The 53,971-nt window shown below is 46.7% G+C and overlaps 1 protein-coding gene across 1 annotated transcript; it reads right to left on the reverse strand.

Annotated features, from left to right (window-relative positions):
* Window positions 1–6,050: 6,050 nt before the first annotated feature.
* Window positions 6,051–24,418, reverse strand: LOC104471514 (procollagen galactosyltransferase 2). The gene is made up of 11 exons (XM_010086876.1): window positions 24,315–24,418; window positions 22,658–22,775; window positions 21,795–21,929; window positions 17,335–17,539; window positions 12,475–12,594; window positions 11,941–12,017; window positions 9,951–10,057; window positions 8,992–9,124; window positions 7,556–7,683; window positions 6,834–7,040; window positions 6,051–6,408 (listed from the first exon to the last, which is right to left on the reverse strand). Exons 1-11 carry the CDS (start codon window positions 24,326–24,328, stop codon window positions 6,132–6,134), a joined length of 1,521 nt encoding a protein of 506 aa, XP_010085178.1. The 5' UTR covers window positions 24,329–24,418; the 3' UTR covers window positions 6,051–6,131.
* Between the last annotated feature and the right edge of the window lie 29,553 nt (window positions 24,419–53,971).

Consider the following 53,971-nt stretch of genomic DNA (forward strand, 5'->3'; position numbering starts at 1 on the left):
GGGTTAACCTTGGCTGGATGTCAGGTTCCCACCAGGCCACTGTATCACTCCCTTCCTCAGCAGAACAAGGGATAGAAAATGAGATGAAAAACTTGTGGGTCAAGATAAAAGCAGTTTAATCAAAGCAAAAGCCAAGGCTGCATGTGGAAGCAAAGCAAAAACAAAGATCTTATTATCTACTTCCCATCAGCGAGCGATGTCTGGCCGTCCTGGGAAGTAGGGCTTCAATATGCATAGCTGTTGCTCCTGGAGACAGATGTCATAACAACGAATGCCCCCCTCCTCCTCCTCCTCCCTTCCCTTAGCTTTTATTGCTGAGCTGGTGTCATATGGTATGGAATATGCCTCTGGTCAGTTTGGGTCAGCTGTCCTGGCTCTGTCCCCTCCCACAATCCTGCCCACCCCTGGGGCCCTGAGCCTGGGGAGTGTTGGGAAGACAGCCTTGATGCTGTGTGAGCACTGCTCAGCAGTAGCCTAAACACTGGTGTTATCAACACCTTTCTAGCTACCAATGCAACACACAGCACTGTGAGGGCTGCTACAGAGAAACGAACTGCACCTCAGCCAGACCCAATGCAATCTCCACCCCTTATTCCATACCATTTGCATCATGCTCAGTCCCACATAATTTAATACACTTACAACGTAACTACATACTTAAACCATCTCTGTACCCAACATACAGATTTATACATTCTCATTCACTACTATCCCCTGTCTGTTAACAGATGGATCTTATTCTCTCATTTCATGGGCTTCTTGCACTCCTCCAGATGTTCGCAAACAGGCTATGGCTTGGTCCTGTCTGCCAGGACAGGTGTTCAGGACAGGAGAAGCAGCATGTTCGATTGCTGGGCACCAGCACCGGCTTGGCTGGGGTCATTGTTGCACTCTTCTGGTTCCTTGTGAAACTCGCTGAATGGTCGTTCCTGCCACATCACTTCATACAACATACTACTCACATCACAGATTATTTTTTCCCCAAGGTTAAATCTCCTTGAGTCACACACCAGGTGTCCCCATCCTTCTGCATTACCCACCAGGTACGCCCAGGTCTTTGGGCAAAGATAATCCCACAAATGGGTTTGCCTTTCCCCATGGGAGGAGCAACCCACACCCCCTTCCCCAGCCATTTCCCTGTGTGCACTACAGGGACCTTATCTCCTCCCACAGTATGCAAGGGTTTTGTTTGGGCAGGACCAGGACGGTTAGCAGACCCTCTGGTGTCAACCAGCCACATGGCTTCTGCTAAATTTGCATCCCAGTGCTTCCATGTCCCATTGCCCAACGCTCTCAGCACAGTTTTCAACAGTCCATTATATCCCTCAATCTTTCCAGAAGCTTGTGGGTAACAGGGGATGTGATACACCCACTCACTGCCATGTTTCTTCGCCCAGGAGTTTATAAGGTTATTTTGAAAATTAGTCCCACTGTCCCATTCAATTCTTTCTGGAGTACCATGTCACCACAAAATTTGCCTTTCAAGGCCTAAGATGGTGTTACGGGCAGTGTCACGGTTTACAGGGTATGTCTCTAGCCAAGCAGTAGTTGCTTCCATCACGGTGAGGATGTAGCACTTGCCCTGGCGTGTTCGTGGCAGTGGTCCAACACAGTCAATTGGCCAGGCCTCGCCATACTGGAAACCCAGCCACTGCCCTCTGTTCCAGGGAGATTTTACTCATGCGTCGCAATCAAGCGAGCCACACATTTCACATTCATGAGTGACCTGTGTGATGGCCTCCATGGTCAGGTCCACCCCTCGATCACGAGCCCATCTATATGCTGCATCTCTCCATAGATGTCCCGATGTTTCGTGGGCCCATTGAGCTACAAATAGCTCTCCTTTACACTCCCAGTCCAGGTCCACCAGAGCTACTTCAATTTTTGCCAGCCTCGTCCACCTGTTCCTTGTTTCAATGTTCCTCAGTGGCATGGCTTCTGGGTATGGGACCATCTGCATGCCATACCTTTAGAGCTATATTTTCTGTCTGGGCAGCGATGTCCTGCCACAATGCAGCAGCCCAGATGGGTTTGCCCCTGCACTGCCAATTGTTCTTCTTCCACTGCTGGGGCCACCCCTGTAGGGCATTAGCCACCATCCAGGAGTCAGTGTAGAGGTAGACTAGTGGCCACTTTTCTTGTTCAGCAATCTTTGGGGCTAGTTAGATGCCTTTCACTTCTGCAAACTGACTTGATTCACCTTCTCCCTCAGCGGCCTCAACAACTTGTGGTGTGGGACCCCACAACAACTTCTGCATGAAATCATTCTCTTCTGGCTCACTGAATGATTTCTGCAGCAAGTTAATATGAAACCAAATTGGTTTGAGTGTTTCCATCTTTTCCCTGTTGTCTCCATCATGGCATTTTTTCCTCCGGGCTTCACAACCTCTAAGAGCTTGATGGTTCCCTTTGTCACTAAAGGGCCTCAGGTCACATCAGCAAAGGCAAAAGAAAGGTTACCCTGAACTTAAGCTGCCTCCTGCCCTTTTTTTTTTTTCCTCCCACCTAGGGTGATAAAACACAAGAACCCAGCCTTACTCGGTTTCCTTGTTTCCTTCAGGATAAATACAATCTATTTGTGAAGTAGGAATTTCATATTGAGTACAACAGCACTTTTCTTTTTTTAAACAAGAGCAAAGACAGAGCTGTTAGGTTACAAGCAGTCTTATTGCAGAAAATAATTTTTAGGTCCTGTCATCATAGTGTTTCTTGTGAACAAGCTGCCTTTTCAGCTGGCTTCTGGCTTTGTAAAACCTGTTCCCAGCTTCCACTGCTCTGTCACCACACTCACTGGGGGAGGCACTGCTGGGGACACCCCTTCCGTGCCCAAGCCGCCCCATGCCCCAGGATGGCGCAGTCCCTGCCCCGCGCAGCAAACAGCCATCCCAGCCAGAGCCAGGGGCTGGTTCAAGCTGCTGCTCCTACTTGCGCTCAGTTTTGAAGCCCATTAGATAAGTAAAAAACAAAAAAGTACATGGAAATGGGAAAAAATATCAGAAAAACACAGAAGTGTTTCAACTGGCTCCTACTTTTCCAAAACACAGTTAATGGTAAGTTGGGCAAAGCCTGGGCAACACCTGCCAAGGAACTGAAAACACAGACAGGTAAAAGCAACACTTGTCACAGCAGGGAGAACCACTGGCCAGCCACCACCTCTGGCATGGGGAAATAAATAGAAAATTGCATGCACACGCACACACATACACAGAGGTAAAACAACAATCAGCTAGATTCAGTCTGCTCTGAAATGGACACATTCATTTAGTTACGTTTTTATGCTTAATTTGTTCCCCTCCTCCCCTGAAAACGCCAACAAACCCCTTGTACCACTTGCTTCCAGAGTCAACTAAAAGAAAAAAAAACCCAAAAAACTCCAGCCCTGTTGTCAAGCTGTTTTTAATAAACTGCTACTGCTCCGCTTAAGGGAATCAAAGTTAAACAAAGCTCAGCCTCCCTGAGCATCCAAACCAGCTCCACCAACAGCATCATTTCCCAGGAGCACCGTGTCAGCCAGCAGCTCTGTCCCACAGGAGGCGATGGCGCTGACCCATCCCTACAGCAGCATGACCCGTGGTCAGTGCTTGCCACACCCAGCCTCGTGCCCCTGTCCCCACTATGTCTGCAGGACATGCTGCAAGGCCGGGGCAGCCCAGCTGCCACCATGCGAAGTCTGTGCAGGAGATGCAGAGACCTTTTGTTCTTTCTAGCATTGAATGAGCTATATTAAGGTTAAAAAAGCCAGGGGCCTCAAATCCCATTAAAAAAAAAAATCCATTATATATTTACAGCATGGCCAATACGGCAATGCACCTCGCCTCCCTGGGGAGGAGACCCCTGGGGCAGCTGCGAGGCTGTGCCACAGACCGGGACTGGGATGACACAGTTGCCCCCAGGGTGTCATCCCTTCCCTCTCAAGCCCCCAGCACAAAGCGGGGAGTACTGTGAGGAGCACTGGGAGCGTTCTCAGCCAAGATGTCCAGGAGAAAGTGCTTCAATAGGATCATGAAAGGCCAGAAGAGGAACAGTGTGAAAAACTAGAGCTCTTGCTGACACAGGGAGATCATGCCCACGGTTGGGGGAAAGAGGCACCTCTGGGAGACACCGAGATGGGTCCTTCAAGGACAGGTGGAAGAGGTATGCGGTGGTGATGTGTATAAACACAGAACAACCACAACGAGCCTTTACATGGAGGCAGCCACAATATTAGATCAGAGGACTTATACCAGGCCAAAGGGACTCAGCCACCCAGCACTGGCTCATCCCTGCTGCTCTGCCAGGCTCCCACGCATGGCACCGTATCCCCAGTGACACCTGACAGTGTGCTGGACACTCACCAGTTCATGGATGTCCTGCTTCTAGAGGCCACACCAGGCTTCTTACTGACACCTCTGGGATCACCGTGCTCAACCATGCATCATAGAGGTCAGAGTGAGACCTGTGGAGGAAGGGAGAGGAGGTGTCAGAGGGGAACAACCCAGGTGGCGTGCGGTGGCCCGGGGCAGACCTGCTCTACGTACTCACCCTGTCGCATGGGCACCTGCTGCAGCCTGGACAGCAGAAGGAACACGGCTTCCAGGCGGTAGCTGCAGAACAGGCACATTGATATGGCCAGTGACTCCACAGCAGAGCGAGACAGCTGAAAAACTCTTGAGCTGCCCTTCCCTGGCCAGGACTGCTCCCACCCGATGAAGAATAGACACAGCTCCTCATCTTGCACCAGGTTCTATGTATTATCAGACCGGCTGACAGGTAATAACAAGTCTTCTTTAGCAGAAAGCACAACATTGATCAGTAATTATTAAAAACAAACAAAAAAATTTTAAAAACCCAACCAGCCACACACACACAACTGCGCGGATCTGCCAGCAGGTGAGTCTCTAGCCCCAAGGCCAGGAGGGAATCCTCCCGCTGCGGGCTGGGGTCTGTGCCAGCCAACCTACACAGTGTAGTCCGCAATCACCTGGCCTCTGAGAAACATTTAAAAATATACATATATATATAAACACACCATAGTCTGCTGACATGTTAGTCAACAGCAAGTACATCAGAACTCATCCAAAAAACAGACAAGTTTGCTCCGCACATGAAAATACATCCAGACAAGTTGCCTTTCCGTCCTGTAACACGCAATTCTATCAAGGCTGTCGAGAACAGTACAGTTGGTAACACTAAGATTTCTGTAGGTTGTCTTGTTTTTATAGGGATAGTGTCAAGCAGTTCATAACCAAACTTTTAAAATTTAAAGTTCCTGCAAGTCCTACACTTGGTTTTAAGGCCTAATTAAACAGACCTGCAAATAGGTTGCCAGGCTTTGCTTTCCTGAAGGAGTAAATTGAGGCAGGGGTGAAGCAGGACATGACATCGACCAACTCCACCTGTGTTCCCTTCAGGCAGTGCAGAGACAAATAAAACCAGCACCCTCTGCTTTCTCTACTAGTTTCCAAGAGTTTAAACATGTCCAGACATTGGTTCTGGACTGGGAGGCCAATTTAGATGAGATCTAGCAAGGTTTGAAATTTGGGAGGGGAAGCCAGCTAGTTTTCTGTAGCAGTGCAATGAAGGAGGTGACCCTACAGAGGAGCACTGCTCTAGTACACTGAGCATTTTTGGAAACCATCTTGATTCCCTTTGAAAATCAAACCCAAATAACCCAAATGCCTGTGGTTTCTCTCGGTGAACAGGGTTATAAAAGCCTACAAACCTACAGGGAGTAACAATTACACAGCAGCCCAGTTACAGCTATCCAGAAAGGTATTAACACTTGTACACCTCTATATATTAATCTTTATAAATATAGTATTCTACACAAGGAACTGTAGAAAGACGTCATTCAAGGTTGTTTGTTTTGTTTGGTTTGTTTTTTTTTTTTTTTTTTTTACAAAAGCTTGTGAGGGCTTTTGTTCAGATCTCTGCCTGTTTTCTGCCAGTCCGGAACACTTGTTCTTTTTCCTCCTTCATCTCCCCCCCCGTCCTAAGCGGCTTGGTTAGGTGTCAGGTCCAACCACTCCGCTTTGCCATTTGAAGCAGGAGAAAGGAGACCACATGAAGAGCTGCTCTACGACTTTCAGGGGTGAAAAGCTAAAGTGTGAGGCAGGTTCAGCTGTCAACAGAGTCCTGGGGGAAGCGGGCAGTCATAGTTCATCCCTGGAGGATGGCGCATTGAGAGACGACTGGGATGGCAGGGCATCCTTGTTCTGGGCGTCACTGTGGATCTTGCCCTGCTGCCGGGATTTCCAGGAGTGTGTTCTGTCCCAGTCCGTTGACACAGTCTCGTTGTCCCAGATGGTGGAGGTCTCTGTGTCGCTGAGGTAGCCTGGCTGCCCCGTGTAGTGGGTGGGGTAAACAAGCAGGGGTTCTGCTGAAAAGGCTTTCAAGTTTCTGGACTCATAGTACTCCATGTACTTTGCTCTAAAGAGGAGAGAAAAATCATCAGTAACAGAGTGAATGTTCATTGGTGCCGCTGCTTTTAACTGGGAGATGAATGCCAATGCAGGGAGCGAACAGGTTCCAGGGAGTGGGTGCAATCGCTGGGGTGGAGTCTGACTCTCTGCAGCCAGAACCACGGGCCTCACAGCCAAACACAGCCCACACAACCAAAGCCTCATGTCTCAGAACCTGCCCACCAGGTACAGATAATAACCCCTCCACAGGAGGTCTGTCACCTCCTTTGACCTGCGCCGAGAGCCCCGATGCAGACAACAAAAAACACGACGTGCAGCCCTGTCCCCCAGCAGCCAGGCTACAGAAGTGAGACACACCAACATGATCCGGCTTAAGTTCATCCAACAAGACCCAGCTCACGTCAACCCGAGCAACGAAGGTATCCTACTTACACTGGGTGTTTGTTGTACATGACTGGCAGAAATTCGTCTACAGGCAGCATCTTGCTGAATGGCTCAGCTCCGATGAGTTTCTGAGCCCCTTGGAAAGAGATTGCGTACCCCAGCGTCCAGTACGAGTAATCAGCTTCCACCAGGTTCATGACATTGGGAACTGCTTTCTCAGGCTCCTGCACCTGCATCCTTTTCCGGCCGATGTAGCTTAAAGGATGTAAAGACCATGAAAATTTGAACCAAGCCAATCTGCATCAGTTAGGACCACACAACTGTTCATGTCAACCAGGGAAGGGCAAAGGCTCAATCCAAGAAGTAATCCCTGACCAGGTTTACAGATTTCTATCCTGCACCACTCCCTGACATCCATGTCCTAACCTGGTGGGTAGTATAGCTGGGAAAGACTTCATACAGGAGCTAAGATGCCATGGTCCAAGCCTCAGGACGGAGCTGTGTCTGTTCCTCTATCAGAGCAGCATCTCCAGACACTATTGACATCAAAATTACTGCTCAGAAAGGGCACTAATGGTGCCCATCGGACATTCCAGCATCAGCCTGCCCCAGAAAGCACAGCTGTCCTGGTGGGAAGAGCCACCGAGAGGTCCCTGCCGCCTTCCCCTGCACTCCAGCATTAACCTGCACCTCTATCATGACCCAGCAGGTGCTGCTGACCTCCCCTGCATGCCCAGGAGCTCCCAGATGGCTGAGGGCCAGTCACTTACATCAGCTCCCAGTCCAGCTGGGCTTTTTCAATGTCGTCCATCAGCTTCATGAGCTTCCTTTTAAACTGGTGTTCAAAGCGCACATCATCCTCAATCACAAGTGTCTTCTCCAGTTCTCTGTTCACCACCTGAAACAAGAGGGTTCAGAAGAGATCAGTGGCACACACGGGCCACTCCCTGCACCCTGAAATTGCTGGGGTCATCCTGACCTGGCATTGCCTTCTAGACCACACAGTTAGGGAGGCTGGAGAACCGCTCCTGGATTCACAGCTCAGCTGGGAAAGGCTGCAAGAGCCAGTGAGAACAGTCCTAAAAATACCCTGTGGCTGAGCATCTGCAACCTAGGAAAACCTTCCATGTGATGCTGCACCATCTGGAACCCACGAGCTACCACGTAGCATGACCACACCAACCATCTTGCTCAGAAAAATCTCTTTGTTGCAAAAAAGTGCTTCTGGAGTCTGGGAAGGAGGACGATCCAGCGTAACAAAAGTCTGGCCCTGACAACTTAGGGAACACAAATGTAAAGGCATCCTGCATTTCAGTTCCACCTGACTGTTGGTGATTCAGAAGCCTTGAGCCCGAAAGCACAGCCTGACTTCCCACGACTGAAGTCACTGCTGGTGGCTCTGGGCTGGTTGGATCAATGCCCTGTCCTGCCGAGAGGCGCTGCAGCTGACACCCCTGAGGGCAGGGGGACCCTCCTTAGATGCCTGTACAGGACCCTGCACCAGGAGGTGCAACCCTCACCATGACATCTGGAAAACGGCTGCCATCACCCGGTCTTCTTTTAGCAGCAGGTCTTTCTCCTGCCTCCACCATGCCTTACTTGAAAAAACCCCTCATGTTGATGCTGGGCTGTGTAACTCCAGCGTCTCTGACCAGTGCAGCCCAGATCTCCTCAAGTGTTGCTCCCCAGGTGACCAGGGACAGCAGAAGCTGCAGCTTTTACCACCCAGACAAGATCGCTTATGTCAGGTAGCAGAGGACCCCAATGCTACGAATATTTATGATATGCCAACATAACAAAGCTGATCAGCAGAGTCACAGTTGCTTCAGCACAGATGCAGAGTCAAGCCAGGGGTAGGGGGTGGGAAAGGAGGTTTTTTAAAACATCATTTGTTCTTCAAAACCTTCCTGCCTTTCTCCTGAGCAAACCTGATCCAAGCAAGCAATTGGACGCTTTGCACCAACAGTCATGAACATATTCTGACTGAAATCCCTCAGAGCTGTTAGCAAATGGAAAACAGAGATGAGAAAGCTGAACAGTGCATTTAGGGAAAACCTGGAGCATGATCCCCTACAAACAGAGGAAAATGGTTCCATCCTGCACTTTCAGAAACCGGCATTTGGATTTGATGTTCTGCCCTGAGACGGGCTGTGCGCCTGCCCACCACACCTTCCTGCAGCACCCCGGGCACCCACAGACTCCTCACCTCCTTCCAGATGTAATAGTGACTCAGGAAGCAGCCGATCTCTCCCCTGGTTAGTGGCCTGGAGGAGTACGGGTCCCGGTAACCTGGGAGCATATCGATGCTGAGGGCTTTGAGCTGACTTGTGTTCAGTGCTCTGAGAAAGAGACAACATATATAATTATTTAAAAAAAAAAAAAAAGTAAATCCAAGTCAGACACAGACCCGACATGGGAGATGCTGCTGACATTCAGAGAAAAGCCATCTCTCAAGAAACTCCTGCACTTGTTTCACTCCAAAACCTGGAGAAAAATTAACCTCTTGATTTACATTTCTAAATCAAGCTGACAAATCATATCCTTAACTCTGCCAACGACTTCTTGTGGGACCATCAACTTGTCAGGTGCTTGGCTTTGTATTTTTCTAAGAGGTCTTGATGGGTACTCAAGTCTCAAAGACCACGACCTGGCATGTGGGTTCCTATCTCCCTGAGGCCTTTTTGCAGTCCCCAGACCTAAAACTTCTCCCTTGATTTCTCATTATAAAAATATCGGAACACACCTCAGAGTAAGCCTGGAAAGGACTGTGCAGGGTTAACACTGCAGCACAAGAGCTTTGCAGCAGGAGGATGGAGGATCTTCCCAGGAGATAACTCTCTCTAAGCTTTCACTGCTGACTCTGACTCCTTTTAACTGCGTACAAACATTACAGCTCCCAGAAATCAGGACGATTTTAACCCAACTTTCACCTTAGTCTGAACGACACTGCCCTGCTTGTCTCACAGAGACTTGACTAATTGCAATAGAAGAAACAAATAGAGCAAAACTGTCCCAGACAGACTGCCAGGTAAATAAAAGGGATGCTTCTCCCCTCAGCCCCGCCTTCCCCACCAGAAGGGAGGTCTGGGCATCCAAGGAGATAGTGCTGAGCAGTTATGCACAACCCACTCTTTGCAAACACCAGCAGCCCCGGCCAAAACTCACTTTCCATCCACAGCCTCCACTATTTTGACTGCAATCTCCTGCTCATAGAGAGTCCTCAGCATCCGATCCCGCCTGTCCTTCCGACGCTTCAGATTGATCATGAAAATCTGAGTAGGAAAGAAACACATCAGTTCCCCAGCTTGGGAGTGAGGAATTAAAGGGAGTCCTGACCCGCCCTCATCCAGCAGCCCCATTGGAAAAGCAGGTCTTATGAAAATCCCCGCTGTGTTTTCATTCCAGGTTGCTTAGAATTTGTCAAAAAGTTGAGGTTGGTTTTGAGCTGAAAGGTTAGAGGCTTGTTCTTTGTATAACGACTACTTCCTCTGGATGTTTTATGTCACAGGGGAAAGTTGCTCTTCAGGGATGACTAAAGGTAAGAGAAGACCAAGCCTAGAATTTCCAAAGATACAGGATGTTTTGATTTATATTAAATGCAGAGCAAAACGGCCATCTCCAGCTCCAGTCCCGGAGGAACACTGACCCACATGTTTCCCCAGAAAGCTGCCACTGCCTGTATTCGGGATTATCAGCAAGGCCATGATCCAAGTACAAGGACACAGTAAAAAGAGGATTTTTGTCATTATTTCAAGTGCTGAAAATCCGCTGCTACCCCTGCCAGAGGAGAAAGCCCAGCACAGAGCCAAGACTGGGAACGGAGACGTCTGGGCCAGGCTCGGTCCAAGCCTTGAGGAGCCAGACTCTGGCAGAGGACTGAAGCCCTCATTTGCAGGTAAACTGCAGAGGGTCAGGGATATTTTTCAGTCCCAGGCAGACAAGTACAAGTGCAGCCTTGTACCCTGTGGAGCAAAACCTCATCCCAGTAAGCAGCAGGTCAAATTCCAGCTTAGTACAAATGCAAAAATAATAAATTGGATAAACAAAGTGCAGCCACAAAGGACAACATGGAAAAAAACCTACACCAGCTGTGTCCTAAACACAGATGCTCAAACACACATTAGCCAAATCAGATTCAGACTTTACGAGTCGTATAAACAGATGTAGCAGAATACGCCAAGAAGACAAAGGTTCCCCTGAGCACCGCAGCTCCCTCGGTCACGGTACCACTGCCACCCTGGCAGCTGAGGCCATAGGGGTTGCTGGCTCTGTGAATAACTCGGACCCGGGTTAATTAAAGCCCAGCAGGTCCCTCTCCATCTCCTCCCCTCCACGCCTGCTCTCTCCACAACGTAAGGCAGAGTCAGGAGAGGAATTTCCGACAGGTCTTGGGGCAGTACCAGTGTCAGCAGCCAGCCTTCTAGTTCACCTTTACTTAAGGCCTTCGCAGAAGGATGTGGTGAGCAAGCAGGGCAAGGGGAGAGCTGACACAGTAAGGTAAGAGCGTTTATGGTTTTCATCGCTCCTGGGCCAGAACCCAGCTGAGAGCCTGGCTCCCCTGCCTCTCTCTCAGGTAAGAGAAATCATTCCCTTCTGTCATCGGAAAGCAGGAGATTTCCCAAAAGACCAGTTTTTGTCACAGGACAGAAGGACTGCTGAGCTGCTCTGCAGAGTCAGATGCAGAGGAAACAGCACAAGAACCAGGGAACATGTTCTTCACCCCCACTTCTGCCATCTCCTCCTGGCTAGGTTAAAACATCCACGCCATGAAGACAGGAAGCCCCAAGATTTGCTGGCCACTGCCCTTGCACACAATCCACACTCCTCATCAGGGGTCTTGTAGCAGGTACTAAGTGCCCACAGACCTGACTGGCCTCGTTTCTCCTCTGCAAATGCCAGAGGGAAAGAATGCTCCCTGAGCCCTTTCCCTTCTGCTTCCCCAAGCTCGGCAGTTCTCCCCAAGTAAGGATGGCTATTTTCTCCTTGCAAAAAGTTTAAGCCCAAAAGACGAGTGATGGGGAAAGAGCTAACCATGTGGAAAGGTAACATACTCCAAGGGAAACAGCTGGAAACTCAGCTACAGGAAGAACCCTGGCCCCATAGGTGGTAAACAGGAAGACAAGAAAAGACAATGGCAGCAAAATGGGTTCCTTACTTCATCAAATCCCATCTTGTCAGGGTTCTTCGGAGGAACAGAGACATACTGAGACGGCTCAACAGGAGGACGATCAACTGGAAGAGATGAGAGATCCCACATGTCACCTGCATGGACATGCTGCGTTGATATCAGGTATCTGCATGTGTTTGCATCACTGGGTCTACAGCCCCAGGGACCCAGGAGATGAAGGCAGCGCAGGAGTGGGTGGAGCAGAAAGTGTCCACCTTGCAAAGCAGAAGCCAGCCGCCATCTGCCAGATGGAGCTCATGGCAAAAAATGAGGTTGTGCAGCATCCTTTCTACATTAAAGATGCATTTTTGAATTTGATACGGGGAAGTTAAGGGGTTTTGTGAACAGGGTTGACCTGACCGTGAAGTGATGACACCCCCAGATGGAAAATGGACAACTGGGTAGGAAAACATTATGAGAGTGGTCAGATGAGGAGGTAGAGTCTCAAAAAAAAAAATGGCAGGAGAACTCTACAAACATCAGTGTGGGAGGGGTCCCATCATGGCAGGCACAGTGACTTACTCATAGCCTCAATTAGGGTGTGCACAAAGTTCTCGGTTTCTTCTTGCAGCGTCTGATGCGATTTCAGGGGCATGGGAAGGAAGCCGTAGTGTTCACGGTTGCAGATGAACATCTGTATTCCTGGGGATGACAAAACCCAGAAATCAGAGCCAGGTCCTTTACCAGAGGATTTTGCTGCTCTGGTGCTATGTGGCCACAATCATACTTACGCCAGGACCTCAGTCTCAAAAAGTTCTGCTTCATAAGCAAACAATTTTCAAAAACATCATAGTGACATTTTCTGTTTTATTTCCCTGGCAGCAAGTGGTGTCTTCTATAAAACCCATTTTCACTTGCTCCCTAGCAGTAGGTATTTTTAACTGCAATCAGTTTTCTCCTAGGAGAGACTGGGAACTCCCCTCTTAGACCAGGATCTCTTTTGGCCTTTGCCTTCACACTACAAGACCAAGCCTACAGCAGAGGGCAGAACTGGCCTTCAGCAAAAGGAGCATCTGAGACACACACACACAGCAGGACTAGTGGGTAACTGGGGAATACCACAGACCTCAGTCCCCAAACCCACCAGCACTGCTCAGACCTGGCACCTCGCCTGACACAATCCCTTCACAGACCTTGAGCTAAAAGCAGGAACAGGTTTTCACCCTCCGAGCAAGCCAGGCAGACTTAAGAGAGGAAAAATTCAAACTCAGCGTGGCTAGGGGTGATGGAAGCTTTTGTCGGAGCTTTGCAAGGCTGCTCTGTCAGACCACAATAAACATGCAGTGACTCTCGCAAGGCAGAGGAGTCAAGTCTGATCCCAGCTTCAACAGCACACGGTTGGCCAAACACAGGCCCAGGCAGTTCAGCTCCCCTGGGATCACACAGGGTGAAGCTGCAAGCCCAAGGCACCAGTGTAGCTGCAGGGTCTGTTACCAGGCTCGCAAGGGATTCACTCTGGCTTTTGCAGTCAAGCATCTTCCTGCTTATTTTCTAGCCAAAGCAAACAGAAAGACATTTTCACCCATGTTGGCAAAAGGACTTTGAGGAATACATAGGATAATCATCTTGGAAGTGCCTAGTGAACCACCAAACATGGTCCTTTCCTCTCCAGGACTAGTTTTTACAGTGCCCTAAAGATTAGAGGAAAATCCTAGAGAGAAACACCAGCAAGGAGAAAAGCTGCTTTCAAAAAGGGGTGATAACATGACTTCCTTCTGCTCAAAAGCATTTGCAACTGCTTGCTCAAGGAGCTGAATCTGAAGGTGTGAAACAAAGAGAAGATGCAAAGCCTCCCCTCAGAGGAGACGTCTTTGCAAGGGAGAGACCCACCCACTGCTGAGCTTGTTCACTGGGAACATCCCTGCAACCTTGGATCAGCAAAATCCCGTTCCCTCTGGACTGACCAGGAGTTTGCTCACCATCAGCTGCCACTGCAGCAGCGCTGGGCCTGATGTCGCATCAGGCAACACACTCAAAAGCTACATCCAGAGAAGCCAAGGGAAAATATTTCCGCTGTTTTTAATTGAGCTCTACTAGGATCCTTTATTAATTAACCACAATCTGAAAGCTGCCAGAACACATACAACTGGCCAAGCAGATTTAAAGAGAAATGCAAACCTACAAGCTTTTCTGCCTACCTTGTCACCCTTCCCCCTCCCCTTTTTTTTTTTTTTTGTCCCAATGAAACAAGCACACCAACCTCACCCTCTAGGAAATAAATGAAAAGCAGACACTACCTGGTGTGTTGATGCTTTCATGTATTAGTCCTGCTAATCCCTGGTATTTTTAGCAAAGCAGAATTGTCTGCATTAATGACCCCAGTGCTTCTACCACCGTAAGTTCTGCAAGTAAATTGCTAGCTACACTACTTGCCAAAACACATTCAGCTGTCAGCTGCAATTAGGTAAATGGTGGAATAAAAAATACTACCTGCTGACATTAATGGATTTGGCGCTGATCTCATCAACTAATCTTATCTGGCTCACTGATCTCCGCTCTTATCTTTCGCTGGCTTAAACACAGTTAATCTGCATAGATTCATACCAGTATTTCTGTTCCTTCTGGGATAAAAGCTACTTTAAAGTGGTAAAGCTACATTAAAACGGGGAGGGGGACTCGCTCTGCAGCTCTGTTTTCGTAATAAGATAAACGATTGCTACAAGGAACAGAAAAGCTACAGATATTTGTATTATTATTGGCCTTTCTAAGGCAGTGACGAGGATTCAGAGCCATGCCCTAAACCCACAGCCAGATTTAGGCAACCTACATTTCCCCACATCCCTGTGACCAGACCTTCCTGCTGGCTGGCTCTAGGTCTCCAGAGCCTACCTTTGTCAATAAAACACCGGCAGTGAGTTTTGTTGGGTCAGTACTACCACCACGGCCAGGCTGTGTCCCCTCAGCAGAAGTGGGACGGTCTCTTTGGAGCATCACAAAACCGTGGCTTGGAGCAGTAGGGTCACTGTTGAAAACTGATGGTTTGATCTGAGGTGTTAAGTGCAGCACTCAGCCTGGACAAAAGCCAACATCATTTATGACTTCAGGGAAGAAGTGAAGTTACTCCAAAGAGAAGTCTCCCTCGAAGTCCATACATTTTTCACATTTCTGAGCTTGGATGTCATCCTTTTATCTTGGGTGACAAAACTCAGCCCAGGACACAAGCCAACAACCTGAGCAGATCAATGGGCCAGACTGCTGAAGCAAAGCCTTTCATGTCATGGGTCAATCCTGGAAAAAGCTGAAGTCTTCTGGGATGGAAGGAAAAAATGATGGATTTGAATCCCTGAAATATTTCTTAAGCAGTTGGAGCTAATGCAGTGAAGCTACCAGCCTAATTGGATGCTGCGTTTCTGGGAGAGCTGTCAGAGGGAACAAGGCGGACAGGCAGATTTGAAGGAGTTCGTTTTGCTCTCCAGACCTAAACCTCTATTCTCCTTTGGAGCCAACATACCAATGTCCTGAAAGTCAGGACCACAAAGGCACTCTGAAAGTTCACATCTCGTCTCCCCTACCCTCCTCTGCCTCCTAAGGGCTCTAATTTCAGCTCTCCTCTTATCATTTACCTTTCTCACCTTGCATCCCTCATCCCCTTGGAGCTGAGTTTTAAAAAGCCCAGATTAGTCTGTCAAGACAATGCTGCCTGTTGCAGCTCTGCCAAGAGCTTCAAACCAGAAAGATTACTCAAAGGAAAGCTGCAAACAGCTGGTGGCCGCTGTGCTGGTCTGGAAATGGTGGGAAAGGCAGTCTTCTCAGCCTGTCTCTTCTCCAGAATTGACCGTCGACATCAAGCTCCACTTCTTCACTTTCTCTCTGCTTGCCTGTCCCCCAAGAACAGCCCTTCCTTCTCACCTTCACTTTACCTCTTTTGCAAGCAGAGGACAGGTAACACCAGCAGCACATCACTCACTGGACCCACAAACAACTTTTCCCTCCTGATTCACCTCGGTAAGCCAGCAAAACCAGTCACGAAGCTCTGAGGAGATCTGCATTTTGCTGGTGCTGCTAAAGTTTCATCAGTCCTTTTTTCCTTATAAAGCCCCAGACCTTCCCCTTTTCAGCAGAGCAGGACAAAGAACAGGTGGTTGTTAAAGATATACTCTTCCTAGAAGCTCCTCTCATCTCCGACACTGCTACACACAGGTCTGCCAGCCAGGACTTTGCTGGAGCCAGAATACTCACCAGATCCAGTCTCCAAAAAGAAATGGGACTAAACGTCTTCACCACAAGTACAAACAGCAGTGTCCTGCATGTAAGAGACAGGGATTTCTCTGAGACACTAGGAGCCCTCTGCAAACACCAACAGCCATTCCAGGCAACGGAAGAGGATGCCAAGGTTGTGACTTGGCCTGGAAGGACTCCAGTATTTCAGGTCTAACTGAAATCTTCCCACTGTCCAGTAGAAACCAATCCCAGTATCAGCTGGAGCAGAACATATTTTCTCTCTGCTGTGCCCCAGGGATCTCAAGGCAGCTCAGTGCTCGAGCAGTTCTCCCCAAGTACCAATGATACAATGACAAGCACGCAGAGATTTGACTGCTCACACACCAGCTCTAACCTGCCCTTGCCTGCAAGATATTTTCTCTCAGCACAGCCACAGACTCCTTCCCCTGAAAGTTGCACTGATTTTGCTTTCAAAAAAACCAAACCAAACTCCTACCCCTCAAACAGTTCCTGCTAAATCCCACGAAGCAAAGCCTCATCAGCACTGTGGGTAAACAACTTGGGATTTTCCAGGCTACGCCTGGAAAGAGCCTCTTGCCCTCACCCCCTTCCTCATGGAGTCTCGTGGAAGTTGTGATTTCAGATACCTTACCTACAGACTTTAGAATACCTTCCACTCTCACAGGATTCACCTGCATCTTGCTGTAGGGTGGCTGCCACACATTTTGTCTCCGAAACACTGCTCCAGCCCTGAGAACGGCTCCCAGGCTACGCCTGGAAAGAGCCTCTTGCCCTCACCCCCTTCCTCATGGAGTCTCGTGGAAGTTGTGATTTCAGATACCTTACCTACAGACTTTAGAATACCTTCCACTCTCACAGGATTCACCTGCATCTTGCTGTAGGGTGGCTGCCACACATTTTGTCTCCGAAACACTGCTCCAGCCCTGAGAACGGCTCCCCTTGACACCCATCAGGGGTGGCTGCCACACATTTTGTCTCCAAAACACTGCTCCAGCCCTGAGAACGGCTCCCATGTCCTTTGAAGCTAGGTGTGACTCAAAACTGCATTGCCAGTCACTTGCTGCTGGTTATCCCTGACCAGATCCGAAAGACAAAAGGGCACAGGGTCTTAACTCACCACTGAAGCCAACAGATGACTTTTGGCCTATGGACTCCAAGTAGAGATCTGCACATCTCCACTAGCAAAGGCTGCAGACATACCTGCTTGGCGACTGGAAAAGGCAAAGACCATGATATCGTCAAAGCTCCAGGTGTAGTCCTGGTGGGGCGGGTAGAACATCAGCTTGGTGGAGGCCTCTTTCCTCAAGTCGATGAGGAACGTGGAATGAATCATTGGAACAGCAAAACAGCCTGTCCTCTTCCATTCCCGAATCAGGGGATAATCCAGGGTCCTTTTGTAATAGCCCTGCAAGCACAAGGAGGGGGCTGCTTGTTACAAGGGATTCCTGTTTCATAGATGCTCCCTAGCAAACGCTCTCACCCTTAGCCCTCCCCAGCAGAGATGGAGCAGTGCCCAATCCTCAGATGTTGAAGTGCCTCCCTTTTGGGAAGGGCTCAGTCATGTATTTAGAAACAATCTCCATCCCAAATGTTAAAGCTTGACCTTCTCTCTTCTTTTTAGCAGCCAGTGGATATTCAAGCCTTTTCATTGCAAAATTCCCTTGCAACAGAGCTTCAAACTTCAAACTATTTTCCCCTGTCTCTTCAAAAAAATCCTTTTTTTGCACATAGAATCTCAGGTCTGATCCTGGAAACTGCTCAGCATCTGTGGCATCCTCCATGTTCAACAGGCACAAAGGACATTCAGTGTCTCACAGAATAGGACCTGCAAATTATTTCTGACCATGACCTTAAAAAAAACATACATTGCTTGACCGCAGCAAAGGCAACAAAGGTCTCCACCAGCTGTGTAAGAATCCCTGCTTCCTCCATCCCAGTGCAAGCAGGTTTAATATCCACTCCTGGGCTCTCCCTGCAGAGCCTGCCTGGGAGAGGTACTTCAGCCAGCTCACTTCTCTGTAACCGTGAGCTTTGCCAGCCTTCCAAGCACTAGGGGTGCAGCACCCACATTGTGCAGCTTACGGCTGGTTTTGCAGGTGCAATATGTCAAAAAGTTATCAGGTTTAGAAATAAGTACACTGAATCCCCTAGAAAGAAATTCCTAATGCACCAGTGAGACATCCGAACATGGCTGACGGCTGAATCCAGAGCAGATTCCGGTGTTTGCAGAAATTATGAGTCACTAAAAGTCACTTTTACGTTATATTTTCCATGAGTATCCTAGCTGAGCAAATCACTGCAGAACAACTTTATCCTGGTTTTGTGTAGAAGCATGGTGTGGTGCGTTTGTTTATGTATCTGTTGATCCACCCCTCTGCCCTTCAGATACCTTCTGATCATACTGCGAGGACTGGATATCTCAAACACAGCTCCTCTGATTTTCATGAAAAGCAGTGAGCAGGCAGAGACCTTACTAGCATTCCCACTGAAGGAAGGGTTAAAACTTTCAACCTTTAGCAGACATCTGAGAATGCCCACAGGTGGAAGATGCTGGAAATAAATCTTTCCTCCTCCAGTCGCTCACTGGGAGGTTTGGGGGCTTTTCACTGCTCATAAATCATGTGTAGTCAAGAAAGACTCCAACTTGTCAGCACTGTTGCCGTGCCCTCCTAAGGTTAGCTTCATGACAACTAAATGTCAAGCTGTCTGGAGCTGGGTTTGGCTTGTTGCTGCTCAGGGCTGGAGGCTGTGTTTCAGGGCGTGCTCCAGCTGTTACTCCCTCCCCAAGTCCCCAGCGATGGCAAGGCTGAGAGCACGAAGCTGGGGGACTGCAAGAAACAAGCAGCAGCAACTAAGAGAAAAGGAAAAAATAATAAAGTGGGAATTTTCCTTTTCATTTGAGCAGCTTTTTACATCAAATTCTGCAAGATGCATTTACTGCTAGGTTTTTTCCCCTTTCCTTTTCTCAGCTAACACTGGTAATGATGGAAATTTACTACCGGAGAGGTAACACTACAGGCTGTGAAGCAATGCTGATTTACAGCAGTGGAAAACCTGGCTGTCTCAGGACTTAACCTTAAAAACTTAAAGGACAATGCCTTCGCTGTGAATTTTATATCTCTATTTTAAAACAAAACCTGAAACAACTAAACACACCCACACAGCCTCCTTTTTTCAATCTATATATTTATTTCCTAGGAATCTGAAAAGTTCAGGATCTTCTCCTGCTATTTTTACTCAGTTAGTTGGTTTGAGCTGTAGAACTCCTTGCCATAAGTTGGTCTGGTAAAGACAATGACCTTCCTCAAGAAATCCTCAAGAAGGAGATTGCCAGAGGATAGAAAAATATTCTGGGGAAGTATCATTCACTTACTTGTTTGCCTTGTTCTTATAGCATTGCCTAGGTTTGTAGTGGTGCTACACAGACAGACCTTTGGTCCAACCCACTACGTTGTTATGTTTTCACCCTGCCTGTAGTCCCTACTTGTGTTCTTGGTAACACCAGGAAAGAAAAATGATGTTTTACACCAGAAGAAAGTGTAAATGGAGTTTGTTCATTCAGCAATAATGACTATAATTAGTATCTGGTTAGCTCTGTCGAATAAAGCAAGAGGGTGGGGAAGGGCAGGACTGTGGAGCGTCTCTGAAGTACTCTGAAGTATCTAGAGCTTAGTCAAGAACACTTCAAAGGAAAGGAGTGAAAAAAGGCAAAAAATGACTGTGACAATAGATCAGCTCTTCTATATATTTGATTGTCTTACTAAAATCCTTTTATGATGGTACTGGGTTTGTCTGGGATGCAGTTGATTTTCTTCATAGCAGCCCATATGGCGCTGTGTTTCAGAGTGGTGACCAAAGCAGCGTTGATAACACGCTGATGCTTCAGCTGCTGCTGATTGGTGCTTGCACAGCACCAAGGTCTTCTCTGCTTCTTGCTCTGCCCCCCACAGCAAGAAGGCTGGGGGTGGGCAGGGGGGCTGGCAGGGGACACAGTTGGGACAGCTGACCCCAACTGACCGAAGGGATATTCCAGCAATAACTTGAGGTTGTTTAGCCTGGAGAAGAGAAGGCTCCAGGGAGACCTTACAGCACCTTCCAGTGCTGAAAGGGGGCTACAGGAGAGATGGGGAGGGACTCTTGATCAGGGGGTGGAGGGACAGGATGAGGGGGAACGGTTTTAAGCTGAAAGAGGGGAGATTTAGGTTGGACATAAGGATGAAATGTTTTCCTGTGCAGGTGGTGAAGCAGTGGCCCAGGCTGCCCAGAGAAGCTGTGGATGCCCCATCCCTGGAGGGGTTCAAGGCCAGGCTGGATGAGGCTTTGAGCAACCTGGGCTGGTGGGAGGTGTCCCTGCCCATGGTAGGGGGGTGGAACTCGATGATCTTTAAGGTCCCTTCCAATCCAAACTGTTCTATGATTCTATGAATAATACATAGAGGTGGGGGGTGGAGTTTTTCCAGAGCAGTCAGTGCTCAGGGAATGGCTGGGCATCAGTCTCCTGGTGCTGAGTGACTGTTTTTGCGTCACTTGTTTGGGAGCTTTCCCCTTCACTTACTGAACTGTCTTTATCTACATCCATGAGGGTTGCTTTTGAGTTTGTTTGTGGTGGGTTTTTTTTGTTTGTTTTTGTGTTTTGTTCTCATTTTTTTCCTCCTTTTGCCCTTCAAATTTGCTCCCCAATCCAGCTAGGCAGGAGCGAGCAAGTGACTGGGTGGGGACCTACCTATACACCACAGTGATGTGGATCAGCCTGTAAAGTGATAGCTCAACCTTGTTCTGTCTCTAAAAATAATGCTATTTCCACTACACAACATTTTTGTATCTTATAATTTCTGTAGCATATGGATTTGAAAAGTTAAGATGAAACTCCCAGTTTCTGGGCTCTGCAGTTCTGTCCTGTACACCAGTACCCTTTACATACATACTTCAGCACACACATGCCATTCAAGGCAGAGGGTGTTGCCCCACTACATAAATGGGAGAAAAATAACCTATGCACAATGTAGGGCTGTAGAAAGAAGAGCAAATTCCTCTCAGACTAGCGTCACTATACAGGAAAGCTAGCCTAAAATTACATACCAAGAGTTCATTACACAAACATATGGAACCACCTCAAATAAACTGTGGTGTGTATATCAGTATTTTTTATGTAGTTAGTGGGATTGTATCACCTCCGAGGACTTTTGGCTAAGCATGCTCAGCTTCCTCCAGATTCAGCTTTTTCAAGCCATGAACCTCAGATGAGGAAGCAAGTTTCAGTTGTGTGCCTGCACACCCAATGCAGAACATGTATTGCTTTGCTCAGACCTACAAGCTTGGTTAGAAAACAAAGCCTGAAAAACATTTACAGACTGCAATCTCCTCTCTACCCTTCTTGCCAGATTCCCTACAAATGTATAGACCTTTCCCAAAGATACCCACCCAAGATTTGGGATGCCGCCACTGAGAGAGGCGCAAGCCGAGATGCCTCATGACACCACTGTCCTCGCTACAAGCTAACATCACCTTCGCATGCCTCACAGCTACAGCAGCTTCTTTTCAGAAGGACATTACAAAAGGAGATGGGAAAGGTCACAGAACAGAAGCAACGCCCATACTTCACAGACACAAAGCAGGAGGCCTTTGAAAACATGGCTTGCACCGTTCACGCGGTCACTTGCCTGGGGGGTGATGCCGCACCAGAAGTTAGAGTAGAGAGAGCGAGACTCGAGCATTGGTGCCACCAGTGTCTTGTTTTCTGCTATCATCAGGTTCAGGGTTTGTGGGTTGGTCAGTAAATTATCTGCATCAACAAACTAGAGAAGGAAGTAGAGAAGAAATCTGTTATTAGATGAAACGATGTGCTTCCCCTGACACTTTCTTGGGAACAAGGCAGCCAGAGGCATGAGGTACTGGCAGACACCGCAGAGCTGGTGGTTTGGATACCACAGGACACGCGGCTGTTACGGGTGAACCCTGCGGGACTGCCCCTACACCACAGCTATGGGATGGGAAGAGATACAGAGCTTCCCTCTGACTCCACAGAACTTTACTCCAGCACAAGGGCAAGGGAGCTGCGAGGGAAAATAACACTGCTGAAAATTCAGGGCAGGTTTATTCTCTGAAGAAGATCAAGAAGAACTCTTACAAACTGGCCTCACACTCTCGCCTTTTTCAGAGGCTGGGAATACCACCATTAACTGCTGTTGCAGCGACCAAAGGCACACATCTCTCTACAACTGTTCTGCAGAACTATTTCCCTTACATTTCATCAATAACAGGCGGGGTTTCAATCTGGGGGACCCTTGCAGGTCCCTACCCAGCACCAGGATTATATTCAATCCTGACCTTGGGTTTACCCAGCGACTTCTCTCTCTAGCTGCAAAGTCTCTCGCTCATAGACCAAGAAATGCCACACAGCATCTCACTGCAGGGACCTTTGTCTTTAGATGGAGAGGAAACTTCTTGACAGCCTCGAGTATCGGAGTAACTACCTAAAAATCTTTTGCCTGAGGAGAGTTAATAAATCAAACCTTGTATTTACCAGGATGTAGTCTGACCACTTCTCTCGTGCAGCGCGCAGGGCAGCCTGTCGGAGTTTCATCACATGAGTGAATCGGGAGCTTGGCCAATGTTTTGGCCCAAGTTCTTCTGGGTAAGACCTAGCAAAGAAAAAAAGTGATGGCAACCCATATCTGGGCCCTAGTAAAAAAAAAAAAAAAAAAAAATTCCCTTGCTGCCTTCTTTCCAAAAGAAAAACAGTGTTAGAGTCACCTCAGGCAACCCAGGAGAGGTTTTGAGGGAGAACGATTCCAAGTTTTGCGCTGGCATGTGTACACAGGGCACTGGAGAACAAGCAGCGCTGCAGCATTTCCTGCCGACCAAGCGGCCACAAGCAAAATAACACTATTGAAACCAGGAGTTTCTTCTGCAGCAGGCAGGTCCTCACCTGATGTAAGCAGAGGTTACCCCACTGAAGTGAATTGAAGCTGATTTACCTCATCTGACCCTCTGGTAGAAAGTCATCTGTCCTCTGCTAGGCTTTAAAACTATAAAACAGTTTCCTAAAGCCCAGTAGAATCAACAGAGCTGAGGACGTAAAGATGAAGGCAATTTGGATTCCCTCAGGGTCTGGACATTATTAGTAACTGTTAACACATCCCAATAACAGCTCTTAAATCTACAAACACCCAACCCCACAAGCCCAATCACGTGAGCTAAGCTATGCGTGTGTCTCTGTTTTCAGGATCAGGTCCAAAAGCAAATGCTTTGTAACAAAGATGGAAGGAAACTTAGGGGCAGATCCCTATGTGGAATAAAAATTCAGGACTTTGAAACAGTGCCAGCATAAGCCAGTGAAGGAGCTAAGAACTTCAGAAACTTTACAGACCTTAAAAAAGACAAGTTTGACAGGATTAAGAAAACACAATTCCAATTAAAAGATTAAAAAAAGTCAATAAAACAAGCATTCCCTGTGGGTTTGCACCACAAATGCCCCACCACTGCAGTGAGGACCTTGAAAGTAAAAGCCAGCCTAAAGAAAGGGGAAACTGATGTACTGTTCCCTGATGGAAGAAATAGAAAAGAGAACAAAACAAGGAACAGCTGATCTTTTAAAAAAAAAGGCAATAAAATCCCAACACAGACAATTCTCTTGCTTTGAAATTCTGCACATAAATAGGTGTTGCCCTCCATTCCTCAAAAGGGGATGCTCCTTAAATCTAGCATCATATTTCAAAGCAATGATCCTGCAAGTCATGCAAAGGCATAACAAACTGAGTACAAGCTAGTTCTCTAGCTCAGAACTTACAGAAGATTTGATGTCTCAGACAGAACTTTCACGGACACTACGGGAATGGGCTATGATTTCTCTGCTTCCTTACAAATACAGAACGACAGTTTTTATTCCCTGTAGCTTTTGATGGTATTTGTTTACCATGCAAAGAGAGCAGCTGCAGATGTTAAATAACTAAATGGAAAATGCTTTCTTCTCTGAAGTCCTTCATGAGTTGCTTTACTGAAGTCAGAGACTTTTATTTTGGGGCTCCATAAGAACACAATTTTAATGGGACAGACCCGCCTGCCCCCCCAAAAAATCCACATTTTAAAGCTTGGACATTTAGTCCATCTCCTGGTTTGAAAACAGAAGACCTAGAAAATTTGACATATACACTCAGCCAGCCCCTCACTGCAATACTCACGGGGGGTCTTCCATCGGCCTCCACTCCACATCGTGGTAGAGGTTCTGCACATTCTTCAGCCACTCTCTAAGGATTGCTGTGGTGTTATCAACACTGTGGTCAGTGGCCACCCTGGAAAAATAAGAGCACAACAAGCTCTGTTAACACACTATTTAGGTCCTTTGCCTTTTCCCAACTGGCAAATGAGTCAAAGAGAGGCAGAACCTATTTCTTACAGGCACACCCAGCTCCTGGCAGAACTCAGAGCAGCTCCAGAGGTGCAAGGGGGACACAGCAGAGCACCCCTTCCCCACAAAGACAGAGCATCCCCTTAACGCAGGTGTGTTCACACACCACTCCCCTCTTGCTGATCTCCTCCTGCCTCACAGGAATCACCGCAGCTTGATCATCAAGCTGATACAGGACTGAACTCTTTTCTTAATGCCCACGCCCGGAATCCTCCTTGCGGTCACAGTCACAGCCCTCCAAACCTGCTCACTTCCTCCTCTGGAAGTGACAGGCCAGGCCATGACGAGATGGAGATGAACAGCCCAAGGTAAGTTACAGCCAAAGGTCCTAGCTCTGGGAGCACCACGACTTTGCTCCACTTGCTGTATTGTCCTGCAAGCCCACCATTCAGCTGCACAGGCTGGCTGCAGGCACACATGTGCTGCTGCCTCACCCAATAGCGAAGGCATCGCTCGATAATTATCACCTGGATAATTATAGCCAAGGTCTAGAAAGCTTTGCAACTGCACTACATATGGCCAAGCTGAGCACAGAGGCGGGAAGGCAGGGATGCTTGACACATGCCAGGATCAGCATCAGCCCTCCTTCCCCCGCCCTGCTATAGCTGCAGCTCAGAGACAGCTTGCTTTCCTACTGATTCCTGACACAGAGGTTTTGAGTTTGTGAAAACATGTGGAGGAGCTTTGTGCAGATGCTATGTTCTGTTAAAACACTGCAACAGCACTCAGTCTCAAACAATGGGGTGGGAGAAACCCGCCTGCTTCCTCTACAGCGTCTGCCATCCTTCCTGAAAGCAGCATCTGAATAATGCTCGTTCCTTGGAGTTGCGGGCGAGCAAGCCAACTCACATCCCAGCGACATCTGCCCAGCTCAGGGACCAGGACTTTGCACATCCAACACCTGGCCGCTCATGTGCTCATGGCTGATCCCCTTAAGCCAAAGGGCTGCTCACTTTTCCCGGCCAGAAGGCAGGAAAGCACAGCCCTGTGGTAGGACACAGCCCATGCAGCCCCAGCTCCACAAGCTCCACAGAGAATTTACAATCTCTTTATATTCCTCTGGGAGTATAAATGCTCCCAAATGTCCCATGGAGAGATAGCAAAGACTGTGGAACGCATCCCCAAGGGAAGAGTGCTGGAAGGCTGTGCTAAGCCCCCACCCATGGCTATAAATTGCCTATTTTGTCCGCCCGGTCCAGAGACCCAAAGACTCTTCCCAGAGCATCCTCTACCCTACTTGAAGCCAATGATACCTGCAGTAGAAGATACCATTCCCATGGGGCTTTAAATTAAAAAAAGAATCAAGAATTCAGTTCTTAAGTTTATCTATAATCAGAAGAACACAATCACTTAAGGGCAGGAAGCTTATTTGTTGAATATTTATTCCTATCTCTGAAAACAATAATGAAATCTCAGCAAGTGAATAGAGGCTGGTTTCTTTTCTGTTAACTGCTCTCCGACGACAGAGCCAGGTCAGGGTTAGTCACGACTTCAGGGTTTGCTTTTGACCAAGACCCTGGTTCAAACTGTCCTGTAGATCTAGTTTCAAGGATGTTTAACTGGACTAAAAGAGTCCTAGCACTGACGTGGTAGAACAGACTAAGTCAAACTTGCTCCATGTATTCTAGATTGCAGCTCATCGGCTCAAGCCGCCATTTCAGCACACCTCCTTGGGCCTCCCACAGCCACTGCGCATTTCAGAAGTCCTGTTCTGCTTTCCTCCCACACTCCAGCTGCACACTCAGTGAACAACAGCTTCAAAATTCCTGAAATACCAGAGAACTCTGAAAATGGCTTTATGTTCATGGTCATCACTGGAGCTGCAGCAGCACCAAGAAGCTCCTGCTATACAGCGAGACCACGCTGCAATTAGGCATCATGCAAACCAAGCGAAGATGATGGTGGTCATCCTGAAGAATGCCAGAGTCCGTATTACACCATATGCTTTGCCAGGTCCAGGCTAGGCTTAAGGATCCTGACAACCCTTAAAGGAAGCACACAAATCCCAGAGCCAGGTCCATGTGCCAGTTTCCCCCTGTAAACCTCATCCCACCCAGTCCTTCTAACCTCACATAAGACCAAGGGGGAAGTGGGTCTGCTACAGTCTGGGGAGGGAAAGGGGGAGCTTCAGCTGTGTGCACGCAAGTTACTCTTGAAGTTATGCTGGCTGCTGCCTTGTCTCAGGCAGGAGATTTTTCTCCGTTCAGCTTTGCGCATGCACAAGCCCAAAATGCATTAGTGAGGGTGCTGTTTGCAGGGATGTGCAACGGAAAGTTCACAAATGAAACATAATTTCCTTGACAAAAAAGAAATAAAAATGTAGTCATTCAACCTCAGAGAAAATAAACATGAGAGAATGCTGTCTCCTCAGTCACTCACAGTTGCTTCATGAAGCCCAAAACCTTGACTAGAAGAAACCTTGAGGCTGAAAGACAGTGGTTGACAGAGTTACTGCAGCTCTGCCCTCAACAGCTTCCCCAGGCAAGACAAGGGGGCTGAAGCATGGTCTTCCAATCATATCTTTGTCTCCCATTCCTGTAAGGTCAGATCACACCAGTTTTAATGCACGGACACAGCACCACCCTGAGAGAAGGGCACAGCACACCAAAGGCAGCTACTACCTGACCTTGCCCCATGCTAAGGGCTGCCAAAGGAAAGAGCTTCCCAACAGTTGAGCAGAGCCCCCAACACCTGGGGTTCTCCATCCTGCTCCTGGCAGGGCAGCATGCCCTTGGCAAAATCCACTCCAGAAGACCCCAACAGCTAACGGTCTCCAAAACGAAGTGAGACACATGAATGGAAGCCTGAAGGGACTCTAGATCTACCCACAAGGAAAGTGCTAGAAGAAATGGCATTTTACCGCCCAGGCTGTGGAAGGCAAACTCACATCCCAGTAGACCTTTACGAAGACCTTGATGAGACAAAGCTCTGGCACAAAGAAAGGACTGCTGTCTCCAGGACTATCCACCCAGCAGCATTTCTAAGCCCAAAAGTTCTCAAAGGCAATAAAGTTTGTCACACCCTGGATGGAACATGCCCTATGACTAGCCATTTGGCAAACCTTTGTTTTTTCAGCTTTGAGCCTCAAAAAAAACCAAAAAACCCAACCAAAAAAAACCCACCCCAAACAACCCAAGCCATTCCCAAAAGCAATTATCACTATTAGTTTCAGAAGAATTCATATTTAAGATCAAAAAAAATCAGCTCTTATTCCTGTTGTAATATCTGAACCAGTCCACCTATCCCCCCAGAAAAAAAAACATCAGCTATGGTGTCTGCAATACCACTGTACGGAAAAACAGGCACATACTTTTTTTTTTTAAATGACAGCCCCTGCACAAGAAAAACCGGCAAATAAAAATGGGAGCAGGACTTCCCACTGTCAGCAAGAGCTCCTCAAGTCATAAGAGGCAGGTTAGAATATTCTCCATTGCAAGCACTTTGTCAGTAACAGACAGTTTGTAGGACTCCAAGAAGCCAAGTACACAATTAAAACTTCAGTGCTCCATCAGACGGGTGGACCTTCTTCATTCTTAATCCATTTCCAAGATGCTGGAGGGCATCTCTTGCAGATCTCACCACCAGCACTGGTGGTCTGTTGCCAGTGGTGCACATCTCCCCAGTTCTAGAAAACCAACTGTCCCTTCCCTGGGTGACAACAGTCAGGAAGGGTTGGGACACACAGACAGAGCAGCCAGCACTTGTGCCATGTCTGGTACAGTGAGACAGGGCCATGGGATGAGACTGTTCATGTGATAAACAGAGGGTAAGGCAGCATCACGTGTAAGACACTGTGCTGGCAGCATCCTGTGCTGGCTCCTCCTGGGAAAGGTCTACAGTAGGCGAGGTAAAGCAGCACCTCCATCACCTGCAGAAAAGAATTTCAGTCTGCCTAAACCCCTCCTACGACAGTGCGAGCAGAGAGGGGCAACACCAGCCAACAGGTCTCCTCTGCACGTCCTGCAAGTAAGTTTGATGGTGAGAGCATGCCGCGTAAGAGATGATATTACCCGTCCTCACTTGTGTGTCCTGGGAACGTGCTTTTATGACTCCTCTGATCCTCACTGGTCCACGGTATGCACTTGATAGGAGGAGAGTGGGCCACCATAACCCGGCTCCACTCAGCTCACCAAGCACACAGCTTAGCAGTCTGCATGACCCTTAGGCTAAGGCAGTGCCTGATTTTTTTTGGTGTATTTTTGAAAGCAGGCTGGTGAGCACAGTACTATTATTTGAGTCCATCAGCATTATTCTTGGCCTGGTGTCAGGTTCCAATCACAGTTTTTTTTAGTAATGGATCAGTTTAAAACATCTGTGCAGTCAAGACCAAGCAGAATGTGCCAAGTGCAAGGCCCGAGTAAGAGGAGAGGTGGCTGGCTGGCAAGGAAAACAATCCTCACCCGTCATTCTCCAGCCCCTCACCATCTTCATGGCTCTCTACTGGCCTTGTTCACGCTTGTCAACACTTTTCTTGCACCCAGGGGGCTCAAACCCAGGCACAGTATTCCAGATGTGCCAGAGAAGTGCCTAGCAAAAGGGGAAGAAGCCCTCCCCTTATCTCCTGGCTAGGCTTCTGCGCATGCTGCCCGGGTCACAGCTGACCTTTGCTAGCAGGACACTCCGCTGGCTCCCATTCAGGTTACTGTCTGCCGTCGGTCCACAGGACCCACGAGGCCTTTTCAGCAGAGCTGCTCCCCAGCTGCCATCACTGCAAAGGGCTCTTCCCTCCCAAGTGCAGGACTTGATGAAGTTCAAGAGATTCCCTGCAGGCAACTCTCAACTCAAAGCCAGCATCCTCTGTCTGCAACTAGTAATTGGGGGAGAAGATTAAACAGGAGGTTTCTTCCAAAAGGGACTGGTTACATCAACAGCCTTTGCACTGAAGAGGAGGCAACTTCGTGTTCAAGAGCTGATTAACAACGTCTAGAATTTAATTAAATAAAAAAGGTCTCCAGTGAGATTTCCAACCTAAAGCCTGTGCAACATAATGAGGAAAGACTGGTGGAGTGACAAGGAAGAAAATTTAAATTCCTGCCACTCTTTTCAGAAAACATGATTCAATAAATTAAACTGGAACAGACCTTCAGATGGACACTCTTATTCCAGTAACATGGCAGCTTTTTCCACTCAGATTTAAACCCATTTCCAATAAATGGAAGCTAAATTTTAGAAAAGTTTGAGTGAGAATGTTCGTATAGGGGCTTATGTCGACATAACTATAACCACTTCAGTATTTACTTTGGCATTAACCAGTAGTCTCACCATGGACACAAGCCCTCATTGTCCATGCTCAGCAAAGTACCCCCTCCCAAAAAAACTCAAGTACCATGAATAGCGGAAAAGTAAGCACAACATTAAGCACCTACTGTTTTAATTAAGTAACATGTGAGTAGCAGCACACAAGGAAAACTACTCCTTTTACAGACTGCTCATATTTTTAGCCTGATAATGTCTCCTCACACTATTTTTGCAGGAGGGAGTTAATTTAGGCTTTGGTGGTTGTCCTCCTCTTCCACTCCCCCAAAAAGGAAAAAAAAAAACCAACCTTAAACCCCATCTTCACATCCCAGCCTCCTCTCCCAAGCTATTTACAGTTTATTTACCTCAAGCACTGGGTCAGAGGAGAAAATTTTCACCTTCACCATCTCTACAGGAAAAGTACTCCAGGACAAAACCAACACTGTGTGCCTCTGGCTTGTCAGAGTACGGGTCACACTGTAACACAAGTTGTGGGAAATTCTATGGCCAGAGGCCTGCAATGATTTTCCTACTGAATTTAACACTTACCACCTCTTTCCTTTGACAAACAGGTAGGGAGGGAGGAAGGGCTTCGAGCAGGGGTAAGCACTTCATGTTCAAGAAGTGCATACTGCAGAGTCAGAACTGGAGGCAGCTAGCTTTCAAAAACACAAGCTATGAGGAGGATCCTTTCCCTTTCTGTCCATGTTTTGAAGACTGCGGGGCTTGAGGAGGGTGTTGGGTTCTCTCTTTATTGCTATGAGAGCCAAACTCGGACACCCAGGTCCAAGCAGGCCCTTCCATCACCCTGCCAAGCACAAGCCATGGATGAGGACGCTCAGGATGCCGCTGATGGCTGGGGTTGCATTGAGAATGGCTCACACAAAGAGGATATCCATGGCTTTCCAGGGCTCCTGCTGCTTCTGCACGCTGGAGGGCTGAGTTGGGCACATAACCAAGTCCCAGAAAAACTCAGAGGTATCCGTTTTAGCTGTCTCCCTTGGTTCCTCTCTGGCTGCAGCCAGGGATTCAATTTACCCACAAGGCTTGCTATGGGATGTAGTCCAATATCGAGTTCCACTGAAAGCGGAGCCATAGGTTGGCCATAAGCCTAAACCTGCGGGGTCTCGTCCAAATCAAAGCCCAAAGTCAATGAAGTAGATCACTCCTAACAACTGTAACACAGAAAGTGGTGACAAAAGCACCAGCAGCTCGCCCTGGCCATCTTCCACATAACAAAGCAGCAGTAAAGCATTCAGAGAGAGGTTACATCTGAAAACAAACAGTGATGGAGGAAGCATATTTCTGTATGCACGGTTCCACAGCTTGTGCTACCGGAGGTGCCCAAATGCTCCGGTTGGACCTTGAGCCCCTCCATACCCTCACACATGTGAAGCAGTGAGACAGAATGGTAGGGACTTCACCTGCAGAGCCCTATCTTTCCTGTTTCATTGGGGATAACAGAGTCATGGGGAATGCAGCAGTTTGGGCCCGGCTCTCCTACTGTTTGTTAAAGTCTGGCAAGGCCACTTGACCTGCCACCTTCCAGTTTACTGAGCAAAGCTGAGTTCTACAGTTATTCCTGAGGAAGTTACCCCTCACAAGCAAAAAACCCTCATCAGGAATCTGGCTAGTCTGGGCTTCCCGCCGAAGTCCTGGAGACAGAGAGACGCTGTCACCGAATGGCTCAGTCTCTGAGTCGGCAGGGCTGTGTCCCCCACTCTTGCTGTAAGGACTATGGCCAAAGCTGGCCCCACCGGGTGCTTCCACAGGGTTCCTGCAATGCTCAGCCCTCACCTTCTGCCCCAAGCTGGCAGCAGCAGGGCACTGTATAGGGAGTTCCCTCGATGCTCAGGGACTTCAAACCCCAGAGCATTAGAAAAGCCAGGCTACTGCATCCAGCACCAGCCTTTACCGGCAAGTTGCTACAAACGTCCATCTTTTTTACCATAACACTAATAACACATGATGAACAGAGCACAATATGTGAATTTTAACAGCTTAACTTGAACTAAAGAGAAAGCAGAACTAGAGAAGACAGCAAGGTACTTCTAGCTTTGTAAGGCTCGCTAGAGGACCAGCCTTCACCGGCAAGTTGCTACAAACGTCCATCGTTTTTTACCATAACACTAATAACGCATGATGAACAGAGCACAATATGTGAATTTTAACAGCTTAACTTGAACTAAAGAGAAAGCAGAACTAGAGAAGACAGCAAGGTACTTCTAGCTTTGTAAGGCTCGCTAGAGGCCTCTGAATTGTTTAGATCCTGCAGCAAAAGCCCATTTCAGTTTTTAGTCACTTTGGGCAGCTCAAAGAGCTCCCTGGTCCGAGCAGGCCTTTGTGTCACGCAGGCTATCCTGACTGATGAGTGTGCTTATTCTGGGTGTGAATTCAGCCCTGCCAAAGATAATAACAAAATCCAGCAATGGAGTCCTAATGTGAATCAAATACAGATTTGGATTTCCCAAAACAAGCTGTAAATAAAGTAACAGACGAGTCATTTCTCCCTGCCCTTTTGTTTAAATGCTGCCAGACTTAGAAAACCAATTCAAAATATAACAAACACCAAACTGGCAGTTTCCACTGTGAACCAGTGATGAATTACCTTGACTAGGAAACAGTGCAGCTGGGAGAGACTAGAAGAGAAAGTATGGATCCTAAAGAGGAAAAAAAAATAATTCAAAACAAGACAGAGGCAAAACACTCCTAAAACCCCATGAGAGGGAGTCTGCCGAGGCACGGGGAAGCACCGGAAAGCAGCTGCATCATTACAACGGCCTGAGACAAAGCTTTCGTAGCTCTGGCTCTATCGCCTTCCCCCCAAGGACCACAGCACACCACCCACCCCAAAGCAGCTGGCTTTCCTGCCTCTGGCATGGCTCAATGCACAAGCGAAGAGCTGTTCAGCACTCACTTGGGTAGTACACCCCCATCTCCCAAATTCTAGCATTTCATTTCATCTGCAAAAACATCTTCTTTACCACAGAGGAGCAAGTGGAGTTGTTACTACTGATGACTTACGTTCTCCCTGCTCAGGATCTTCCCAAAATTGCAGCAAATGGAGCAGGGCTCACTTATCTTTTCAAGCACTCCCCCACCAACAGGCAGGTACGGCTCTTGTTCACCCAGCACTGACGAGACTCAGTTAATAAACCATTTTTTAAAAAATTAGAAACACTCTAGATATTAGAAACACTCATTAGATATTTCTGCTGAATATTTCTGCTCTCTGGACTGCCAGCCCTACCTTGCAGATGGATTAATCTGAGACTCGATACCTCCAATCTCACAGGTATCAATGGGACCAGAGGATAACACACCATGAGACAGCACTGACCTAGCTCACAACAATGCAGTACAGAGACCACGAACAAATCTAAACCTTCCTTGCCACCACTTATTCTAGCACAATTACACCCACACACTCCAGTAATAAGGCCTGAACATTCAGGCTCAAGTTCAAAGAACTGTTCGAGCATTTAAGCAAGTTGCTAAAATCTTAATGTATGTGTAAGACTTTTTGGCTTCACAGGGACTTGGCATCTGTTCTAGGGTTTTCCTTAATTAAGGACAGACTTTTGGAAGTACCTTCTTTTGTTTTTTAATTATTTTAACTCAGTTTCTAAGATGTCAGCTCCCAGCATCAAGGCAGTCTGAGCTTGGCTCCGTGGCCAGAGTCGTGTGGGAGCATGGAGTAGTAACGAGAGCAGCCACACTCTCCAGGCTGGGCAGCCAGACAAGAACAGGACCTCACGGTACAGGAATGCAACAAACACATCCCTTCTCTAACTCATTCCCCTTGCCCTTCAACAGCTTGTGGATAATGGATTCTGCTGGCAGCAGCAGCGATTTGAAAGCCTTCAATGATCTTCCAAGCCCAAGTGAGAGAATGACTCACAGATGTATAGAAGTGTGTGTGTACTTTTGTACACACCAAGATCTTTGCTCTTTCCAAACTACCTCAAGAAATCTCTCGGACCCTCCTGTGCCTCACTCCAAGACCCTCAGGTTGTCTCTGACAGTACAGTGCTGTGACAGGTACGTGCTTCAGCCCAGGTGGGCGCTGATGCAACAGGGGAACCAACATCTCCCCAGAACAGCCATCAGGCTAGGACTGCTTGTGGCTGCCTCATGCCGGTCCTCAAAAATCCGCATTTAACAGCTCCTCTGGCATCTGTGCAGGGGGAATTCTCTTGCAGTGCAACGGAGGTTCCTGCTGCTTCCATCCCAAGTCCGCTCTTGGTCACGCTTTAGTTCTCCCTATGGTCACCCCGTTGCAGACAAAGCTTTAAAAGAAACAAAAAACCATCTGCATCTGGCCTTACAAATATTTCCAAGCAGACTTGGCTTCAAGGGAACAACTCCCATACGCAAAGCCCAGGAAATCTCATACGCACAGGATCAGGGCTGTGACTAGCCTCTGAAATCAATTTGCTCAAACAAGGAATTAATTGCAACAGTTCTGTAATTTCTGAAGGGATAGCTTGTTCCCACCAATGCTAACTGAGACACCAGCTAACACAGCTGTTCAAGATTAATCAAAGGGTGTAAGCCACTGGGAAGGAACACTGGTATTTAGAAGCATTCTTGGCTTTGGCAACAAAAAAATGGAGACTTTTAAAAAGGGCAGAATCTGCTCAAATTTAGGTGCTCAGTGCCATTGCTTTTTCAATGGGCACATTGAATATGGGCCCATAACACATGGCCGTGGATCCCCGAAAATAGAAACATCTGAAAAGCCCTCAGTCTCTGTACCAAGCCTGCAGAAGAGCGAGTGCAAGGCTCTCACAGTCTGCCTTACCTCCAGTAAGAAGACTCAGATCACGGACCACTAGACACCCAGTACTGGAAGTAAAGGCAGACCCAAGTCATTCCACTCAGTGGGTTACTTTTTTAAGTTAGCCTTGTTTTTTTGTTTGTTTGTTGGTTGGGGTTTTTTTTGGGGGGGTGGTGCTTTTTTTTTTTTTTCCCCAAAAAAGTTATAACCATGCCCTACAAGTATCAGTAAGCACACAGCGCCTGCCTCCCAGCCCCCACACAACCCAATGAGAGCCTCCATCCAGAGGTATAGCTTATCCTCTTTACAGTTCTACGTATACAACATTGAGATTTTCAGAATGCTAAAGTAGGTTTTATAATATGCCAGGAAAGAAAACATCATAGCTCTCCACATCCTCCTTCACCTCCCCTGCTTTTCTCTGAACGTCACCTCCCTTCCAAGCTTGCCATTTTTCCTGCAAATCAAGCTATCTCTGCTGTTGACACAAGGATAAAGCCACTGTGCATACTGTAGTACTGGTATGGATCACCACGCTTCTTTTCCTTTGAAGGCAGCAAAGAATAATGGAATAGTTATTTCAGGATTACACCAACCTGGAGAGAACAGGATTAGCCAAATTTAACCAAGTTACATGGCTGAGACAGGTATGCCCCATTCTTCCAAAATGTTTAAGAATGTACCTTCCCAGACAGGACATTTTTAGGAACTCTTGACTTAAAATATGAAAGACGACTTACTTTCCATTATGAATGGATTTTCAATCTAATGATGCCCTACAAGACTTAACCAAAGTCATTAACACACATAGAAATACTTTTCTTCTAATCCAAATATTGTACAATTAAATGGCTACAAAAGTGCTTTTTGTCACTTGTCTAGTGCAGGCTGACAGAAACAATGTAAGAAAACAGGAAATGGAAACAGAATATTTTAAATCATGTTACTAATTAGGAGGAGTCCAAGCAACAACAAGAAACACACTAAGCTAATTCTAGAGCAAAGGAAAATTCAGTTTTTACCAGTAGAGAATCTGCTCTGTGATCTGGAAACCAGCAGAATGTTCTGTGTGACACTAGAGTGAGTTTTCCACAATAATCGAGCCTTTCACGGGAAAGCTCTGCTGATATGCAACAATAAAGACATTCTTCCCAAAGGTTTTCAGCCAGCTTTTCTTTGAGGCCATGGGAAGCATAAAATAGGAACACAATGATTTATATCTCAAACCAGAATAAGACAGAAGAAGAGCACCATGAGTGCTCATAACAGTGTTCTCTGAGGTGGAACCCAAATTTAGCATTTGGAGAAGAGGTCTGCTTCAAAGTAGGGAAGAACCGCAAGAGAAATGTTAAGAACAGCCATAAACTATTCTTCCTACAAGCAAAGTGGCAAAAGATGCTTGGCTATGCAGAAAGACTTTGCCTCTGGAAAGAGAAAAATAGAACTGTTTAGAATGGCAGGAGATGCTCAAAGCCAAGTAGTCACAGAAAATCAATGGTATTTCATATCTTCACATTAGACTCCCTGGAACCTCCAACCTCTGTACACAGCCTGATGCAAAAGTCACTGAAATACACAGATTTTTTCACCTGCAGTGACCTTCAGATTACAGCTCATCAGCCTTCTGATGTTTGAGGAAAGCCATTCACTTGATACAAGTTTACAATTTTCATTTTTCTTTCCAAAAGTGTGAGCTTTCCCTTCAAGCATCTATGCAGGTGCAGCATAAGTAATAAAGACATTCACTGTCACACAATGGCAAGACCCTGGGCTGCGTTCATTTTCAAATCTGACTTTCTTCTATTGAAAGCACAGGTACAAACTCAATATAACCAAACTGCTGGGACTCCCACTAGCCCATGAAACAGGACTGGCAGGCTGGACAAACGAGCTGTGTTGCACTAAGTGCTCTCAGAATCCAGCAGACTTTCTGCAAGGGGCGTGCAGGCTTCCAAACCAACTGTCAGCTGGAGGGCAAGAACAAATGGAAGAGCCATCAGGCAAACCAAAGACGGTGACAAGAGTCCCCAGTGCTCCTGAACTACAAGGGCACACCTACCCTGCCACTTGCTCAGCTTTCAGCCTGGTTTAAACAAACGAGGGCTGCTGCACAGCAGAGTCACTATGTTTTGTTAGCAGTCATTCCACAAAACCCCCGTGCAACAGGACTGCCACCCCAACATACCCATGTGAAGTCAGCTTTGCATTTAGGGCAGATTTCCATCCAGACCCTGCACCTCTCCAGCAGACCAGGAATTCCTTTGCTGTTGCTGCAGGCTGAATAGGACTGTCAACAGGAGAACATCACCAAGCCCCCCAGACCCAGCCCCCAACAAGTTGCTACCTGCCTACATACTCAGGTGCACAGAGATGTCACGAAGAAAGCCTCAATACTGAAAGATTTACTGTATGTATGGCTATTTCTGAAAAATGTGGCACAAATACCAGGAGATATCTTCCAGTTCAGCAGGTCTGGGAGACTTTGAGGATTCAGATACACAGCTGTCCTATGCAGCTTTTTTTTTCCATCAACACCTGCACAGAGTTAGAAAAAGCTGAGACATACATATACCCCATGGGTACACACATCCGTTCCGCCAGAAGCAAAAAATACGGCTTTGCCCACAAAGGCTTGGCAGAGCGGAGTTACAGGCAGGAAGAAAGCCTGGACTCAGCCCCCATCCCAAGTTCAGGACTGCCCGAGTGCAGCAGTCCCACCGAAGGGGTCTCCCAGTGGCAACACCAGCAACTTCAAGAAGTATCCCACCGGCTCCCAGAGGGACAGGATTCTTAGCACTCCTGGGGCATGCAGGCCCATCAGCCCACTGCAAAGTATTATGCTTGTGTTACACCACCCTATTGAAGCCTCTAATCATGAAAGCCACTGAGACAGAGCAGAGGACAATCAGCATTTGGCTGAAGAACTCCCAGCCCTCTGCATAACCTGCCCTCCAAGAGATGAGGGCCAGCCCTCGGCTCCTCTGCCTGCCAGCAACATACACCCCGGTATTCACTTACACCTTCCCTTTTCCAGCTCCGTGCGGCTCGCTCGCAGCGTAGCTGGTGACAGAAATTAGCTTGGCTGAGCCTAGACTACAAATAAATTCCCTGGCCAGTTTGCACTCAGAAATATGACTCTGCACTTCTCCCTCATGAAAGGACCCACTGTCTCTGCACAGAGGGGGCTGCGGCAGGAGCAGGTACCAGATGAATAGTTCACTAGAGACTCATGGAGGAATCCCAGCACCACTGTCAAAGCACAGAGAGCATTGTTGTGGAATGAAAAAGCTCTCTTTGCCGTGCTCTCACACAGAGAGTTTAGTCAAGTTTAAAGGTTTAGACCCCCGAGACAGAGCTCCAGGCTTGCCTTGCACAGGCAAAAGCAGTTTCAACAATTTAATCAAAGTTTTCCCTCGTTGCTTATACATGTGAATCTCTTTCCATTCGAATGAGCTGTAATGCTAGCACCAGGAGTGGATGATATGGAATACAAAGACAAATCTAAATCGAGTCAGGAAGGGTAATTCCTTCCCAATCACACGAGAAGATCGATCCCAGGTACATTGGTGTGCTGTACCAGGTATGAGACCTAGAGAAACTGAAGCAGACAAAGTTAGCAAGACTTTTCCAAAGGAATTCAACTTCAGGATGGCTTGAGAACAGCAGTTTTCAAATCATCATCAGACATCTGTGAATTATTTCTAGCGTATTTGTGGAAGGCAACTTAAAAAAAAAAGCCTAGCATGTTGAAGTCAAAGCTTGCTATGGGGGCATCTGCATTCCCACAGCAAAAACGTGTTGGGTCTACACTCAAGCCGACAGAATACCATCCCCCTTTCACTTCCGCTAGAAGGATCAGTAGCAATGCCCTCATCAGAAACAACACCCCATCTAAAACTGCTGCATGATCCCCAGCACAGTCTCAGCAGGCAGCACAATGAGCCATCTGTGCACCTAGAAACGTGTAACTTTTGACCCTAACAGTAACTTGAGTTTATTCTTACAGTGTAAGATACCAGGATCAGGGCTGGCACAGGCACAAAACACTCCTGCTCTCCTGGGTGGGCTGTTAACAAAACAAACACTCCTGCTCTCCTGGGTGGGCTGTGAATTACCGGGTGCCCACAGACAAACTGGGCAAGCGCAAGGACAATAAAACCCCAGGTGCTTGTAACATTTAGTACAGACACATAGGAGTAGAAACAGGAGTCCAGTTCTTGGCTGCATCACCTACAGCCCCTGTACTGGCCAGCGAGCATCCTGTGAGATGGAAAGTGTTAACAGACAATCTGCTTTTCAAAGAAGGCCAGGAGGTAGAGCCGTGAGATGGAAAGTGTTAACAGACTTGCTTTTCAAAGAAGGCCAGGAGGTAGAGCAAGTAAAAGTCAAACAGGGACCTGTACCAAATTCCTCACAAGGAGGAGAGACGCCCTGTTTTTTGTCTTGTACTTGACAGAGGATCCCAAACAGGGACCTGTAACAAATTCCTCACAAGGAGGAGAGACGCCGTTTTTTGTCTTGTACTTGACAGAGGATCCAGGTGTTGGCCTAGGGAGCTTGTCTGCACAGCTGAAAGGAAATGTCACAGCCCTCCAAGAAGTCACGCGGCTGACATCTCTCTTAGTTTCCACTTCTTACAACAGGTCTGAATCTGACCCGCAGTATCAAAACCAAGCAAAGATACTTCAAAACACAATAGCAAAAACTAGCTGTGTACCAGATGCTCCTGGGGAGGCTGAGGCGTTAAGTCCACCCAACACTATTTCCAGGTTCTTCCAAAGATATCCAAGGTGTTTACTACAGCTGCTGCTGACGGGAGCTGCATGAAAGAAGCTGAACACACAGCTAAAATTAATCACAAAATGTATATCCCAAGATGTTGCTGCTTGCCATATGGTAAGGAAACGAAAGGATGTGATGGGTGCAGGCCAGGACAATCTGTCTTCAAGGCAAGGCATGTGCACTGGCATTACAGTTTGCATTAACATTATAAAGAACCATACAGAAAAAGTAACGCAGGAAAATTAAAAATAAATAAATCAAACATTCAACATGGCTCCAAACGATGAAGCGGCAAATGGCTCCAGAGCTTTCACTTCTGCAGCAGACACGAGGTTTACCCCATCAGCAGGGTAACTGTCAGAGGGGAAAGTTTGGGAGCCAGGCTGCCTCTTTAGCTACTGTTCAGTACCCACATGGGGATAAGCCTCCACCTTACATTATAATGGCACTCACCATCCTGGCTTTGCAGAGTTACTCGTGCCACCTTCATGGACTTGATTAATTCAGCCTCTGTTTCCAAGCACTTCAGGGACTCCAGGAAGCTTGGAGTCTTTGCCACATCGTGTCTTCACTGTGCCGTTAATCTAAATACAACATTTGGGGCCTGATTTTCCCTCTGTGTTCATCTTCCCAATGGTCAGCAGATCCTCCTCTTCACCACCTGCACTACACTCGCTCTCCACCACCGCCCAACCATGCAGAGGTTACACAAGGGGCTAGCCAGGGCTAGGACTGGGGTGCAGTTTCTTCTACTAACACCCCACAAAGTAGCAAGGCCAAGGCCAAAGGCTAAGCACCCTACTTAGTCACAGGGCTGGGAAGAAAAAAAAAAAAAATCACCTTTTCAGGGATTAGAGAGCTTCAGAGAGCATCCTTTAGCAGCCTAACCAAGATCATTATCCTTCCACTGGCACGGGTCTCACTTGTCACAGAGCAGTTAATGCCAAATTTTGTGTTCACCAACATTAAGCTAAACCCTACGGTCAACAGTAAGTTATTTTAGCGTTAGACTCTGTTGAAGCCAGCATGGAACTTGACAGTGCATAATTTTGGCCTAACCTTTCTCAAGTAGCCAGTTATACTGGAAAACGGAGGTTCTCTGAACTGCATGGAATGGTACAGTGCTTCAAAATAAATGGATTATGTCATATTTGCTGGCAAATGGCTGAAAATGTTTTATACGTAATTAAGGAAGAGATCAGAAAAACAACCACTGCAGCCAGGCAGGAGAAAAAAAAAAAAATCTTCAACCTTTACATATGAAGTAGAGAGTTTTCCTGGACGTGGTCTGTAATTTTGTCCATCACATTTCAGATGAAGAAACAGCTGTAAAGGTGACAACACCTCATAAGCTAAGAGGGTTCTGAATATGATGGGAAAAAAAAAAGAAAAACACCACTTTGCAAGCATGAAATAGTCAACTTATCAATTAAAATTTTCTGAATTTCTACCACAGACATATTTTACAGTGTTCTCACTTTGAATGGCTAAGGGTACTCGTCTTCAAAGTACCTCTGGGAATCGGGCAATATGAATCAGCAGGTTAGAGGGCATGCCCAGAGGCCCCCAAAATCCACGGCAAAGTATTATAGCTTCCTTTCTCAGAGAGGGAAACAAAAGCAGAGAGATTAATGGATTTTCACAGGTCACATAAAAGGAGTGGGTGTCAAGGCTGGGAATGACAAAAGCCTACACTCCTTCCAAAATATACACTGAAGTAAATTACAAGTATTCAGCTTTTGTAGAGCAGTTTACTTAACACATTCACAAAGTATTTATCAGACCAGTGGTAAATTTGTGGCCATGGCAATCTCAAGAACAACTTTTCCTCCATGTTGCTTTTAAGAACCTAAAGAGCTCAAGGCAAAGCCTCTCTTCCTGTCCAAGTATTTTGTCTTCGTCACTGAAAAAAAACCCTTGGGTTTTTGGAGATGTGGTTCTAGATTAATCTTTTAAAGCACTCATACTGGATTAAAAAAAACCAAACAAAACAAAACATCAAAAACAACCCCCCAAAGAAGCCAACCACCAAAAAACCCCACCCCAAAACCAAACATCTCCAGGACTAGAAATATTTGCACACCCTTCTGAGAAAAAAAGTATATGACCTCTACTCAGGAGCTCATGCCCAGACCCCAGCCTCCGCAGCACTCCACCTGACTTACTGCTGTTTAAGTGTCTCAAAATGAGGCCCAAATCTGTTGGGTTCCTTGCTCAACAGACTGCTTCCTTTCCCGAGCTCGTGATCTCTCCCGAGCTCCAGCCTCGCAGGCAGAAGGGTGCAGATAAGAGAGGGCTGTAATTCTGAGTCAGTTTATTAACTGCCTTTCATCTTCTTGTACTCGGAAGGGTGTGCTGCTGAGCATGCTGTCACACCACACAGCTACACCTCTGTTCTCCCTGCCTAACTCAGCACTCGGGTGGCCAAAAAAGAAATTCTTCTGTCATCTCATACAGACAACAGCACAGAATAGCAGTCCTGAACTAACACTGCACCATCAACAACCTCATCATTTAACAGAGCTATGTGTAAGCAAAGCACTTCTACTTTTAAATTCCAAATATTCTGGGCTAGCTGAAATTTCTGAGTCTGAATCTCTTTCATGTGTGATCTCACGCGTTACTCGCACATAGGAGAACCCACATGGCTTCTCTTATGGAAGGAGGCACGTGCGCTCATGTGTGGGACATAAGGGCACCGTTTGGTGAACACACGTGACACTCTATGGATGCCAGAGTCAGAACACATTTTCTCTTGGAAAAGACTGACTCTGAGCTCAAACTGACAGGAAACTGGTGTTATGCTGATGGCGGACTTAATTCTAAAGAGAAAAGAAAGAAAAACAGTGAGTTCTCAACATTTCTCTCATTTTGTAAGCTAATAGCTCTGCAGTCTTCTGTAAGTAATGCTGTGTATTTCTCACCCCCAACTGAGGAAAAGGGATCACGGAAACCAAGCGACATTTAAACAAAGCATGGGATTGCTTCTGTTGTGTTACACAGCCTTACTCCAGCATCGCAATTCTCACTTCTGCTGGTCTGTCCTCTTCGCGTGGGTGTTGGGAAGTATTGCTGGAGAGGTGCAAGTTTCAGTGAAAGCCAAGCACTGAAGGCTGTATCAACAAGTGTGGTAACTGCACATGGAGAAGAATGCAAATGCACTCCTTAATTTAACTACTTAAGGTTTAATCCTGACCACAAATGCACAGTTTGAGAAGAGCTAATTTTTTCCCCTTCATTGCCTGGATGTAAATAAAGAGAGGAAATGGGCACTTACTTAGCCTCAGTAGCCATTTGCTAGTAAATTGCCTGGGTAATTGGAAGCCCCATAAAATATGTATTTGCCTTTATTTTGCAGAAAGTGGTTCCCAACTATGCCATCTCCAACAGGAAAGATCCACAGCCTAGCTATAGCCATTGCCAGTGGATGAAGCACAGAAGATAAAGCGCTTTCTAACCTCAGCGGAGAGACTCCCACGCACATCTGCAGGCACTGGACTTGCCTGTCCCAGCAGGGATGTGCTCTGACCCGAAAAGCCCTCGCATGCATCCCAACACTTGGCCAGCAGCGTTCCCATGCCTGGACATTAGAGCTCCCCCAGGGCTTTTGAGACGATTTCAAAGGCTGGAAAACTGGATTTCTGGAATACCCGATAAAGCCATCACAAGGCATTGCTGTGGTAGGGATGAAAGAGCAGGGAAGGAAACAACAGCCCAGCTTCAATGAACCAAGGTCCCTCAGCTGAGCATGCAGGAAACCAGTCCCAGGCTCTCCCTGACCATGATCCCAGTGCTACAATAGGGAATGGCAGATGACATGTGACAGCTGTTTCATATATTACAAACTACGTACTCACTTCACATAAAATAACATAGGCTGTCTTCGGAGACTTTATACATGACATCTCTATGTAAAACCCAAAGACACAAGCAGAAAGTGAAACCTAATCCCTTATTTCAATTTCTTTGCTGAAGCTACCAAGTTTCTTAGAAGTTATGTTCAAAGGCGTCCAACAGATCATTTAATCTGACACACTATATACCACAGGCAAAGCATCACCTAAAGTCCCTGTAGCAATTCAAAGATTTTTAGCATCACCTGCTTGCCACTCTAAACAAACACCTCTTTTTTTGTTTGTTTTGGTGTTCACCTCAAACCATCTCAGGCCCTTTTTCTGAAGCCTTTCAAATAATCCATCAAGAGTTTCATTTGAAATCCCTACAACAGCAGCAACTGACATGCAAGATCAGCTGCAGCCAAACAGCCAATATGCCATACAAGTCACAGGCCACTAGAGGGATTTCTTAAATAAATGAAATAAAGGTAATCAGTTCATTTCCTTATGGAAACACTGAGAGGCTAGTCCTGTCTCATTTGAAAGACCATTCTGCTCTCTCTTACACATCTGCCAGTTTCTCAGCAGATAGCTGGGAGAACGGACAGAGCAGACAGCAGGGTTTCTGAGCTTGTACGGCCACTGAGGATGTTCTCAGCCAGCAGCCCCTGGTTCTCAGGCTCCAAACCACCCAAGACAGCCGGCATACACCACACAAGACCATTTCAGCATAAACTATTTCTGCCCTGTAACAGCTGGTAGGACTTTTGTTTGAAAGCATTTCATTAACTGATTCCAATCACGTAACCTGATACAAGATCTAACAAGCCGAAATCAAAGTTTCTTTGGCTCTGGAGTTGGTTTCCTCCAAGTATATTCCTAACTTCTATGCCAGAGTTAGCAAGGCTTTACAGCTCTTTACAGCTCCATCTGTGCTGTCAGTTCAAGAGACCTGGGAGAAATATGACTCTGTCAGTTCAGTAAATCTGGAACAAATACATCCTCCAGAGCAGAAAAGGCTGGCGCTTTGGTTCAGCTATGTGCCCAAACTGTTATAACCAGATGTTTTTCTTTATCTGTGGGCTGTCCCAAGACTGTTATGTGTAGTAACCAACTCGGCCACACATTCTGCAGCAGCAACAGAGCTGGTCAGACGTGCCAAGCAGGCTGCAGTTAGATACAATACGTAATTGCTTTCCCTTGGAGACCTTACTCTATTGGAGAGGGAAAAATAATTGAGAGAGACTTGAACTATGTTTCTTCTCATCAAGTCTCCTCGGCTGCACGCTGAATTTACGCCTGCCATCATCTGTGATTTAGATCCACCTGCTCTGCAGTGGTTGGGCATTCTGCATTCCAACAAGGATACAGCCGGTAACTGCAACAAACGCTAGTACATGCGGCATGCATGTTGCAGCAGACAATATAGCAAATTCAAAGGGGAGCGAAGCAGGTAGCAGGATCAACCAGCACCACTGCACTGGCTTTGAAATTTGTTGAGCACAGAAAATAAGTTACTGCTTTCCTTAGCCCCAGTCTAGCTCTGGACACATATTCTTCCCCCCTTAAATTTGCATCACATATATAAAGACAGGTTGGTCTAAAAAAAGACAGATTGATGTTTGTAGTGAAAGCTGCTGGCAACACCACTGACAGCAGCTTGATTCTTGTTCTATAAAACAGAGCGTCCTTCAAGGCTCAGGTATTAGGCAAAATGTCCTGGCAACAGCCTTAGTTTGTATGAAGTCAGAGCACAGTTCTGCCAGCAGACAGCTATGAGCTCACTAGTCTGAAATAACAACTCATTGACAAGACTTTTTGTGGAAGCAACAACTAACCTGTTTGTGTGAGAAATAAAGAGGAGGGGGGGGAGTGAGTGCATACTAGGAGGGATAAAACCTGTGCCACAAGCCCACTCCATGGCTTAACAATGATAATTTGCATTTAGAGACTGCTTTAAGAAAAAAAAATTAAAAAAATCATAAATTAAGAGAAAGTATTTAGCAACAGCAGTGACATTTTCATACTCTAGTCACACACACTGAACTTATTTCAGATTACTGTTTTGAAAAACGAGTGTAACCAAAGCCTCTGACAGCCAGAGACAGAGGAAAAAAATATTTGGAGAGGCAAAAGACCCAAAAGCAATTATTATTCTCCGGTAACCTATTTAGAAGAGTCTGGGTAGGCTTCTCCAAAACCCCAGAGCCAGTCATCTCAGAGACAACTAAATGGGAACTCCATCCAGAACTCCCTACTGAAGAAGCATTTGGAGCAAACACCAGCAGCACCCAGCAACTGATTTATGCGAGTGAGTCAAGTAAATCTGATGGCGTAAGACTGGGAAAAATGAGCGTAGCGCTGGTCTACAACTCTGCTGTTCCTTGCTTGGCTGTAAGAGCTGGTTATGCTGGTGCCTCTGCCCAGCGGCTACCAGGACTGCCCGTTTCATTTCAGATCCAAGGAAATTTCAAGTCTTACTTTGCAAAGAGAACATCAGACCTAAGCCCACGCGAACCTCCGGCCTCATTCTGTCAGCTCTACAGAACACTGACACCTGGAACCTCTGCACTCTCCATTCTTGCCCCTAAACCAGATTCCAGATGGGGTACATACGCATCGACAGCACAAAAGAGCATGCAGCACGTGGGTCCTCTCAGCAACAGGCCTCTTTCTAAACCTCCAGGACCTGAACAATCTGCTCGTATCTCAGTTTGCAGCAGCTTGACGCTCCCCAAACCCACCCCTGACCCAAACTGTTCCATACAGCAAAAGACAACAGAAGGAATTCACCTCTACCAACATCCCGTCTCCACCCAAAGGCACTGAAGAAAACAGAACCAAGCCAAACTACAGAAGCTAGAGTTCCAGGCATTAACTCCAGTAAAAGTATTACCAAAAACCCCACACATACACTAACAGAGAATAAAATGCCACGCACCCAAGTCAACACCAACCTTCTTCCCAACTCCGCTGCCTGCACAGAATCCAGCAGCAAATTCAGATTTCCAAATTTTACCCCTAACCACACCCCCTCCCAAACCCCCAGTTCAATCCAGGGGAATCAGTCTATAACATAAGATCATAATACACATGCTCCACCATGATAAGCCCCTTTTCCACATCTGTAGGATCTGCACAGGTCAAAAGTAATGCGAGTTCTCAAATTATTCCACTCCCAAGATGTAACTTCAATTCAAACCCTCACCAAGGGATCATTTCCACAATAAAAGAGATTATTAGACATTGGCCCCTCCTGACACTACTGCTTCTGACCTTTTAAGTCTGTACAGACTGTCACTAAGAGGTCCTTGAATATTTAGATTTCAAACCCTGAAAGCTAGCCTCCAAGCTATTCCAGCTGTGGTACACAAAGGTCACCTGTATATCATAAAATCATAGAATCATTATTAAGGTTGGAAAAGACCTCAAGGATCATCAAGTCCAACCGTCAACCCACACCACCTAACCCACTAAACCATGTCCCAAAGCACCACATCTACACGTTCGTTGAACACCTGCATTATAACTAGTAGACCCATTCAAAAAAGAACACACTGCACTGACAAATGCCAAACTAAAATAAGTAGAAAGGCTATTGCTCATAAAATCCAGCAGCAAGACAGGACTCTCAAACTAAGCCTTGTTTTGAGTTTGTAATGTAAGTATTCTAGACACAGAAAACCTCTCCAAACATAAAAGAAGGGCACAAAGCCTTGGTCTCCCCTGGACAATAAACCTATTAATTCTGCAGGAGCAGCAGAATCCAACAGTGACCCGAGCGCCTGAACTGTTCAATTTTCTAGCCATAATTAGAAATAATGGGCAAGCTGTACCATAAATATAAGGTGTTGCCCTCCTGCTGACCACAGAGTCCTTTCCAAGCCTGCCAGCCTTACTGAATTCAACAGCCTTGAAACTCTGCCTTCTCCCATCACATATCCAACCACCTGACCCACTCATAATCCCATTTGTACACAACAGAGCAATCTCAAAAGGAAAACAGAGCATAACGCATCCTCCCCAAATGGCAACAACCTCCTCCTTAAAGCTGTGGGCCCTGCGCAGTTCGGCAATAAGCACAGCTTGGGAAGTGCTGGATTTCCAAACCCCAGACCACCTACAGCAGCGCTGCCCATTGTAACTGAGAGCACGAGCTCCTCACCCCCGCCCTGGGCAACAGAGATTTCTAGAGAAAATCTGAATTTCACCTCCCGTTTTTAGTGCATTTTCATGTTCTCGTTTTCTAAATCCTAAGGGCAGCCCTATGTTCAGTTACTCCTGCAGGAGGAATTCCCACAATAAAAGCAAATAGAGCACATTGATCCAAAGCAAAGTTTTCCCCAAACATTAACCTTACCATAACTGATGTCAGGGACTAAGCCCTAAACGACTACACCCACAGCAAGGCAAACAGACTTCCCGATCATTTCTTTCTAAACCTTAAACCCACCCCTAGGGACTAACCTTAATCATAGCCAGGGGATGGATCTGGACAGAAAACTGAACATAAGGCACCGGCTTCTGTGGACACCAACCCATTTCCTAATTCTCACAGCTAGGACAGAACACAACAACAATGTCAATTTTCCTCTCCTCAGACCCTAACTCAGGTCATAATTCTAACCACAACCATGCCCAGGAAACCAAAACTACATTAAGAACCAATGTATTTATCTTGTGTTATAAGCAGCAGCCTCTCTCATCTATGCAGAAGCCACCTAAACTGTCTCCTCAACCCTGATCTACTACCTACTGGAATCTCAACCCTGATCCCTTCTGATCACCGGGGTCAATCTAGACTACTGTAACAAGCATGGCCCTTCAGCTCATCTTTCCCCAGACCACAACCCGTAACGAGGGGACAAACCCAACACTAAACCAGAACATACAGCACCAACTCTCTCCTAATCCTGCAGGCCCTGCAGAATCTGAACTTACACCCCCAAACTTTAGCCTTTCCCAGTATGTAACCTGGATTCTAGCCAACATCACAGAATCACAGCAGTTGAGAGGAGGTGTGTGTATGAACAGAGAATCCAAGTAAATAAAAACACCTCTCCTCTCATAGAAAGGACTGAGGGAAACCTCACTCGGGCCCCCGAGTGCATTACTTCTGTCACAGGGAGGGCTCAGAGACATTTTGGCAGTATCACGGGTGACCGCATGGATGAGCAGCATAGCCAGAAAGCTGGACAAACTTCAGCAGCCTCCCTGCAGCATCCCAGGACATCACATCAGGTTGGCAGATAGGTGCCCCTGTCCTCCACAGGAGATGGTTTCCGAGAACTATCTCACTGTTTTTCCTTCAGGCAGACACCCGATTGAGCTGCAGCAGCCTCTGATAGGACATCTTCCCCCTCATCTGCTCTCCAAGCCCTACACCCACTCTGCAATTGCAGAACCACAACGAGCCTCTGTTGTGTTGCCAGAGTGCCAGGTTTCCAGCCTCTCCCACCACTCCTTCAAGGGAGTCTTTAGCCATTCCTCCTTCCTTGTAACATGGGATTCAGGATCTTCTTTCTGGGGGGTCTCTGAAGACCCTGCTTTCCTCCCATTCATCCTCCACAACGGCACGCAGCTGAGTCACCTTCTCCCCCTGCTCTTCACTCAGCTACTCAGCACCTGAAGAACCGGCCAACCCCAACAATATCGATAGCATAGCAATACCAAACAAAGTCTTGCTGAATCCAGGAATAAACCAGGCACTTGTGACAGACACACTCAACCCCTTTAACCAAACTAGGGGTAGTTTGTTACAGGCTCCAAAGGAGGTAAAAGCCTGAGCCGCAGTAGGGCCAAGAACTCCTCTAGTTCCAATCTGTCCTCTGGAAATCCACAAAGGAGCCGAGCGACACAATGAGCATCAACGCAGATGAGCTTGCAACACCATGCCATCAACACATAAATAGCAGGTGATTTTTCCAAGAATCATTTACCAAGGAACAAAGACATCTGTGGGTACAAGGAGTCTCATGCAGACCTTTCCCATCACATGTAATTTGACTACAAGCCAACCACGTTATCCCACGAACACGACAGCCTAAGTGAGCCTTCCCTGAGCTCTCCCTGCTAGGCAGTGTGCCTGCACAGCGGTGATCTCCCCTTGAGCCGGGACACCTTTCAAGAGTGGTCCTGGAGGCAGAGAGACCTTTTACCAATGGCAAATCTTTGGATAAGCCCAGTCTGAGTTCTCCTTGAATTGCAGCTGGACCGCACACCAGGCAACTCTCCCCTTGAGCCGGGACACCTCTAAAGGGTTGAGACTCCTTACCTGAGACTAAGAGATCCTTCCTTGACCAAGGCAGAGAGAGCCCCTACTCATGACTGACAGCATGCTGAACTGATAGTAACGAAACATTACTAATCCATGTAGTTACTCAATACTATTATAAACTTTGTACAGACAATTTCATTAGACATAAACCATTGTCCAAGTCTGAGACTGAGATTGGACCCAGCTGCACCTAGGCTCCGTAAGGAGTTCAGAAAGCAAGGGGGACCACTCTGAACCACGTGACTCAACGGGAGGGTCTTCCTTACCCTCTCCGGTCTCTGCATGAATCATTCTAACTCAGTTCTAACTCAATTTTCCTTTATATGTTGCTTCCGCGCAGTAGTTGATAAAGTGAACCTTGCCATTGAAGTTATTGAACCTCAGTACACCAATGTTAAACTTTGTTAAATTCTATCAAATTTACTGAACTCTGTCAAATTATTCTTTTACCTCAACACAACATATTGCTGCTTCTCTGAGTGAGGCACATGCCACTCACCTGCAACAGCACTTCAGTCCCTCTTTCCCAATCCTTACCAGTAATTCTAGCCGATCCTAGACAAGAATTAGAGACACAAAATGCAGGCCATCAGCGCCTGAAGACACCAGAACTCTTTGTAACCCCTCAGGTTGCAGAAATGAGAAATAGCATGGCTCCTCTTGTTTTTCAAAATAAAAACAGGAGCCTTTGCCCTAGTTATACAGTTCGACCCTGACTTTTCATCTTTCAATATCTTTTTTGTTAGGATTCGTGTTATTCTAGTGTAGTGACTTGTACATCTAGCTGCTGTGCTTTTCACTTAGCTTTAAATCCTTTTTGTCACTGCCTTTATGGGTTATGCGGTCAATTACAAATTCTGGTTAGACTATGAGGACGGACACGACTAACTTAAGGAGAATTTTCAAGAGCAAAAATACACCCTTCAAAAAACCTCAAGAGGAGTTAATAGCATTAATATGCACCCCAGAATTGAAACACCACTGAGCAGCAAATCCGCAGCTGAATCTCAGGATCCTAGGATTTCACACCTAAAACAGCACTGAAAATAGGCACCCTGAGACATTCCAAAATCAGTACCCCAGCCTGCCCTCCATCGCTCCTCTCCGTGGGCTGTGTCACTGTCACAGCATTTATTTATCTTCTCACACAGAGCCCCAGCTGGGAGAGATAACCACCCCAAAAAGTCACTTCCCTACTGGCAGGCAGCAAGATGAAGCAGCCAAGGACCACACTCCAGCACGCAGCAGGGAAAACAGCTAACCAGCTGCCACAGGCAGAGGCAGTGCAGCCAAGGTCAATGCTACGCACCTGGTCTCTCGGCAGCAAATGTTAAAAACCAGAGGCTCCTCTCCAACAAGTTTTTAATCTCACTCAAACACATTGGTTTGTTTTGTTTTTTTTTTCAAGCAAAGATGACAAAACATCCCTGCATCCTGACATCCACTGGTAAGCGCTGATGATGAAAGGAGAGAGAAGAGTCTTGCTGCAAAGCTTTATAGTCCATGTGCCTCTTCGCTCCCCAGACATAAACTATAGGAACAGAAAAAGTTTCTCATAGCTTTTCCTGGTTGTCTGAAGCTTCCTAATTAACCTCTTTCTAGGACTTGCCAGGGGATAGCTTTTGACTACCTAATGACACAGCACGCATACTAGTCTGACCATGGGAATGTGCTTAAGTTCACTTGGCTGAAGTCTGCAAGTCTGGTGGAGAATAATTCATGGATTCAAACCAATAAACAGGAAAAAAAACCCAACAAAAAAACCACAGCATTTGCATTTGTCAGAGTTTAACATTTAACTTGAATGTCACAATTAGCAGTTCAAATTGTGAATGCTGGAAAACAGCCTTTTCCTCCAATTTTGCTAAGTACCTTGTAAGGAAAAGAATGATGGAAAATACTGAGGAAATAACTCAAAACTACAGCCTTAAATTCCTATTCTACCCTCAAAGGTACAATGCCATTTTAAGAGCAGCTCTTGAACAAGTAGCAAAACCAAGATTTTGATCTGCTAACTGCAGAGATAACCACCTCCTATCAGCTTCACGATATAACTCACACTTTACAGTTAACGGAACTTAGTTTTTGCCACTGGGCAAAATTCAAACCAGACTGCAGCCACGCATAACCTTTCCTCTGCAGAAGGATCAAAGAGCAAAAATAAGCAATCTTTTTAGAATCAACGGAAGCCTGTACCCCATCTGGGGGGGGGGGGGGGGGGAGGGGGAAGGCAGATAAAGATCATATTTTTCCACTTTACAGGAAAAAATCTAACAAAAATCTTTAAAAAAATAAACAATCCCTATTGGAACCGAAGCCTTCCAAAACCAATGTGAAAGAGCGTATATGAGCCCACCCGTGGCACTGTAGTTTACCTGGACTCCTGCTATTTTCTGCTTCAACATGAATTCAGATCCTCATGAACCCAAGGGTCTGGGGGGGGGGGGGAAGCCTCCAATTTAATGCTATTTTCTGGTCCAGATCAAGATCTGCTTATGTTCAGAAGAGATGTGCTATTCCTATCAGTGCACACAGACGGATCAAAAGGGAAACAGCCAGAAACCCGTTCGCTTTCATGTATTACAACCACATGGGCATCAGGGATAACACTGGAGTTGACATCTCCAGCGGTGCCAGTGGTTCAGAGTTCCTGGAAAACAAGCAAGGCCCAACTTTGGCAAAAACGTACTCCCATCCCAAAATAACACTATAAGCTTTCATGCTGTCTTGTCTGACGGCATAGTTATACATTAGTAATCTGGGAAGACATACTATGTAAATAATTGGCAGAAAGAAAGTAGAGGATACACCAGCCTTCACTCCTCAATAAGGAGGTCTCATCTCCCAGCATGTCTCTCAGCTATCTCAAGTAAGCAAAATGCTGCATGAATGGAGTTCCAGTACTCTGCAACGAAGCTCCTTATTCATCCTCTGGCACAAAATTAAGCCCTTTATTTATCAATGCCACATGCGTCAAGGAGAGGATCACCATGTTACATTACAAAACATTATCACAACCACAGTGGTTCTCAGAAAACTCTGGTGATTAAACTCCATTTGAAAACATATACCAGTTCCATAGCTGGAAAAAGTCTAAAATCACCACATTTTTATTAGGTCCTCTGTTAACTTTCCAGGAAGAAAACTGGAGTCATTCTACAGTAACAGAAGTACACTGGTCCAAGGACACCAGATACAGATAGATACGCATGCGCGCGCACGCACACACATATAACAAACCAGTAATTTCTACGTCTATAAACATAGAATTAGGATTCAGGCACTGAATTAAGCAAAATGTGCAGTTCCATTTTTAAAAAGTCCTTTTTTCTTTAGGGATGAGCCTATTAGCAGTGTCCCATGCCTGTCTGAAGGAGACAGGCATTTTAGCAGAAGATGGCCAAAAACCCACCTTGTAGAGAACACTAATATATTTTTTATTTCTATTTTTCTTTAGCCTTAAATTTAAATGCATGTGGTCCCCATTTAGCTGTAATCCACCCTTGGCAACAAGCATCACCAACGTACACTATGCTTCACCAGAATAAAGGAAATGAGATGCACATAAATATATTGAAATAATATTAAGTCTGAGACATCATCCCACAGGAAGGAAATTCCAGGTTCCGACAGACAGCACCCTGAATCATCTCGGTCCTCTCTTTACCCTGTAGCCCACATGGTCTGTCAGGGAGCCCCCCAGGACCAAAGAACGACAGCAAGCACTGGCAATGGGCAGCTCCCAATGTTCTGTACACCATGTGTACCACGGATCTATTTTTAGAGAATCCTGACCCAGTACATGAAGACTTTCAGCCCCAGGGGACTCCGATAAGTAATTGCAGGTGTTGTGATGTTTTACATTAAAAAAAAAAAACAAAATGCACTTCAGTCTATGGTCCAGTGTACATCCTGACAGGCATCCCTCTCTGGTCCCTCAAACAAAAACCCCTTGTTTTCCTCCCCTAAGGCAGGCCCATGCCATGCCTCCTAGGAACCAACTGTGCTCTGGTGATGCTCAGACACCTGGGGGGCTCTTCTTCAGGGGCCTGACCAGCAGCAATCAGGCAGCTTTCTAAAAACAACCTTAATTTAGCAGAAAGAACATGCAGAATGGGAAAAAAAAAAAAAAAGCTACTGGAACAACAGTCTTTATGCAAGCTTGGCTTTATCCCAAAGGTCTGCCGCCCTGCTAGACTCACCCTCAGCTGATACGAATTTCCAAGACACAAACAACTGTCTCACTGGAACAGGTTGTCCAGAGATTGTGGAGTCTCCATCCCTGGAGATACTCAAAACTTGAACTGAAATGGTACTGGGCAGCCTTCAGCTGAGCCTGCTTTGAGCAGAGGTTGTGACTAGACAATCTCCAGAGATGCCTTCCAACCTTAACTGTTTGAGGATATTCATGTATCAGTCTCAAAACTCTCCAGTCGCAGAAGCACTGCGGAAGGGAAGAGGCTTTTGTCCTTGTAATAAGAGGACAACAGCCGGAATTGGGCAGGCTTCTACTTCAT

The sequence above is a fragment of the Pterocles gutturalis genome, unplaced genomic scaffold, assembly GCF_000699245.1.
Source record: "Pterocles gutturalis isolate BGI_N339 unplaced genomic scaffold, ASM69924v1 scaffold11206, whole genome shotgun sequence".
Taxonomy (NCBI): Eukaryota; Metazoa; Chordata; class Aves; order Pterocliformes; family Pteroclidae; genus Pterocles; species Pterocles gutturalis.

Bases quoted from the DNA above. Each gene is read 5' to 3' on its own strand.
- LOC104471514 (XM_010086876.1), bottom strand. The intron at 21,930-22,657 runs GTAAATACAAGG...TTCCTTCTCTAG, and splicing joins AGTGGTCAGACTACATCCTG to TTTGTTGATGCAGATAATTT. The intron at 17,540-21,794 runs GCAAGTGACCGC...TTGTGCTTGCAG, and splicing joins GGTGCGGCATCACCCCCCAG to GGCTATTACAAAAGGACCCT.